Here is a 72,089-nt window from a genome sequence, read left to right as displayed (position 1 = left end):
ATATGCATATTACCCATCCATCCATCCATCTTTGTTTTATTCGACAGAAAGGCGAGGATAGTGTAGTTTGCTTATGTGAGTAAAAACACGACGTTTTCTAGATTGGGATAGTGACAGCAATGTTTGTTTGTTTCAGTTAAATTTATGGTTGATCGGCAGTGGGATTAATCATTATATTGATTGCGGTAGTTTTTTTAGTTTGTGTCGAGGAAAGCATAATTAAAGCATTGGTTTTGGGTACCGGTCTTTGTCGCTTATAGTGCTCTGCCTCTCTGGTTTAATTGTCTTTTTTTCTGTAAAGTAATGGTTATCTAGTATGTATTACGTCGTAGACTATCTTTGATTTCTCAAATGCTCACAGTTTAGGACAGATTGAGACTGCAAGGAAACACATTTGTTTCGCCGGGCACCTACCAGATCCTACGGAATTACAAAAGTTGCAGTCTGTGGAGAAGCATCTGAGCAAGTGCACCGATGCCCGGAGAGTTGGGGACTGGAAGAGTACTCTGAGGGAGGTTGACGCTGCCATTGCAGCTGGTGCAGATGCTTCGCCTCAGGTTCGATGTCTCAAGTTTCGATGACTGCTTTTGTATGTTTTAATATCAGAGATCCGGAGCAAGAACTCTGACTCAACTGTTTGTATATTTTGCATTCAAGCTTTGTGCGTGTAGGGTCGAAGCTCTCTTGAAGCTCCATCAACTTGACGACGCATTTTTAGCATTTTCCAACATTCCTAAATCTTCCCCCCCTGCTAGTTCCCATTCGCAGCCAAAGATATTCGGTATGCTTTTTGAAGCATACTTGTTCTTTGTTACTACCCAAATCGAGCTGGCCAAAGGAAGGTGAGAGAGGAGGCGTACATTTGCGCGAGTCTATCAAATTATGAAGCGATGAAAAACGATTCGAACTTTTAAGATGAATGATAAATTGCATACAGGTTCGACAGTGCACTTGCATCTGTAGAAAAGGCCAGACAGATGGACCCGCAGAACGTCGAAATCTCGATTCTGCAGAACAATGTGAGGTTGGTGGGACGAGCTCGTGCTCGTGGGAACGATTTATTCAAATCCGAAAGGTTCACTGAAGCCTGTTCTGCTTATGGAGAAGGCCTCAAACTCGATCCTTCGAATTCTGTTCTGTACTGTAATAGAGCAGCGTGTTGGTTCAAACTCGGACAGTGGGAACGCTCGGTGGATGATTGCAATCAAGCGCTCCATATCAAGCCGAATTACATCAAAGCTCTACTTCGAAGAGCCGCCTCGAACAGCAAGGTACTATACATCAGTACATACATATATAAGTATCTTTATTACGAGACCTTTCAATCCCAACGCCCGAAAATTTTAATTCTTGTGATAGCTTGAAAAATGGGTGGAAGCTGTGAGAGATTACGAGGTTTTGAGAATGGAGCTCCCCGACGACGCTGAAGTTGCCGAATCTCTATTTCATGCACAAGTTGAACTGAAGAAATCGCGCGGAGAAGACGTGAATAAAATGACATTCGGCGGGGAAGTCGAGTCTATTTCAAGCCTAGACGAGTTTCGTGCTGCAATCTCTTTGCCGGGTAAGGATGTCGTTTTCTTTAATTTTGCAGATAATTCGTTATCTTCTCGATGGTAATGATTATATCCGGTGAAAAATCGTTAAATTAAATACAGGCGCTTCTGTTGTCCATTTTAAAGCCTGCTCCAGTGTCGAGTGCAAACAAATATCTCCGTTTGTCGACATGATGTGCACTCGCTATCCTTCTATCAACTTCATCAAGGTAGATCACTGTGAACTATCGATTTTTTTATCTTAATCGAAGTTGATGAGATATTCTTTTTAAATTGATTTGATTATTTGAAAAGGTGGATGTTGACACGGGAAATGCCATCGCTCGAGCTGAGAACATACAAGTAGCGCCTACGTTCAAGATCTACAAAAAGGGAATTCAACTGAAGGAAATGATCCGTCCGAGCCCGGAATCTCTGGAATCATCGGTGAGGCATTACGGTGTTTAAATTAATGCACATTCATGATTGCATCCCTTACTGTGACATACGCTGTTAGATCGATTCGCCTGATTTCTTATTAGAAGCTCATTCGTAGAGTCGAAAGGCATAAAGACAGCATCGATACGTGCTTCGCTTCCTGTTCGCCTCTCTCTCTCTCTCTCTATATATATATATATATATATTTATATGTATAATTCATTCATTCACATCGGGTCCTTGTTGTAACATTTTTAGACTCCATATTTGTCATTCTTTCCTGAGTTATTTGTTACTATAAAAACTTACTTGCATTGGAGCTGCATTTTACTATTGTGTTCTTTTGTGGTTTCGCTTTCAAATTTTTGGTTTATGTTTTGATATTTTGGAAGTAGTAGTTATTGATTGGATATTACGAGAAATAAGTGTAATATTTTAGTGTAAAAGTAAAATATATGTAGGGATATTTTTGAAAATTCATTATAATTATTGCTATTTATGGTATAATTTTGATGGATAAATTTAAATGAAAATATGCATAAATTTGACGGGGAGGGAATATTATTTTTCATTACGGGGCAATTATGTGATATTTGAATTTTAGCGGGAGCCAAGAGGTTATGATGTTGATCGGAGCAAATTAATTCATTGAAAATTAGGCCGATGGCACATTGTTTATATTTATAGGGCCTGCTGAATAAATTTTTTTTTTTTTTTGTGTTATCAATAATAGTATGTATTATGCGAATAATTGTTACGTGTTAGTACGGTAAATTTTTTTATTTTAAATAATACTTCATTTGGGCTCCGCATATGAATTAAGAAAAATAAATAATTTATTGAAAGTGGAAAAAGTAAAAAATATAATTTAGAGTATTTTTGAAAATTTAGTTTATAATTGTTAAAAATGAAGAGATGATATAATAAAGTTAATGACAATTTGTGGTAAATAAATGTTAAATAAAAAGTAATAATTAAATATGATTTTTTTTTTCTTTTTTCAAATATAGTAATAAAGTTATTTAGGGATGTTGCTTGTTTATATCAAATATTTGTATTATATTAAAATATATTTTATATTATATAAATTATTAGCATATATTATCGGTTCATATTGCATGTTTCTATTATATTAGTATAAGTGTATTTTATTTTACTTTTTTGTGTTGAAATATAATATATTCTTTTTTATCCTAACTGAATGTGCTACTTTTACATCAAAGGTTTCTATCATTAATATTTTATAAGATAATATTAATATTTTTATAATTTATATTTTTATTAATTAATAAAATATTATTATTTTTAAATATACTAAAAAACATCAAAGGTTTCTTCGAATTGAAACAAAAGAATATAGTGAATGAATAATTAACATATAATAATACTCACTCAGTTCCGTAACAAAATATTTATTTTTTTATTTTAATCCGTTCCATAACAAAGTATCAATTTCTATTTTCTTTAGTAACTACTATTTACTTAACATTACAAATACTTTTACAACTTATAATATATTACACAAATGTCATTACAATTATATCACACATACTAATAAGATTATTTTAATCATTTTTATTTTATTTCTACTATATCCCAATATAATACTAATATTTTTAAAACTAGGTAAAAGAACAAATAAATATTTGCTTATAATACGGATGAAGTACAATGTATTTATTATTCATTGTATTTATTATTCATAATAAGCATATTCAGACCGACAATTTCATATGACACTAAACTAGATTATCTACTAATTAAGACCATATATATATATATATATGTAATCCTTACTCGGACTTTGTGCATTGGCTGAATTATTATTATTATTATTATTATTATTATTAATCCCTCCGTCCCAGATACCGTGTCTGCTACACTGTAGACACAGTATTTTAGGAGGAGTGTAATTAGTAGATAATTAAGAATATATTAGTGAAAATAATTATCCTATTAAACAATTATAAATTAAAATTAAGATAACTAATTAGTTTAATTAAAATTTAAAAAAATAAAATTAAAAAATTTAAAATAAGATTAAAGTGTGTAATCATTTTCCAAAAAAAGAAAGTGACATGGTACATGGGACGGACAGAAACAGCAACGTGAACATAGTATCTGAAACGGAGGGAGTATTTATTAAAAATAAAATAAAAAATGTATGTGTGGTGGAGGTTTAATAAGTACATTAGGTTTACCAAAAATCACATGAAAGCATTAATATTAAAATGTTGTGGCTTTTCAAGACTTAAAAAAATAGTAGCAAAAGAGTGCAAAACAAAATAGTGGGTGAAAAAAATATTTAATAATTAATTGCAATTTGATTGCATTAAATTTGATGTTACTTGTCTCTATCTCTCTCTTTGTGTTGTGTTGTCACATTCTTCTTTTTCCTTTCTACTATTTTATTAATATTTTTATATAGTTGTTGGTAGAAACATCCATTGACATTATTTTTCTACATTTTTATTTTTAATATTTTTAAGGAGAATTCTTTCATAATTTTTTTTTTATTTTTATATATTTTTAAATAAATATATTTATAGACAGTTATATTTTTATAAAGTATTAATTTATACTCCGTCCGTCCAATATATAAACTAAATATTTACTTTTAGTAGTTGAAAATAGTATAATGATATTTTGGTCCTTATTTTTTGGTGTAAAAAAGTAATGATGTAATGTAAAATAAAACTATTTGTAAAAAAAAGAGGTATTTAATAAAATATTTACTTTATAATCGGACGTTCGAAAATAACAATATATATATTTTATAGCTGGATGGAGGGAGTATTAATTTTAAATAAATTCTCTATTTGTATATTATATACATAATATTTAATTATTTATAAAATAATATATATTGAACATATTTTATGGAATATAAAATTTAAAATATATTATTTTTATCAAATATATATTAGCAAATATTTTTCAATCAAACATGTCCAACTTACAACTAACTCTAAATCTTTACTCATCACGTTATAGCAACAGCAAAATTAAATAAAAGTAAAAAAAAAGTATACATACATGATACATACGTACGTATACATATATACACATATACCTTGTATGCATTTTACGTTCAATATTTATAGTGTTTGAATAATATTAGTATAATTTAATAATCCCACCGTACTACTTTACTTAGTCCCATTTTTAACTATATACGAGAATTTATAAAAAAAAATATATTAGTAAAAATAAATATTATATATTTTTTTCGTTCCATAATTAGATATTCATTTGCTTTTTGCACGTAATTTTAAAAATATTAGTATTATATTGAGATGTAGTAGGAATGAAATAGAAATGACTAAAATAACCTTATTAATACGTGTGATATAAAGGTAATGATATTTGTATAATATACCGTAAGTTGTAAGAGTATTTGTAATGTTAGGTAGATAGTAAAGCTACTAAAAAAAAGAAAATGAATACTTTGTTATGGGACAGACTAAAATGAAAAAATGGATACTTTGTTATGGAACGGAGAGAATAATACAAATAGTTATAAATTAAAATTAATATAAATAAATAATTCAATTAATATTAATAACATTATAAATTATGAAATTCTTTAAAAGGTACAATTGGATTTAAATCCCTATTTGTCCAAAAGTATTTAAATTCAGTCCCGATTTCATAAAATTTGGACTGCACTCCCTATTTTTTGTATTGTTTGTTTTTTACTCTCTTTCTACCCTTTTTCCCCACCCCAACGAAATGAAATCTCTGCAATTATTTTCCAATCGCGAAATTGGTGAAGAAACACCGACGACTACGAAATTGAACCTACTGTGTGTTTGCTCACGCTTTTCGATCTTCGACACCCATTCATTCCCCGATTTTCGATCTCGAACACCTATCGCTCCGCGCCAAAATCGACGGACCTCATAATTTTTTAAGGTTAATAACTCTATTTGGAATGAGTAGATTTTCTATTAGAGGTAAAATCAGGGTATTTTGTGGGAAATTATGATGCTATACTCGAAGATGTTTGCTCACATTTAACAAAATTTCAAAGATATCCATCTATAAATATATTCAAACCCTATTTGCAAATATTTGGTTTTTCATGCAATTGGATATTGAAAATTGTGCGAATAATAACTCATTTTAACATATTAACTAAGATCATGAGTTTTGTCTTCAAGCAGATGTAGTTCATTTCTTGTGTCGAATATGCCCGCTTGATGAGAGGTTCTCATAAATTTGTTTTTATATTGTTCCAATCAATGTACTAATTCTCATGTTTCGTCTGTGTAACCTGGTCGACTAAAGAAACAACGTTATATTTCCAACATATAAAGCAATCAAGAAAATGCTATCGTTGTGGTCATTTCGAGCACAACATAAAAAGCTATAAAGATCGGTTGCCATATTCCTTTCGAATGTTGTAATTTTTGGTTTTGTCAAGGACGTCTCATTTGACATGTAATTACTTTTGGTGTGTTTGATATAATGCAATATTTTAGTTAATTATACAACAACAAGACCTCATTTGCATAGAATCGCAATTGTAATTTGGATGTATTGTGGTACATGAACACGAACAACGAGTATTTGACACTCTCTTTTTGTGTATAATAATTCAATAATACAGGTATCATTAAACGTAACAGAGGCATACGGGTTATCTGGGGGGGGGGGTATTTAGTTGTCCTCTCAAAGCACAATGATATTTTTTTGGTATTACTGTCCTATACACAATTGATTGTAATTTGTACGAAGGAATCGAAGCACATTGTGTTGCATCCATTATACTTATACACAATTGATTGTAATTGGTACACTAAAGGGAACAGTAGAATGGATTGACGTACATAGACACGAACAACGTGTTCGAAATAGTGCTTATTTTTCTATGATACTTGAAGCCAAGGATTTCTGACAACATATTAGAGCCACACAACTCATTTTTATATTAACATTTTCAGTTGGTGTATCGAAACACGTTGGCATAGTAGCGTAGGTACTAACGTATAAATGTCACTTTCGATCGTATGCTAAATCCTCACAAGTGTTAACAAGAGCTATAAAGGTAGGAAGTTAGGAAATCATGTCATGAGATTAGATTTTTCAGTTACATGAAACACTGTAGTAGGTACACACCTAGTAGAATTTATTACACGAAGCCAGATTAGGGGTATAGCACATCGGATCTGGAGTACTCATTTGCGCCATGAGTCAGACCATATGCTTAGATGCCCCTGACCAAAAAAATATTGTGTGCGCCATAATCTGGGTTAATATGTAATAAGTCTAAAAAATTTCCATTTGTGGCAGCAATCATGTACTCTAACAATCAACATAATTCAACTTAGTCACTTATGACTTTGTTAGACATTTACAAATGGAGGTTGAACTATGATAATACATATAAATCATACAATCTAAATAAGTTAAGTCTGAGTTGTTTAACTATCTATGACAAATACGTATTGTTTACCGCATCTGACAATTCCGAGTGTCTCAAGAAGACTACTATGATGAACTCATCTCTGAATACCGTCAGAAAGTAAAATTTTCGAACCGCAAACGGCCCTACCCTAATCACGGGTTACCAGGGCATATAAACGCTTTAAGGAAGCACATTAGACCATAATTATTAGTATTCAATATCAACTCTAGGGTATGTGGCTATTTTATGCAGGTACGTGAGAATGTGATAAGGGTACAAACACCGACATGCGAGGTATAAATAATGGTTCCTTGGATATTATCTATGTAGTACCAGGTATCCTTAAGTGTAGGTGATTTCAATCATTGCTACACATAAGGGCCAATTTGCTTACTCGGTAAGAGCACTTCCTCTCTCAGCCTTTGTAGACCGAATGTTGTTGTGTGTTCTACAGTTCGGATTGTTACATAATATGTTTGAAAAAAAAATCAATCCATGGGATTAATGATGCATGAGTAACAAACTACATAACTTAATCATGTCATGTGTGACTTGTTTAGCCATCCACAGTAAAAATATGTTTTTTTTTTCACTTACAGTTCGACGTATAGCGGAAACACAATAATGATAAATTTATTCTTGGTTACCAAGAGCAATTAAATGTTTTGAATCAAGCATGATTTATTTCCCAACCACAGATAACCAGGGTATAGATATGCTTCAGCGGAGCATATAACTTCATTTTGCAGGTACGTAAAGACTGCATTGAGGTATGTCCGTTGTGCACGCATGTAATAATATTCTCGCGGTACAAACACCGATATTGTAAGTATGATTGGTAGTTACTTAACTATTATATGTATAGCTACAAGTATCCTTGTGGTCGATAGCAGTCAATCCTCTGACGATTGAGGCAATTAAGAAACTTCGTGGGAACACTCACTCTAACAATAGGGGTATGTGCATGAGTGTTAAGTCGGTATATATGTTTTTATAGAAAGTATTTGTGGGTAATCAGTCTAATATATTAATCATGTCTAAAAACTTCATGCATAATGAAAATTACGGATAAGATCAATCATAACATGGTCAGATAATCACTGTAAATTACATACAACCGATACATGTAGGTCATCAACATACCCCGGAAGAAAAATAGGGACATGATAGTTTGCCGTTACGAATAAAATATTGCAAAAACCAAACAAAATAAATAAGCAAGCAATGTTAGAAACAGCTAGAGTCTCCGGCCCCTGTGCTAGAGCCTCTTTCAACTTCTCTAAAATGTCGGACAGAGGTAGGGAGGGTGGCTTCCCTAAAAAAATACGGACAAAGCTCTTGCTATGAACCATAGCATTATCCTTAACGTACACTTATTTCGAATGTAGTCCAAGCACCACTGAAAACTACACTATAGAAAATAGCAACTCCATGTCCGTGCTAATATTAAAGGCCATGTTGTCCGGCTGATAACTATAGACCAAAGTCAATAATCGATGCCACGGGAATCTCATTTTCGGACAATCGATAAAGTATCCGAACAGAGTCCGTGCTTTATTTCCTTAATGTGAGAATCTGACATTTTGTTCTTCAACTTCTCTACCTCATTTATAAAAGTGAGGAACATAAAACCGGTTAACTATAAATTTATATTCATTCCATATTCTGTGAAAAAATAAATATTAGTCAGTAATAGGGGTATCTCGAAATATTTTATAGGTTTATTGAAGTATATTGGGGAACACTTAAAAATAAAATACACGTACACATATAACCCCTGTAGGTATATGCCATAACATGCTAGGTTTAAAAGATGCAATTATGGGTACATAACAATATCATAACTGATTCTCACCGATTTAACTTGTAACACAAGTGTCGACCTCTAAATATGATTAATATTCTTAAAACAGCAAACCAATATGTAAAAATTAAATAATTTTAGCCAAATCAAACTCATTGTCCTGTAAAACCTTTCAGAAATATAAAACGCTAAACCCTAAACACACAACTATGCCCAAGCACTACTTCTAGAAAATGAGGATTTTTCGACGACGAACAGAGGCATACAATATTGCGACCGAGGTTTAAACCGCAATCGAACCTACAATCTAGGGTAAAAAATTGTGAATATAATAAAAATTTTTGGAAGAACGAAAAAACTTACTTCTTCGCGCTATGTTGGAGTGATGGGCTCGCTTTCAGCTTCCTTTACCATATTTTTTCAGTTCGGAAGACGGTGAGCGGAAATAAGAACGATCGGCTGCCAGTGAGAATTATGAAAGTTGGGTAGAATTTTGTTTGCGATTGAGAGCTGTGAGTGTTGGTTTTTCCTCACTCCACTATCAAATCGTGTTTGTAACTGTTCTTTAATTATTATTTTTTTTTCAAAAAAAAAAGATGCAACAGGGAGTTTATTCAAATCAAATCCGAAGAAGGGAGTGCAGGTCAATTTATTATTAAGAAGGACTGAACTTCAACTTATTATGTGTCAGAGGAATTTAAAAGGGACTTGGTCTGCACTCCCTGTCAGTAGTATAGAATTTACATTCAGTCCCAATTATTAAAAAATTGATCCGCACTCCCTCCTTTTCAGTATTGATTTAGATTTAATCCCTTTTTTTTTTATTTTTTCATTAAATATTATAGTATAAATATGATGTACCCTTAAAATATATTTAAATACTTTTAACATTTTTTTATATATTTATAGCACATTCCGCTCTACCTATACTACGTCTCGCTCTACCTAAATTGTTCTACTGATATACCTTTATTTATGCTTTGTGTACTTTTGTATGTGTATTTAAAAATAATAATAATAATAATAATAATAATAATAATAATAATAATAAATAATTATAATTATGTTTTATTATGGGATGAAACAAAAAAAAAACAACTACATACTTTTCATATCCCAAAGAAAATCCTATATCCGTCATTCTCGTTCATGTACCACAATATATTGAAATTTTTCCTCCTTTATGCAATCGATCGCTCTTATTTCCCCTCAAATTTATTCATATTCATTGAGATTTCTAAATTTGCACTAAAATTATTGTATTATCGGAATCTAATTGTAAAATAAAATATACATAATGTAAAAATTACAATATGACTAATTTATTGAAATACAATCCAAAATTGGTACGTAGAATTTAAATAAAATCATGATATTTATATATATATATATGTGTGTATATATATATTCATTCAATCAATAGAATTACAAATTTATATTAAAAAAAATTGCAATAGAAAATTAAATATATAGATTTTACATACAACAATGATTATATATATCATTTTATCAATATTAGTTTACTTACTCTTTTAATTCTACCTATAAAATGAAAAAATTTGATATTAGTAATTTATATTATTTTTGTACAAAATTCATAATTATATTTAATATAATACTCTCTCCGTCCCAAAAGAGATGTCTTATTGGGTGTTGACACGGGAATTAAAAAATAATAGTATTTAAGTAAAAGTAGGGTATAAAATAGAATATAAAAGACTAAAAATTCCTTACTTTTTGAAAGATTTTAAAAGTAGGTTAGAGTAATAACTATGGGTAGTTTGGAAAAGTAGAAATAATTTTGTTATAAAGTGGGGACCACGGTTACTAAATAAAGGAAATAAGACAATTGTTTTGGGATGGACGAAAATGGAAAAACAAGATAACTCTTTTGGGACGGAAGAAGTATAAAATATTACGTAAATATTATAAAAATATTATACATAATATAAACTTTATCGGATGATTTAATATAATATTAGCACAATAAATATCTATCTATCTATATATATAATTATTCTATCAAAAATTTAAAATCCTATATATAAGATACAATTTTTTTTAAATATTAATACTAGTAATAAAATTTATTTATAGTATTTTATATATTTTAAATACTTACTATGTATAAAGATTAGAGTTCGTTTGTTTTGTGTTTTGATTTGAAAGAATTATTTTTTTTATGTGAAATATAAAAAAATATATAAATAATATAAATATCATGAGTGTGCTAAAATATATTAATTTTTGTAGAAAAATATGTTAAAAGTTTTTCAAAAAACAAACAAATCCTTATTCTATAGAAAATAAAATTTACAAAAAAATAAAATTAAATAATTTTTCCTATCAAAGATTTATATTATCGTTTGTCAAATTTTAACAAAATTCTACTATTCATCCAATTTTTTCCCCCCAAAAACATCAAATCAAACATCTATTTTTCATTTTTTATATTATACTAAAAATTAATTTTACATTCAAAACATCACATCAACACCTATTTATATCACATCATACAACTATTCAAATTCAAAATTTTTACTATTCAAATCCCAACTCAAAATCCAAACCCCCAAACAAACACACCCTAATAGGTCACAATTTTGTATATATATATTTTTTAATCTTTACTAATATTTTTATTTTTTTTATTCTAAAACGTGAAAATAAAATAAATATAAATATAATTTTATTAAAAAAAGTAAATTAATTTTTTAAAAGAATTAATAAAAACAGATAGAGTCAATTTTTTTTTTCTTATTCAACAATTCTAATTATAACAATACACCTAAAAAGTAAATATATAAAAAATAAATTATTTAAATACACATTCTAAATATTTATGCATATACCATTTTAACATTTATGCATATATCAGTTTAACATTCATGCATATACCCCACTGATAGAGGTAGTGGTATCACGGAGTGCTTTAATTGTCTTCTTCGTTGGGAAATTGATTGATATCAACTACATTTTAAAATACCTTCAGCTATATATATAATATTTAATTAACCACCAATTATACATTGACTACCGGTGTTTGTACCTCGAGGATATTGTTGCATATGTGCACTAAAGATATACCCTAGTGTAAGTGTTACGTATTTGCAATATAAAGTCATATGCTCCGCTAACGCGTATATATGCTCTGATTATATATGGTAGGAAAAATGGATCGTGTTCGGTTCAACATATTCAATTGCTCTTAGTAACCAGAGATAAATTCATCATTATTGTGTTCTCACGACTTCCTGACATGTAAGTAAAGAAAAGAACACATGTTTACTATAGATGGCCAAACAAGTAAGAAATGACGTTGTTAAGTTTGTTGGTTGTTACTCATGCATCACTACTCTCACAAATTGATTATTTTTTAGACATATTGCGTAGTAATCCACACCGTAACACACACAACAACATTTAGTTCACCAAGGCTGAGAGATGAAGTGTTCTCACCAAGTATGCGAATTGGCCCTCTCCATAAAAGTAACTGAAATTAACTACACTTGAAGATACCTGATAATACACAAATAATACCTAAGAAACCATTATTTATACCTCGCATGTAGGTGTTTGTACCCATATCACATTCTTATGTACCTACATAAAATATCGACATACCCTAGCGCAGATCTTAACTACTTATAATAATAGTCTCATATGCTTCAGTAAAGAGTATATATGCTCCAATAACATGTGGTTGGAAAAAAATAATTTTTTGTTCAAAATATTCATTTGTTGACGATAAGTAAGGATGCGTTCATTATCATAGTCTTCCCGTGACACCTCAAATTGTCAGAAAAGGTAAACAACATATTTATTATTAATGGTTAACCAAGTAAAAAATGACTTTGATAGGTTGTATGATATATGTACTATTATAGTCCAACCTCAACTAGTAGATGTCTAATAAAGTCATAAGTGACTAAATTGAATTATATTGGTCGTTAGAGTACATGATTGCTATCACAAATTGAAAATATTTAGATCTATTACATATTAATTCACACCGTAGCGCACACAACAATTTTTGGTCAAGGGCATCTAAGCATAGGGTATGACTTGGCTAAGCAGACGAGTATTTTAGAGTAGCTATGTTGTACCTTCAACCTGGTTATATCAGGTACACCAAAACAGTTCAAACCGTCGGTTACGGTTTATCAAAATGTCAAACCGAAACCGAACCTTCTGAATGACGGTTTCGATTGCGGTTTAAAAAACTGACGGTTACGGTTTGAATCGCCGATTTATGTACATTCATTTTGAATATTTTTTTTTCCTTTTTAAGTTTTTCTAAATTTAAAAATTTATTCAAAAATATTATTTTCGATTTTAATTTCTTTCAGATATATTTATTATTTATTTATTATGTAAAATCATATAAATAATAATTGCTAAGATTGTTACAATATAAAAGTAATTAAAATAATAAATTTACTAAGTAATTAAATCAAATTAAATTTTAAATTAAAATAAATAAAATTAAATTTTAAGAAATTGATGTGTATTAGATAATAAGATAGTTTCAATTAAATATAATTGTATGATAAGAAATACAAAATCTAAAATATAAATAACCAAAATAATGTATATTATTATTATATAATTAATAATTATTTATTTTTATTAATATTAATATTATCTTTATTTTTATAACAATTTAATGATATATAGTAATTTTAATTACAAGTATATAATATACAATTTTAACTCTGAACATCCACTCTCCACATTCCACCGCAGCTACAGTTGCAAGGGTTCGTTTTTCGTTTTTTTTTTTTTTTTTGTATTTTCTTCTTTTTCATTTTTTTTTCTTCTTTCCTCCTGCTTCTTCTTCACTGTCGCCGCCTGCCCATAACATTCTATAATCCACAATCGCAGCCGGCGTGCAGGTTTAAAATTAAAAAGAAAAAAATAATGGCCGAACCGTCGGTTGAAACCGTAAACCGGCGGTTTGAACCAGCAGTTTGCACTTTGACAAATATATAAACCGTAACAAGAGGTTCGAAAACTGGTAAACCGAAGATTCGGAGTTACGTGGACAAATTTAAACAGAATGTGTTGTAAGTATATAAAATAAATTTGAAAACATTTAAAGATATTCTAGAGGTACATTCAATTTTTATTTGAGAAAATCTAAAACAGGGACTAATATTAAACTAAATATGTAAAGGAGGGAGTACAGATCAATTGTTCTAAAATAGGGACTGAATTATAATTGAACACTACCTATAGGGAAGGCAGACCAATTGTACGAATTTAAAATCAAATTTTCCAATTTAAAATGTATAATAATTTTTCAAAGAATAAGAAAGTTAAATTATATAAAACAAACCGAAATAAAAAATATAAATAATTTATGTAGGAGGAAGGAGTATAAAATTTGTAACATTTTTTCTTTCCTTTTTATTTATTGTATATTTTTAATAATAAAAAATATTTTATGTAAAGCCTACTGTTCAGCGCGCGAAAGACACAATAGGAGACAACCTACAATGGTAAACTCTGAATTGAGGGTATATTTTTTCTTTTTAAAATAAAAAATAAAAAAAAATAACAAAAAATTGTCAATATGTTTGGGTTAACAAAATTTTTCTTAACAGTGCTCTTTAATTTATATATATATAAATTATTACTTTATTATATTTTTATACTAATACAATTATTATAGATGAGATCAATATATCAAGATTTTTAAAATTCAATTCAAATATACAAATATAAAGGAACACAAAATGCAAATATATTTTAAAATTCAAATATAATCAAAACTTAAATCCAAGTGCGTTTATTTAATATATTAGTTTGAAATGTTCTTTTTATATGAAACGTGAACAATTGTGTTGATAATATAAAAAATAATATTTTTTAAACGCTGTCATAAATCTTTAATGCCTTATTGATCATTTTTTACTATTGATTAATTAATTGAACAAGATAATATGATTATGATATTATGTCAAAAAAAAGGAAGAAAATATCAACGAATAAGGAGAAGGAAAAAAAAAAAGAATTATGATTTAGTTTACGGGCTCAGCTCCCAAATTACTCGGAACTCAAAAATATTACAACTCACACCTAAATTTCGACGGACAAAAATAAACCAGTCTACAACCACTCGACACACAAAAAATATAACCTCCACAGACAAAAACAAGAAAATCGCCGAAAAAAATAGCGTATTAAAAAAAAAAAGAGGCTAGAAAAATAAAATATAAATAGTAGATCATGAACTTGTCGCACCTTTGATGGACACCATAATTTAGGAAAATCTAATTCTATTTACTATGATAATTTTATTGATAACTTGTAGTGTTATGAACACTTATGAACTAATGTACCATCATGTTGTGTATCAAAAAATTTCAAGTCGAACAAGTTTGATTTTTTTAATTGAATTTAATTTTGACTTTTTTATAAAAATGCGCACAATTTTCAATAAAATAATTATTTTTTAAAAAACGTTAATATTAAAAATAAATACTTTAGTATCCGAATTCATGATTATTTACATTTATTTGGTAAACACATACTATCTTTTATTATCAATATATAAAATATAAATTTTTAGTTGTATATTTGAGAAGCACAAAATAAAAACCTACTTATATTATAGTTATATATATATATATATATATATAAGTGATTGTGTTGGTTAGTTTCCTCAACCAAATTTCCACAGTTAGTACAACTTTTTTGTATTTTGTAAAAATAGGCTAAATTTATTGGACGGGGAGCATATATTTCATATTATGGTCCCAATAATAAAATATATCACAATAATTATTTTTAATAATAAATATATAAATAATTAAATAAAATAATTTCTTTTAGCATTTTTAAATGCAAATTCATCGATAATAGTATTAATATTAATTTTTTCTAATATTTTTTTTTCAATACACAACATAGTCAAACCATTTAATCATTCTTGAGACATACACGATCTTAAATAAATTTTTAATAATTTTAATTTTAAAAAACTTCTTTCGGCTTATGATACTAATAATTTTAATAAATTTGTAATTGTTCATTTTGACCACTATCATCAATTTTTTATTTTTTTTTTCTAAAAATACGACGTTTAGTTGGAAATACGCATTCGATATCCATAATTAAAGGAATTTTTTCTGCAATATGCATACTATTACAAAATCCTTCATTTCTATATTTTTCAAAAAATAATAAAGCATCTTCTATTTGTTTCATAGTCGTATCAACACTACAAGAAAAAATCATTTTTGTAACAAAATTTTTTTGTCTTTAAATCTATTTTTTTCGTTACTAATGACATTAGAGACGGAATTAGGAACGGAATTACGTTAGCTACGTGAACTTTAGGGATGGAATTCCGTTACAAATATATTATTTTTTTTGTAGTGCAATACTTACAAATTCATATTATTACTCACACTATTAATAAAAAATAAAATATCATACCAGATAATCATACCAAGTAAAAATTCATAGGATTCAAGTGAACCAATCAAACTCTCAACTTCACATTTTGATTTAGCATCATCACATGAATTAATTAAATCTAACAAAGCTAATCTAATTTGAGGGGTTTGAAATCTAATAGCTTTAACACTTTTAATTGTACTTTCCCACCGAGTGTTTGACAAAGATTTTCACTACAAAAAAAATAGTATATTTGTAACGGAATTTCGTCACTAAAGATCACATAGCTAACGTAATTCCATCATTAATTCCGTCTCTAATATCATTAGTAACGGAAAAAGTGAATTTAAAGACGGAAAAATCTCGTTACAAAAATGATATTTTCTTGTAGTGTTTAAAGTAAAATTTGAAATATTATCGAGCAAAAATTTCTATCTTTTTGTCGAGCTTGAAAATAATATATGTATATGTTGCACAATTCCAAAAAATGATACTACTTTTGTACAAGAATATGTCATATGACAAACTGTAAGATTAAGACTATGACAAACAGATGACATATATAATGCTTTGGGATTTATATCAAGTAATCTTTTTTTTAATTCATTGGTGTTTATCTTTCATATTAGATCTATTATCATAACATTGACCCTTATATTATCAATATTAAGATCAATGTATTCATGTGCATTTTTCAATTAATTAAAAGCTCTTAAACCACTTGTATTTTCTACCTGCAAAAATTGTAAAAAATATTCTTCGATTATAATTTTACTACTTAACATATCTATACAATGTACAATTAAAGTAGATTGTTCTTGGTGACTAATATCTGGGGTACAATATAAAATTATTGAAAAATATTTTGACTATTTGATAATTTTTATAATTGAACTTCTAACACTATGAGCCAAAAAAGAAATTAATTCATTTTGAATTTTGTGAGCAAGATAATGATAGTGAATTTCATTATTTTGAATACGTCTAATATGATCTTGCATAATTATATCAAATTCGACAATCATTTCAATTATTTCTAAGAAATTACCATTACTGTCTCGATAAATTTTTCATTTGAACCTCGAAAAACTAAATTATGTTTAGAAACACAATTTTACAACATAAAAATTTTAATTAAAACTTGTCTCCAACGTTCCTTTTCTTTTGTAATTTTCTTTTGAATATCTTTATCAATTGTTTGATTTTTATTTAATCTTATTTTTAATTCATTCCAAGTATTCATATATGTTATATGTTCAATACTATTTTCATGTTGTTTAAATCTTTCGGCTAAATGTTTTCAATCTTTAAATCCATCATTTGCCAACAAACATTTATTGTTATTTTTCTTAAATATTTTACAACAAAAACAATATATTTTTATCTACATTTTAGAATAAACTAACAATTTTCTCTCACTAATTTCTCCCGTATATAATTTTCTAAAGTAATGAAGATATGAAAAATGTCTAGAAGTCTTATAATGGAAAAGTATGATCTAATTTTCTTTTAGGTCCATTTTCAATTAAAATATATTTTTGTATATTATCAAAATTATCCCAAATTCTAGGATCATAAATATCTAAATAAGAAATAACACTATCATCAATCTCTAATCCTATGTCATTATTATTATTATTATTATTATTATTATTATTATTATTATTCCCTCCGTCCTGGAACTAAATATCCATTTGTTTTTTGCACGTAGTTTTAGAAATATTAGTATTATATTGGGATATAGTAAGAATAAAGTAGAAATGACTAAAATAACCTTATTAGTATGTGTGATATAAAGGTAATGATATTTGTGTAATATATTGTAAGTTGTAAGGTTATTTGTAATGTTAGGTAGATAGTACAGTTACTAAAAAATAAAATTGATACTTTGTTATGGGACGGACTAAAATGAAAAAATGGATACTTTGTTATGGGACGGAGGGAGTATTATTGATAATATTATTAACGACAATATTTTTGCTATTTAAATTTTCAATAGATTTAGAATGTTTAATACAATTATCATTTAATTCGTCAAAACTCGTAGAAGGACCTATATTCTTATTGAAAAATTTATCTAAAGCTTATTTTTGTGATATTATTAATGGTTCTTTTTTTTTTCACTTCCTGATAAATATTTTTTAGAAAGAATTTTAAAAAATTATAAATATAAATAAAACAATAAAAGAACAACACCACCGGACAATAACTGAATTTTCTCTTTTTTGTTTTACTGTCAAGTGGCTATAGTTCTTATTTGCTTGTTGCTACACACTTTGCATTGTATTACATTGTCGGTTGTTTCATTCTAGAACATATTGATGAACTATTAATTTTTTAAGGAACATGCAAGTTTTCTTACAAGAATAGGGATCCTCATGTCCACGTATAGTTGAAAGTTGAAATAGATAAGTCAAATTATTGTCGCACGTGCAATACATACATAACTAGCACATAGTGCTTTGTCATTACCCCATAACTATGTTGGTGGCTAGTTGATTAGATTCTTTCCAAAAAAATTTATAAGATGGATATGACTTGGATAGAAGAATCCAACTACACTTTTAACAGATACTTAGACGGAGTGATCCAGTTCTTTAGCTATGCTTTTAATGAAAAAACTATGGAATCAGTTGCACATTGCCCCTGTAAGATTTGTGGCAATCGTGCAAGTTATAGTTGTAGGGAGATCTTGCTCTATTGTATTAGGTACGGGTTTGACCCCTCTTACAAGGTGTGGGCTTGGCATGGGAAAGCGCGGGGTTAGACAACTACTAGTAATTTAGTTCACGATGTGATGACTTCGCAACGGGAAGACAAATTAGACCTGCTACTGTGGGAGTGCGCTGTCTCACATGATGTAACCCCAAAGAACTGTCATGCAAACATAAATGATGTGTATCCTGAAGATGGGTTAGAGAGCGGTAGGAAGGGATTGAAAGATATGTTAGAAGATCTGCAAACGACCTAATACCGGGGTGTAAGAAATTGAGTAGGTTATATTATTTATCGCACGCCTTATGCATTTGAAGGTTTTGTGTCAATGGTCAAATCAATCATTTTTCCTCATGCTAACCTTGTTGAGGGATGTTTTACCTAATGATGTGGTGTTGCCGAAGAACTACTACGAGACAAATAAAATAACGAAAGAGTTGGGATTTACTTGTAAGACTATTGACACATGCATGAACAATTGTATGTTGTTCACTGGAGATGATGCATATCTTCAAGCATGCGTTGTATGTGGTGAAAGGAGGTTTGTCGAAGGTAGGTCCATCGGGTCAGTAAAAAAGAGGACATACTTTCTGTTAATTCATCGGTTGCAACGAATGTTCTTGTCCTCGAAAACAGAAATGTTAATGTGGTGTCATGCTGAATCTCGTGTTGATGATGGTGTTTGCGGCACCCGGCTGATAGTTCGGCATGGAAAATGTTTGATCTTCAAAATCCTTTATTTTCCGGTAACATTCAAAATGTACGATTGGGATTGGCGTCCAATGGCTTCAAACATTTCAGTAATATGAGTGTTAGTTATAGCATATGGCCGCTGGTGCTCGTGATCTATAATTTACCACCATAGCTATGCATGAAACAACCATCCTTCCTCATTTCTACAATAATAGACGGTCCTAAAGGGCCGGGCGATTAGATCGATGTGTTTCTGCAGCCTCTAGTGGCTGAGTTGAATGAATTATGGGACATTGGTGTGAGTACGTTTGACACAGTAAGTGAAGAGCATTTTCAAATGCGTGTCTCCTTACTATGGACCATTAGTTATTTTTCAGCTTATGCTATGTTATCTGGATGGCCAACCGCGGAGGAAATGCATGTCCAAATTGTGGTGTGCGGACACATTCTGCTTATTTGAAGAATGAGCACAAATTTTGCTACTGTGGCCATGGGCGTTTCCTACCCGATAGACATAGGATGCAACGTAATCGACATTCCTTTGATGGAACGATGAACTTCGAGGCCCGCGTCACACGCATAACTGTTGTTGAGTTACGTGATCAGTTGAGGGATGTTTCTATTGCCTACCGTAAGGAGGACTTGGTTGCATAACAAGCGGCACAACAATCTAGAAAACTATGTCGGGCAGAACAAAGACAAGCATCTACATGGAAGAGAAAAAGCATTTTTTTTTAATTAACATATTGGGCTGATCATGATATACGACATAATCTTAACTTGATGCACATTGAAAATAATGTTAGTGAAAATGTTTTGCATACTTTGTTGAGCACTAAGGGGAAGACAAAGGACAACCTTAGTACGAGGAAGGACTTGCAATTGATGAATATATTGAGTTCTCTGCATCCAATTTCCAAGCCTAATGGTAAGGTTTACTTACCGGCAGCCGCATACACTATGTCGTGTTCTGAGAAAAAAACATTCCTATCAGTTTTGAAAATTTTGAGACCCCGATATGGTTTTAGTTCTAATTTAGCTCGTCGAGTCAGAATAGAACAACAAACAATATAAGGTTTGAAGAGCCATGATTGCCACATTCTAATGCAATGAATCTTTGGTGTTGCAGCTAGACGGTATATTGCGCACTTCCCAACCCATTGTTTTTGTACTATTGGCACTATAGTTGTATGACTTTGTGGATGATGATTCTTTCTATTCTTGTAGGGTTTCTCCAAAGATGTTGTTGTGTTGATGGAACTATACACCTTCAATTTAATGTGTTCAACAAACAACACATTACAGGATCTTGAAAAGTTAAAAGATAGAATTGCTCTTACGTTATGTCACTTAGAGAAACTTTTTCCGTTTTTTCTTTTTTTTTTATGTCATGGAACATCTTCCGATTCACCTACTAGATGAGGCAATGCTTGGAGGACCTGTCTAGTATAGGTGGATGTATCCAATCGAAAGGTATTTAGGTACTCTCAAGAGATATGTACGAAACTGTGCAAACCCGGAGGGTTCGATTGTACGCGGATACCTCATGGAAGAGTGTATGATATTTTGTTTGAGATATTTTGGGGATTTAGAGACTAAAGAGAATCGAGGAGTACAAAATGATGATCTTGGATCAACGAGAGGGCTTTTTGAGACCCGGTGTAACCTTGATTTCATCGCTTTGCAACAAATACATTGATACATATTAGGCAATATGGAAGTTATTGGTCCACTCGGAAGGTATATATCTTCAATCAATGTTATTTTGTCTTATTATGAGTTACCATGTCTAAACTCCGTGGATACTTCTCTGTCATCCATAGCGTGCATTTTGAAAGTATTAAGAGAATGCGAACTAATGCAAGTCCCCGAGAAGTGCAGCAGATCCACAATAAACAATTTCCAAGGTGGTTTCAAACTTTTGTGCGTACATGAACATCACAATTAAGAGTTAGGGGTACAATAAGTATTGAACACGTTTATGTGAATGTAAACATACTTAAATTGTCTATAGGTAGAGGATCTTGCCCACAATATCGATGGCACAATCACTGCATATATGAAGACACTAGCACAAGGACCTTGTACACATGAAACAAGATTCACGTCTTGCATCATCTCCAAAATCTGATTTCGAGTTAAATAAAAATACGAAGGAAAAAAGACTCAGTATGCTGGTTTGATGGTCAATGTGGAGACCATTAGCTACGCAAGTGCAAGAGACTTAAATCCTCGTGCAGGTTCGATCGCATATTACGGGTTAGTAACTGACATTGTAGAGGCGGAGTACAATAATGACGATGGTTGATAATTTCAGGATAAGGTTTAACATTGACGATGGTTGCACATCCAAGGAACCAGCTGATTATTGGTTGAGAGAGGATGTAGAGAGGGTAGTAATGGAAGGTGAAAAAAATATGAATGTAAGAACTAGCCTAGCATGGATGGTTGAAGATGATTTGTTTGAAGAGCAAAGCTTCATAATACTATACCAATGATTGTGAATTATGAGTTGAAACTTTAACGCCTTTAGATTTTGTCTGTTACTCATGGTTCCTGTAGTATGAATTATTTTGTTGAGTCTAAATTATAGAGTATTAGGTCTTGTCAAAAATTTACCTAAAATGCATTCGGTGAATAATAGTGCAAATTCCCACATAAAAAAAAATAATAATAATAAAAATCAAAATAAAAATCAAAAGAGAATGTATTGCCGGAAGAATTAAAATAATGCCCATTTTCCAATACGTATTAAAAGTGGGAACTTCATGCAATAAAGCTCTCCTTAAGTGATTTATTATAAGAGTACTGTAATTTAATAATTAGAATATGAAATATATTAAATTTTCTGTCTCTTATATCTTGGTGATAATGTCACAGTGATTAATAAGTTTACTTGTTTAGGTTGCACTTCTGAATTATCATATACTCAATTTGTGTCTTGATTGTAATTACATAATAATTATAGTACAAAGTATATTTGCAAAAAGCACAAAGTTATTATTTTTATAGATTTTTTTTATTATTATTTTTTATAGAAAAGTCTGTTACAAGAGAATTAATTATATTGATTTATTATAAGAACATTTGTGATTGACTATAGAGAGCATGAAATATATTTTAAAAAATACCATGTTATTGTTTCTATAGACTCTTCTCACTCTACTCGTACTTTTTTTAGTATCGTCTTTGACAAAAACATAATGTATTCTTTTCTTAGTCATAAAGTTAATTATCTCTTCAAAGATATATGGCAAAATTATAAAATTATTCTTGTTTTTTATTGACTATATGATAGGATAATGATGAGATCGGACGGTAGCTAAGTAATCTAATCGGATATATATATATAAAAATATAAATGGGAAGGATTATGGTGCTAATTGCACCGTCCTTATTTTTCAAAATAATATCCAAAAGGTATAGAAATAATACATGTTAGTTGTTATATACAGTCTGGGCAGTTTGTAATAAAAACATGTGATATTTATTCATAATTACAACGTATGTTGTATAGAGCTGTTAAACAAGCCGAGCGAGCTCGAGTATCGGTTGTTCGAGCTTGACTCGAACTTGTTAATGGTACAGGCTCGGCTCGGCTCGTTAAGAATTCGAGCCAAAATAGTGCCTCGAGCTCGGCTCGTTTATCTTTATAAACAAGCCGAGTCGAGCTTGGCTCGCGAGTTACTCGATTTGTTTAACAGCTCTAGCTGTATCAGAATATGTCAGGTGCTAAAATCAATCGTTCCATGTGTTGTGTAATGTGTTTTCGGTTCATGTATTATAATTGTATTGTATAATATAAATGATATGCTGCCAATAGTAAATCAAGTTGTTGTTTATTAGTATATTGAGTGTTGTTCAGTATGCTGAATTATATATATATATATATATATATGTATTATTATGCAATCACTAAACTTGCCAAATCGGCTAAGCAAAGTCGATTTCACCGTTGTAAAATTTCAATTGAAGATTGACAATATGTATATGCAGTCACAGTGAAACTTTAATTTCAATAGTATCTTGCTGACTATGAGGAATTTGTTACCAATTTATTACTCACGTTTAAATCCAATTATAGTTATAAGATCATAAATTATAATATATGTATATATAATTATTATTTCAAATTGTTCACTGTCAATATATATATATTAATTTAATAAATAAAGTTCTTATACAATAATAAAAATATCTTTATATTAAAATACCGCGTACACATATCCTGTCCCGTAAAAGATAGTCTAGTGGTGAACTCTTAACTGAAATTTTGTGACTTACCTTGGGCCTTGTACGTTAAAAAAAATATATACATATTGCCTGTTTGTAAATATCCTAAATCACAAATGTATCTATTATTAGTCATAAAAAAAAAAATACTATATATCTATTGTTAACATGTGAAAATAAAATAACACACCCAAGCATGAACACAAATTGATGATGATTCCCTAACCCAAAAACAGAGGACAGAATCACCATTACATCAATGGTAATTAACAAGACAAGATTGGATACACATAATTAAAATTCGAACACATCAATCGAACAAGAACACACAACAAATTCGTTCGATCCGGGGTCTACGCAACGTGCACTCAAAGAATAGTGACGGCAGGTTCCCACATTATGGAAAAAACAAAACCCGACATTTTTTATGTCGTAGCAATTTCAAAAAACATATAAGAAAAGATGGATCGTTTCAACCAGTGTTCTGTAATCCCGCAGCAATACCTTTCATGGTCAAGATAAGGGTGTCCTCCAATCCCGGCGCGTACTCGCTCGTCGGGTTCAGCTTCACCAGCTCGGCCGCCGGCTTTGACTCCTCGTACTCCTTCGAAATGTGCGGCCTCAGCTTCACATGGTAGTTGGGATCGCGGATTCGCTTCAGAGTGTACGCCTGGCTCACGTTTAAGGATGTGATGTAAGAATCGCGCAGCCGCAACCGTTGCTTCAAGTACGGGTCCCCTTCTAGAAGGTCTTTGTGTCCGGCGATCTGGAAAAACAGACAGACAAAACATTCGACGGTTTAAGAATGTCGTAAGAGCAAGCGAGCGAGCAAGCTCATTGTAATGAAATCGAAGAATGCGTGCATACTTGTAGGAGAAGAGACTCCGTCTCGTTATAGTTGGCCCTCAGCCGTTCCCCGAACGACCACAAGTCTTCGGAAACGAGAAGTTTGTCGTAGAGAGCAGCAATCCCGGGATCGCCCTTGGCGAACACCATTTCGACCAAATCGATCGTCACTCTAAAGAAGGGCCATTGGTTGTACATTTCTTGCAGCATTTTGAGGTTCCGGACATCCTTTTGTATCGCGTACTTAAACGCCGCACCGAACCCCAGCCACACTGGGAGATGAAATCTCGTCTGCGTCCACGCGAAGATCCATGGAATTGCTCTTAAAGATTCGATGCCTCCGCTCGGTTTCCTCTTCGACGGACGGCTCCCGATGTTCATTCGACCGTACTCTAGCTCCGGTGTGGCCTGAAAACGTCGTAAAGACAACAATTTTCAACAAATACCGATAAAACAAGTTAGCACGGTATCAATAGTTAGCACGGTATCGATAATTCGATACGAATCGACCCGTTACTTACCAAGCGGAAATACTCGACGAAGCGAGGCTCTTGGAAGACAACGGACCGGTACTCCTTGGTGGCGATGACGGCGATTTCATCGAGAAGGGCGCGCCATTCGGGTTTGGGCGCCACGGGCGGATGCATCCCGTGTTCTAACGTCGCGGCCGTGAAACGTTGGAGTGTCCGGAAGCACAAGTGCTCCTCGCCGAACGATTGCTCGATGACTTCGCCTTGAACGGTGACGCGGAGGGAGCCGTGAATGGTTTCCGGCGGTTGCGACAAAATGGCGAGGTGAGTCGGGCCGCCTCCTCGTCCAACGGTCCCACCGCGACCGTGGAACATCGTGAGCTTTACACCGTATTCCTTCGCGACTTTGATGAGCTCTTCTTGAGCCTTGTAGAGTTGCCAAGCAGCCGATAGCCGGCCGGCGTCTTTCCCCGAGTCCGAGTACCCGATCATGACTTCTTGCTTCCCGTTGATCCGATTCTTGTACCAGTCGACGGAGAAGAGCCGCGCTACGGCTGCCGGTGCCGCCTCGAGATCGTCCAACTTCTCGAAGAGCGGGACGACTCGCAGCGGGTGCTTGACATGGCACTCGCGTTGGAGAAGCTCAACGGCCAGCACGTCGGATGGGGCGGTGGCCATCGAAATGATGTACGCGCCGAAGCAGTCGGACGGGAGTTCGGCGAGGACGGCAAACGTGTCGAGAACGTCAGCGATCTCTTCGGTCTTGGGGAGGTCCGATCCGAAGAGGGGCCGTTTGCTGTTGAGTTCGGCGAGGAGCCATTCCTGGCGGCGATCTTCAGACCAGTCACGATACGAGCCGATGTCCAAATGCTTGGTTATGGCGTCGAGAACGTCGGTGTGCCTGTCCGATTCTTGCCTTATGTCGAGGCGGACAAACGAGAGCCCGAATGTCGACACTTGCCGGAGAAAATCTAGAAGGCTTCCGTCGGCTATTGGCCCATCTCCGCAAGTGCAGAGAGAACGGTAGCAGAGCTCGAGAGGTTCCAAGAACTGCACAATGTCGTCCCGATTCAGCAACAGAAACGCAACGTTACACGAAATTAATGTTGTCTACTTCTTACGAAAACGGCACCTGATCAATGCTGGTGTAAGTAGCTTCTTCCGGGATGTCGGAAGTCCCCTGAGCGAGCAGTTGACGAGAGCGCTCACGCGTTTGATAGAGCTTGTCGCGAACATCTCCAAGAATGACGCGGTAGGGTTCGTTCGGAGGAATCGATTTCCAAAACTCTACAACCAAACATGTATAAGTAAGTCATATGTTTCGTGCGTATTGAAAATTCGATTGATAGGGTCCGAGGAGAATTACCAATGTAATGCTTCGAATCTTTCTTCAAAGAACGGTGAAGCTCCTCCGCGTGTAGTCGGAGCTCATCGGTGCAACGCCACATGGACAACTAAAAAACACGGAGACAGAGTTACTACAACATAAGCCGCGTAAGGAATGAAGTAATCGATTGAATACCTCGAACATTAAATCCTCGATCCGAGAATAGTACAAGTTTGCGGCCATCATTCGCGCCAACAAGCAAACATCCCTCGTAACCTCGGGGGTGACCCTCGGGTTGCCTGTAATAAAGACATTCGAACATTCAAACGAAAAACCAACGGGGTTTGGGGTTGTAATAATTCGAGAAATAATGAATTAAGTACCGTCGCGGTCTCCCCCCATCCAAGAAGAGAATTGGATCAGCGGCGCATTGTACGGGACACGCTCTTTAATCCCGATGTTCTTCAGCGCCGTATCGACACGTCGTAGGAACTTGGGGACGCCTTTCCAGATCGTTTCATGGAAATAACTCATCCCGGCCCTCATTTCGTCTTGGGGAGTAGGAGCAGTCCTCCGGATCTCGTCCGTGCGGAAAGCCGCTTGAATCTGCAAAAAACATGTAACAAAAACATTATTACACAACCATTCATAGTACAAAACAAATTTCTCGCACGAATCGTCACCTCTCGCTGCAACGCCTCGTCGAGCTCCTGCTTGTCGTCCGGAGTTATGTCCTTAGCGTACAACTGAGCCAAGCAATCTCGAATTCTAACACAGAAAGTAGACACATTAAGCATAAAATTCATCGCACCTCATTTTAAGAAGAACAAGGATGTAAGAATCAACCTGCCGTGCTTCTGGAGCAACGATCTCCGGACAGACTGAGTCGGATGAGCAGTGAAGACGAGGTCGACTGTCTGATTCTTTAATGCATCAAAAACTTCCTCGGGGGATTTCTTCAAGTCCACCACAAGTCTCTTGAGAGTCTCTTCGATGTCCGACTCGGTTGTAGCCGAGCTCTCATCAGTGTAATCTCCTTTCTTCTTCTTGTTCCTACGACGATGCGCAATTTGGACCTCCTCGGCCAAGTTGGCCAGGTTAAGCATGTTAGAAAATGCTTTCGCCAGGACAATCGAATCGCCGGGATCCAAGCTTGTCAGCACACTCCCGAGCTCCTCCAACTTGTCGGGATTATGGCTGCCTTCGTACTCCGCCGACAGCTCGTAACATTCTTGCACCTTCATCCACATTATTACATCACATTACAAGATCGAATCTGCTCAAGAATTTACAGCTGTTGCTTTCTTACAAGACACATTTTCGTATTATTTGAAACTTTTTAGGACTATTAATTCATTGATCCTCTCACAATTACATTATACAATCAAATCACCAACATTTTACTATATTTCCCAAAATTTTGCAAATTTCGATCTAAACGAACCCTAAATTATCAAACAATAGATACGAATTTCATTACAATAAGTAACATTTTTTTTTTTAATATTGAACTAAAAACACAGTTTCAGTAGCCGATCCATCGCCGATTATGCCGTAAACATTACCAAAAATTAGGGTTTAATTTCTATCAGTAAGAGTTTAAGGATTTGACTTTTGCTTCGTTCACTTGAAAATTAAACCATTTCAGACATATATATGTACCGTTTCTCGGAGATCCTCGCCGTGTAAATCCTGAAGAATGTCGAGAAACCTGTCCAAAAGCAGGGCATCGTACTCAACAAGCTTGTCGTCTTCGGACACCTTCCCAGGAGCCAAAAGCCTCAACTGAGCGTCGATCGACGCCATCTTCTCCACGTTCCTCGTCGCCATTATTGCAGCAGCAGTGCCTGTAAGAATCAATTCCCAGGAAAAACCCCAAATCGGAAATTGATTATTAAGAAGGGGGAAAAGTTTGAGATGCGAACGACGCCGTTGTGAGGTTTGAATTTATAGTGGGGGAAGTCGAGACAGCCTAGGAGCAGTCAAATTCGGATCAGAATTCTTCTAATGGATGAATCAAATTTGTTAATGAAATTATGGGGAAAGAGAAGACATTGAAATTTTGTTCCACAATCACCGGCCATTCATTTTTTCGGTAGAAGTTCTCTTCTCAGCTCACTTTCACTGAGGGAATATTCCTTTCCAGATTCCCTTTTTATTCCAAACGGTAACGGGCGTTAAAAACGTTGTACCGTTTTGTCGTTTTCGTACGTTAGTCAAAGGGTTTACGCAAATAACGGCCGGAAATTTTCTTTTATGGACGTGTTATCTGAATTATTTTTTAATTTATTTGACGTCAAAATAAACACTATCTATATTAATAAATAATACTCCATCCCTCTCAGTTAAATTGTCCATCCACCGAGTTTGAGTTTGAGTTTGAGGTACGGTATAATTAGTAAGTAATTAAAAAATATATTAGTGAAAATAAATATGATTTAATAAAACTAATTATAAATTAAATTAAATTTTTTAAATAGTTTAATTATAAAAAATTTTAAAATTTAAAATGTATAATTATATTTCCAAAAAATAAAATGATAAATTACGATGGACTGACGAAAACAAAAATAATAGATAAATTAAGTGGGGAGGGAGTGATATTCTAATATAAAATTATATTTCCTTTGTTCCGGATACGAGAATTTAGGAGGGGTATGATTAGTAAAATAATTAAAAATGTACTACTAAAAGTAATTATAAATTAAATTTAAGATAACTAATTAGTATAATTAAAATTTTAAAAATTATAAAATATAAAATTTAAAATGTGATTAAATTGTATGATTCTTTTCTAATAAAGAAAGTGGTCTGATATATGGGACGGACGAAAATAAAAAATATGACATATTATGTGAGATGAAAATAGTAATATAAAATCAATAAAAATTAATAAAAAATTATACCATAAGTAAATTATTTTTTAAAAAAAAAAAACATATATATAATAAAATTATAAATAAATAAATTTTTTATTATAAATTGTCGATGTAAAAGATTTAGAGCAAAACAATGAAAGAAGAAATCCGACTTTGTTTTTTTAAATAAATGAAATTTGATAGGTTTGTTTGTGTATTTTGATTTGAATTTTTTTATATACAAAGTATATGAAATTGTGCTAGTAATGTAAAAAATAATATTTTATACTGAATATTGACTTTTTATGAGATGATAAAAATATATATATATTGTGAATCGAAGTGAGAAAAAAAAAAAAAAAAAATTCTTGAAAGAACAGATCCCAAACTATTCAATTTTTGTAAAAGTATAACATCAATTATATGTATATTTTTTAAAATATAAATTCAATATGTTCACTACTTATTTCTCGATGAACAATTCTCCGTAAATATCATTAGAAAAAATATAAATATACATGCAAATTAATATAATATATACATTATTCACTCATAAAAAGTTAATAATTCAATACAAAATATTACTCCATCCGTCATCAAATTGTGTGCTCATTTGACCAGGTACGAATTTTAAGAAAAATATGTAAAAATAAAAATTTTACTTTTTTTGGTAAAAAAAGATGGAATATTTTTTACTAGAAACAAACGAAAATAAATTTGAATTACAACAACAAAAAAAAAAAGTGAAAATTAATTTGAATGACTAATGAAATCTTTTTTATATTAACAGCATAATTTATCATACTATATATAAAAAAATCAATTAATGTAAAAACGCTAAATGTTCATATATCAAATACCAAATTTTATACTATTTCAAAAATTTCAAACCTAAAGGGTTTGTTTTATAAAATAGTTTGTAAAGATATTTTCCTATATAAAATATAAAAAATTGTATAAATAATATAACAATAATAATTGTTACGCACAAAAAATAATAATAATAATAATAATAATAATAATAATAATAATAATAATAAGGTATCCAGAGTCAGTCGGTGGGTTCTCAGTCGGTTGGTTCTCAATCAGATAAGCAAGTCAGATGGTCCGCGGTCGGGCAAGCAGGTCAGATTATCCGCAGTCGGATAAATGGGTCGGTTGATACAAAGGTTGGCTGCTATGGGGGTCGGTCGAAAAAGGAAGTCGGGCGAAGAAAGGTCTGTTGATAGGTCAGACGATTGAAGAGACCAAATAGTGGTCGTTTGATGGGGCGACCAGTGAGTCTTTTGATCTGGCGACCAATTATGTATCTAGATTGGTCGGTTGGTCGGTCGTTGGGTTATGCGGTTGGCGAGGCGGTTAAAGACATGTGTCAATGAAAGAGGCAGTTCTGAGTTCTGTAACTGGTGGGAACGGTTGGTGAAACAGTGCGACGGTTCTGAACGTTTTCTTCAAAGAATATTTAAGGATTTGGATCATCATTTGGCAAGGCATCTTCAATCAACTTCAACAAAGCAAAGTCAGATTTGGGGATCACCACTTTAAATTTCAGTCTTTTATTTTCCAGTTTATTTTCTGTACCATACAGTGTTTAGAGATTCCTAATCTCAGGCACTAATTAATCAAATTTAAGGATATTTTCTATATCTTTGAATTTTACTTTATTTTTGTTGAAAAATTACATCAACAAATTGGCGACCACAGTGGGAGAAAATTGCTGATCCATATGGCAAATTTTCAATTCCACAGTACAGCCGTTGGCTTTATCACGGCAGAAGAAGCTTCCCAACTACGGGCCGAATTGACAGCAGGTTTTCGGCAAATGTACGACCAACAGATAGCAAATCTGCAGGCAATACATGACGCAATGCAAAACTTGATGGAGCAATCAAAATTCATGTTGAATTCGGTTCCTGCACCGCCAGAAATGTCATGCCCCCAAACGGACAACGCCATTCCTGAGCATATACCCAGTCAGACAGACTGGAGATAGGACCAAACAGGAGGACAGGCCCGACCAGGGACGACCGAATGGACGGAGACAGGTCGGCAGGATCACGACGCCTGGACGGACCATGGTCGGGAAGACCACACCGACTGGACGGACCATGGTCGGGAGGACCACACCGAATGGACGGACCGTAGTCGGGACAACCACACCGACTGGATGGACAAAGGTCGGGAGGACCACGCCGACTGGACGAATACAGATCGGGAAGACCACGTCGACTGGACTGACAAAAATCGGGAGGACTACGTAACCTGGACGGATACAGGTCAGGAGGACCCCGCCGAATGGACGGATACAGGTCAGGAGGACCCCGCCGAATGGACGGACACGGGTCAGGTCGCCGACCATAACTTTTCAGGCGAGCAAAAGAATGACAGAACAACAGTGGCCGAAAGGAGGAATAAGTCGGACGGGAGTCTGAATACAATGGTAGTGCAAGATCGACCAACGTCCAGGCCAGCACCAGTCCGCGATAAATGGAGGTCGGGTCCAACGTAGCCTCAAAGGATAGAGGTCGGATCTGAGGCTGACGTAGCCTCGGATGCTAACCTACTAACTCCTAAAACATCATAAGAAATGATGCTTAGGAGTCTTGAGGAGGAGGCATGTTGTTACGCACAAAAAATAATAATAATAATAATAATAATAATAATAATAATAATAATAATAATAATAATAATAAGGTATCCAGAGTCAGTCGGTGGGGTTCTCAGTCGGTTGGTTCTCAATCAGATAAGCAAGTCAGATGGTCCGCGGTCGGGCAAGCAGGTCAGATTATCCGCAGTCGGATAAATGGGTCGGTTGATACAAAGGTTGGCTGCTATGGGGGTCGGTCGAAAAAGGAAGTCGGGCGAAGAAAGGTCTGTTGATAGGTCAGACGATTGAAGAGACCAAATAGTGGTCGTTTGATGGGGCGACCAGTGAGTCTTTTGATCTGGCGACCAATTATGTATCTAGATTGGTCGGTTGGTCGGTCGTTGGGTTATGCGGTTGGCGAGGCGGTTAAAGACATGTGTCAATGAAAGAGGCAGTTCTGAGTTCTGTAACTGGTGGGAACGGTTGGTGAAACAGTGCGACGGTTCTGAACGTTTTCTTCAAAGAATATTTAAGGATTTGGATCATCATTTGGCAAGGCATCTTCAATCAACTTCAACAAAGCAAAGTCAGATTTGGGGATCACCACTTTAAATTTCAGTCTTTTATTTTCCAATTTATTTTCTGTACCATACAGTGTTTAGAGATTCCTAATCTCAGGCACTAAGTTTAAGGATATTTTCTATATCTTTGAATTTTACTTTATTTTTGTTGAAAAATTACATCAACAATAATAATAATAATAATAATAATAATAATAATAGTAGTGTATAATATATATATTTTTAAAATATATATATATATATATATATAAACAATAAAAGTCTTTAAGAAAATCTTTATTATGGTCATCGTTGTTCATGCCCCTCATCCGCTAATTAAAGCTCAAAATTAAACTTTAAAAAATATAAAGTCAACAAAGCAAGCATATGGCCGCCGACGTGACATCGTTATATTTGGATCTATTAATATAATATTCTGCTTTTATTTGATTGTTTAGAATTTATTTTATTTTGATTTTAAATTAAAATTTGTGTTAAATAATACTCTCTTCATCCCAAATATGCAATATTTTTTTTTGTATATCCCAAACACCTGCAATATTTTTAAAATATGAAATAATTCATTATACTTAATCTCTACCCTACACACTTTATCCGCTCACATCATTCAAATAAAAAAAATAAAATATATATTTCTCTCTCCATCACATCACCTAATTTCTAAATTATCCTATTTAATACTACCCACCTAAAAACTAATGCCAAAAGCTGCACCTTGTTTGGAATGGAGGGAGTATTTTATAGAAAAAACAATAATACTACTATGATATTTTTAGTGAAATTGATAATTTAAATTTAAAGTTCAAACAAAATACATCTTTAGTGTTTATAGCTTAGGCTCTATTTGGATTGGCTTTTGACAGCTTCTGCTTCTGATAAACACTTTGTATATGTTTGGATTGACTTCTATCCTGAGGCCGAGGCTGCCATTTTTTAGAAATGTTGCTTTTAAAATAAATAGAAATATTTTTCAATTAAAATTATTATTTTATCCTTAATAATAATAATAATAATAATAATAATAATAATAAATTAATTTATATATTATATTTTAAAAATATATTTATATTATTATGTTTAATTTATATATGTTGTACTTGAATTAGAATTTAAAATTATAATTGAAATACCAAATTTAAATAGAAGTATATAATTTTTTTTAATTATACTAAACTTATTAATATAAGTTATAAAATTTTAAAATAAATTGAAAATTATGAAAAATTTAATATTTCTATTATATTGTAATTTTATTTTTAATTTATATATTTTCTTTAAATTAAAATTTTAAAATATAAATAATTAAATTTTAAAAATATATTTTCTATACTTTTATTTAAAATATTTAAATATTTAAATATAACTAAAAAAATTAAAAAAATATATATTTTATTAAAAAATACAATTATATTCACAACATGTCATTTTGAGTAATTTTAACGATTTAAAAACATTTTCAACTCTATTACATCAAAACAGTTTTCTATCAAAAGTTATTTTTATAATGATTCATCCGAATACAAAAATCGAATTTGACTTATGCTTCTGCTTCTACTTTTAGCTCCTACTTATTTTTTAAATCAATCCAAACGGCCCTCAGTATATTTTTGTTTTAGTAATATATAGAGAATTGTAAAAGTATGCAGTTATATGTAATATTATAAAAAGATTAATATATATCAATTAAAAAAATATTAAAAATTATGCAAAATATTGTTGAAAGCAAATACACCCTTTTTAAAATATAATTGTAAAATAGTGTTTGCATTGAAAAATTGAGTTTGTTTGGTTTCGATTTGAAATTAAATTTTTTTTTTATTTGAGTTTCAATTTAAATAGTATTTTAATATAATAATTTATTAAAAAATATAATATATCTTTATCATAAATAATATCTATTGAATAGTGTTGATTTGTATTTAAAATAAAAATAAATAAATAAAATGAAATACATTAAGGGTGTGTTTGTTTGAGGGTTTGGATTTTGAGTTGGGATTTGAATAATAAAAATTTTTAATTTGAATAGTTGTACGGTGTGATATAAATAGGTGTTGATGTGATGTTTTGAATGTCAAATTTATTTTTAGTATAATATAAAAAATAAAAAATAGGTGTTTGATTTGATATTTTTGAAAAAAAAAATAGAATAAATAGTAAAAATACAAACAAATCCGTCAAACAAGCACACCCTAAAATAGTGATGATGAATAAACAAACAAATCCAAGTTGGTTATCAAGTAGAAGCATGAGTAGGACATACAATGACCAGATACATTTTTGATTTTATATTTATTTAAGTTTAATAATCTCCCGTTCACTTCTAATGATTATATATATATATTTTTTAAGCAACTGTGGATCCTACTGCTAATTATTAATATATATTTTTTACATTTATTAATATAATTTAATTTGATATTTTTTTAAAAAAAAATAGACGGTATAAATAATATAAAATTCATAAAATCTTTCAAACAATCGCACCCTAAATGAACACATTCTTTATTTAGAGAATGATGCTTTGAGTTTTTTCACTTGACATTTTCCTTTTTTATAATTTTATTTTCTATTTAATGCTTTTTTGTTGTAAAAATAATTAAATATAATATATAAAATAAAAATAGACAATGAATATAGGATTGGTTCATCCGATTTATTTTTTATTGGAATAATTCTCTATAAATATTATATTAATAAAATACAATATATATTAACAAACATATATATACTTTATTCATTTATAAAAATTAATAATTTAATATAAAATATTATTATTTTTTATATCTAATATAAAAATGCATTTATTTAAAAACACGAGCCAACACACCATACTTCTATTATTGTTAATTACCCAAATTAGAAGCACTAACTACCACGTTACATATTCCAATAATTCACTATTAAATTATTTTTCGTGTATTAAATTGAATTATTGGGAAGACCCTTGAAAGTACAGTCTAATAATATATATATATATATATTTTTTTTTTTTTTTTTTCTTTTTTTTTTTAAAGAAAAAACTAGAAAACAAAAAGTAATTATAGTGAACATGATTATTATCTTAATTTTTGTTGGCATTATACTGTCAATTTTAATTTTTTTCAGATATTTTTAAGTAGTTTTGTATAGAATATTTTTAATAAAAAATGAATTTTAGATATAAATTTTTTAAAGAGAAAATTTTCAATGAATAATGTAAAATTTAATGATTTGTTTGCCCAGTTTATGACACAATTTTTAATGTATAAAATATATTTTTTATTTTATCACAAAATATTAATTTTTATATTATCAACAATCTTTTTTTATATCTGATATTAAAAAAATATTTTAAACTAAATCACCACACAAACAAACTCTAGATTCGAGAATGTAAATAAATAAAGCCTTAATTAAAGGATGCGATCGATTTTACTTTATGGTACAACTATCTATTACTTTTGTAAAACAAATACTCTCTCGGTCCTGGCTAAATAGTCTCATTTAGTTTAGACATGGAATTTTAAATATTGTATAATTAGTAAGTAATTAAAAAATATATTAATAAAAATAATTATAATTTAATAAAAATAATTATAAATTAAAATGACTAAATAATTAATTAAAAATAAATTTTAAATTTTAAAATGTAATTAAAATATATAATTATATTTAAAAAAATAAATTATATGAAACATTCAAAAATAAAAATAGTGAACAAACGAAATTAGACGAAAGGAATAATAAATCAAATTGGTTTTTTTCTTTTTTAGGGTGTGTTTGTTTGGGGGTTTGGATTTTGGATTGGGATTTGAATAGTAAAAATTTTGAATTTGAATAGTTGTATGATGTGATATAAATAGGGTTTGATGTGATATTTTGAATGTAAAATTGATTTTTAGTATAATATAAAAAATGAAAAATAGGTATTTGATTTGATGTTTTTGGGGGGAAAAAATTGGATGAATAGTGGAAATCCTCTAAAATCTTTCAAACAAACACCCCCTAAATAAATAAATAAATAGAGAATGTGAGAACAAACACAAATTAGTGTGAAAGTAATAAACGTTGACTTTGGAGTGTGGGAGTGACTGAAATCAGGCGTTGTTGTCCGACGGTACAGGATCTTCGTACACGTGTCACAATCGGGGTGGGGGAGATCTGATTCCACGCTTATCAATTGACTTTACTTGATAAGTTGGAGTAATTATTGATGTGGAAGTTGCGCATGACTTCTTGTGTCATCTTACACGCTCATTTACTTATCAATTCCATTTCCCACCACACAAATAAATATCTAAATGCATAATTGGCTTATTTTATATATATATATAAATAAATGTAGAAAAATTTGATACTTTCTTTCTTCTTTTATATATATATATATATATTTTATTATTTCAATTCGTCCCAATTAATTTATTTATTTTTTTTAAAATATAATTATATATTTTAATAATATTTTCAAATTTATAATTTATAAATTTTTTTATTTTAATTAAATTATTTAGTCATTTTAATTTCAATTTATAATTATTTTATTATATTATAATTATTTTTACTAATACATTTTTTTAAATTAAATACTAATTACATAATAGTCAAAACTCTGTATATCAACTAAAGTTGACAAATTAGATGAGACCGAAAAAGTATTATTTTATTTTTTTCAAAGTTATCAATCAAATATATATTTAATTTCACAAAATATTATATCAAATACAATTTTTTATATTTCAAAATTCCAAAAATCTCCATAAAATTCTATCTAAACTTAGTATGATACTTCCTACTTTAACGGGTTGGATAGTTCCTTCTCGAACACCTTCTCGTCGGTCTAGCAATTCCTCGGCTCTTACGAGAAATTTGCTAGTACAATCGTGCACACAATCTCAAAAGCACACTAAGAACATAAGAAAATGCACCCAACAAAAGTAGAATATGTACATATTAACTTATGTGTTGGCTTGCACATTCTAACTTAAATATCTCAAAAGAAAAAAAAGTATATTATTGGAATATTTATTGTTATATATTTATTTATTTATTTTATTGTTTGCTTTTATCCGTTTTAAACTATATTTATAAATAAATATTGACTTTATTATTAATGTAATTAATAATTTTTTTTCAAAAATTATTTTAATATGTATGAGAGTCAAATTTCTTCTAATAAACCCTAAAATTTGACAACCAGAGCCATTGCCATTTCTCCTACTTCCGAGCATATCCGATCGACACCTTCGGCACCATCAGAACCTCCGTCCAAAAACCGGCGCACCACCAAAATTTGGTGGCGCATGTAGGGCCCACACGGGCGTCAAAGTTCAGGCTACCGAAACTTTGACTGGCGCGTGGTGGTGCGTTCAGCTCCGATTGCAGTGATTTTTTTGGCGTTAATTTAGAAAAAATATTCTCTATCCGATGGTGTATTTGTATTTTCGCCTGAAGAATTTTTTTCGGATTTTTTTATCTATTTTCTGTAATCTGTCGATAGTTGTATTATGACAGTGAAGTGTCGTTATTGTTATCGTCAAGGTCATGTCATTCAGAATTGTTGTGTTCGACAACATCGGAATGTGCACAATATTCGATAATCTTATAAGCTTGCATTTGCAACCCTCTAGAATATTGTGACTCTCTCGCATCAAGTTCTTACTTACAGTTAATCTCTTGTCATGGATAACTCAGGTAGTCCCAAGTGGTATTTTGATTCCGGCTGTTGCAATCATATGGCACATACACTTGGTCTTTTGACTGGTGCGCATCATGTGCCCTCTTCACTACCTATACAGACTATTAACGGGAGTCACATTGATATCACTCATTCAGGATTTGTATCCCTACCATTTATATATCTTCTTGATACTTACAACATTTCTCAATTGACTTTAAATCTTGTATCAGTTGGCCAATTAGTTGACCAGGGACTTACTGTTATTTTCTCCTCTTCTGGTGTGCAGGATATGTATCTCTACCATTTATATATCTTCTGATATTTACTGCATTCCTTGATTGATTTTAAATCTTGTATCAGTTGGCCAATTAGTTGACCACGTACTTACTGTTACTTTATCATCTTCTGGTGTGTAGGTTTAGTATCCACATATGGGTCAAATTTTTGGAACAAATTGAAAGGTGGGTCAACTATTTGAGGTACAATATTTGAAAATCTCTTCCCTTAATTTTTCTGTTGATCATACTCATACCCCTCATATTACCCTTCGTTCCTATAGTCTCTAGTGGCACTTTCGTCTTGGTCAGCTTCCTCTAAAATTTAGTCTCTCGTTAGTGAAAGTTATTTGGGTTCTACTCGTTTTGAGTAATTTGATTTGCTTACATTGTTACTTGGAAAAAAAAAAAAAACCAGCTTTATCTTTTTCAGAAAATATATTGGTCGCAAGTAAACAATTTTCTCTGGTTCATTGTGATATTTGGGGTCCTTATCCTATTCTTTTTATGAGTGAGTGGCGTTATTATGTCATATTCATAGATGACTACTCTCGTTTCATATGGATATATTTTTTGAAATACCGCTCAGAATTACCTCAAATATACACTCAATTTGCTCAAATAATTAGAACTTAGTTTTCCTATTCCATACAAACCCTCCGTACTGATAATGACCTTGAATATAGAGATTCTACGTTGTTAAGATTTCTCTCTGCTCAAGGTACATTGATTAAGCGTTTATGTTCATACATCTCTCAACAAAATGATCGCGTTGAGCGTAAACATCGTCACATTCTAGATATTGTCCATGCGTCTATTTTGTCTGCCTCTTGTCCTGATAGGTTCTGGGGGGAAGTTGACCTTACTGCTATCTTTACCATAAATCGTATTTCATCATCTGTCCTCCATAATAGTACTTCTTTTGAATGGCTATATGGTCAGTCACCCAATTATAGTATCCTTCGTCTCTTCGGTTGTGTCGATTTCGTTCTTATCCCTTCGCATGAACGTTCCAAAATGAAACCTCGTGCTCGTTTATGTTGTCTTCTTGGTAATTGGATAGAGCATAAAAGTTATAGGCTTTGGGATTCGATCTTTAAACGGTTGTGTATATCTCGTCATATTACCTCTTGGGAGAGTGACATGTTTTCCACCCTGTCTAAATTTCATGTCTCATCTATTTCTGGTTCACCTTCATTCATGTCTTCATGTTCTCTTTTGTTCCTTGATTCTGATCTTACGAATCCATCTACACCTTCGGATCCTGTTCCAATTGAAGCTTCTGATCTACCTCCGACCTCGTTTCCAACTACTGAGCCGACTACGGTGCTTGGACCTGTCATACCTCGTCGATCACATCGAGTAAGTCCACCTACTCATTTGCGTAGGTGGACTTTAGAGAAGACTCATACATGGAACCTTGTTAATTTACCTTCAGATAAAACACATATTGGTTGCAAATGAGTTTTCAAAATTAAAACTAAGTCTAATGGGTTGGTTGAGTGTTACAAAGCTCGTTTGGTTGCGAATGGCTACTAATAGGAATATGATATTGATTACGATGAGACCTTTGCTCTGTTGGCGCGTCTTATCTCACTTCGTTGTTTAATTGCAATTGCAGTTGTTCGTAAGTGGTGTCTCTTGCAGATGGGCGTACAAAATGTTTTTCTTTATGGTGATCTATTTGAGGATGTTTATATGACATTGCCTCTAGGTTTTCCTTCTTCTTCTAAAGTCTGTAAGTTGCGGCGTGCTCTTTATAGTTTGAAATAGGCTCAACGTGCTTAGTTTTATAAGTTCAGTTCAACTCTTCTTAAGTTTAGCTTCACTTTTAGTTCACATGACTCCGCCTTATTTATTTAACAAAGTTCTTCTGGAACTATTGTTTTACTTCTTTATGTTGATGATATGATTATAACTGGGGATGATCAGTCAAGTACATCTGATTTACAAAGGTACCTTCAACAACACTTTGATATGAAGAGTCTTGGCCACCTTCAGTATTTATTGGGTCTTGAGATTTCTGATAGTCCTAATGGGTTTTACATGTCTCAGGCTATATATGCTTTTGATATGTTGTCTCGTGCTGATCTCACTGATTGCAAGACAACTTCGACACCCATTGACCTGGCTGCCGTCTTACACCAATGGATGAGACTCCTCTTGACGATCCTTCTCTTTATCGCCAACTTATAGGAAGCTTGATTTACTTGATAGTAACTCGTCCTGACGTTGCTTACGCTGTACATCTGGTTAGTTAGTTTATATATGCACCTCGCACCACTCACTAAACTGCAGTTCAGCGTATTCTTCATTATGTTAAGGGAACACTATTGCATAGATTACACTTCTCAGACCAGTCTCCCTTAACTGTCTTCGTGATTCTCTTGTTTTTTGGTGTAGCAAGAAACAAATAGTTGTCTCTCGTTCCAGTACTGAATCCGAATATCAAGCCCTTGTTGATGCTACTTCTGAGCTTTTGTGGCTTCGTTGATTACTTGATGATCTTGGCGTGCCGCAGTTATCTCCTATTTTTCTGCATTGCGAAAAAAATGAGTGCTATCCAGATTTTACATAATGATGTTTTTCATGAGCTCACCAAACACATCAAGATTGATTGTCATCTTGTTCGTCATCATATTACTTATGGCAACATCAGGCTATGCCCTATCTTTTCCGACGATCAAACTATAGATGTTTTCACCAAGTCACATCATCCAGCTCGGTTTCAATATCTCTTACACAAACTCAAGTTGGCTTATTTAATGCCTACTTGAGTTTGAGATGAGATATTGAAATATCTAGTATTATATATTTATTTCTTTCTTTTATTGGACTATGTCTATAAATAGACCTTAACTTTATTATTAATGCAATTAATTATTTTTCTCCCCAAAATTGTTTTAACTTATATAATGATTTAAAAAAATTCACATACACCATTAAGTGTTTTTTTTTTTTTTTTTGCGTTTGTTTGGAAAGATTTGGTTTGAAACTATTTTTTTTTGGCAAAATTACTCATAATTCCCTTGTAATTTCGCAATTCAGCGTAAATTTTCCCTTTACTTTAAAAATTGTGTGGTAACCCTTTATACTTTAAAAAAAACGTTGCATGAAATCCCTCTGTGATTTCGAAACTCAATGTAAATTCCTATTTTTATTTAAAAAATTGTATGGTGTTCCCTTATACTTTTAAAAATATTGTATGAAACCCCCCACCATGCAAAATATATAGATAGAAAATTCTTTTCTCATCACAAAGGGGAAGTTTCATGGTGGTGGGGTTTTATTCAACTTTTTTCTTTTTAAAAGTATAACGGAGTGCTATGCAATTTTTAAAGTATAGGGAGACTTTACGTTAAATTTTAAAATTACGGGGGAGTTATGAACAATTTTACTTTTTTATTATTTTTTTTTTCAGTTTTGGGAAGCTGCAATTCATCTGGCTTAATAAGTTTTGTTTAAATTTGGAGATTTTGATGAATAATGAATTGATAAGTAATAGTTGGTACGATGAGAATATATATATATTTTTCGTGAAAAAAGTAATTTAGATTAAATGAAAATTAGGAAGTTAAAGAAAATTGTAAATTTTTATTATTTATTTTGAACAAAAATAAAGAAAAAAAATCATTTTTGATCTCGATATAAAAAAAAATAATAATTCAATTTTAGTCTTATTATAATTAATTTTAATCAATTTTGATTTCAATATTAAAAAGTTAACGAAAATTGCTGACGTAGACGTAATAGAGTCGAAGTGACAACTGACCTGAAAACTACATGTTGTGTGCAATTATCACATCAATGTTATCACAGGTCGTATTTAATTGGACACGACCGTGTATCTTTATGTTTTTGTCTAAATTTTATTCTTTTAGTTATTTTTTTTGAAAAAAAAATAGTATATTGAATTTAAAATAGTTGATATAGTTAAAATAAAAAAAAATCAATAATAATCTATATATAATTAAAATGTATCAATTTTGAATGACTGTGACAGCATGAGCGTGTATAATTGGACACGGTCGTGCTGTTTTTAGGTAAAATGTCACGTCAACCCTGTTACGTCAACTTCAACTATTTTCATTAATTTTTGAACGGTGAAACCAAAATTGACTGAAATTATTTATGCTGAGACTAAAATTGACGAGTGTGTTTTTTTCGAGAGTTTGGGATTTGAATAGTATTTTGAATTGAAATAATTGTATGATGTGATATAAATATGTGTCGATTGATGGTCTGAATGAAAAATTAATTTTTAATATAATATAGAGAAAACAAGAGTATAATAAAATTCTAGACAAAAATTTTCAAAAAACATTCCTTATTAATTTTTTTTATCAAAATTCAAATATTTTAATTATATTGGGATTACTATTATTTTTTCCATTTAAACTATATCAACTATTCTAAATTCAATATAGGTGTATTTGTTTTGTAAAATAGTTTAAAAGATTTTTTTTTTTGGAAAAATGTGTCTACTTTTTTAAAGAAATAAAAATAAATTTTTTTTACCAAAACAGAAAGATACACATTCGTATACAATTAAACACGGTCATATGACAACATGGACTTGTATAATTGTACACGACCATGTTGTTTTCAGGTCAGCTGCCATGTCAATCCCGTTACGTCAATGTCAGCAATTTCCGTTATATTTTTAACCGTGAAATCAAAATTGATTAAAATTATTTATCATAAAACTAAAATTGATGAGTTTTTTATATTGAGACCAAAATTGATATATTTTAATTATATTAGGACAAAACTTGAATTTACCCTTAAAATAAATATATACAAATAATAAATACATTAGGATTTATTTTATAGCACTATATATATACTTGCTCAAACGGTGTTACAATTTGTCAAAATATCAAATCGAAATCGAATTTTTCGAATGACGGTTTAAAATTTGGCGGATACGGTTTAAACCGTCGGTTTATGTATATTCATATTTAATATTGTACTTTTTTTCATTTTTATTTTATATTTATTAAAAAACAATTACTTTCGATTTTAGGGTATATTTGTTTAGTTAAATTGTTTGAAGAGTTTTTTTTTTTTTTTTTATGTGAAGTGTAGAAAATTTTATAAGTAAATAAAAATAATGAGTGCGTGTAATATATCATTTTATTGAGAAAATATAATTTTTTGAAAATAGTGTAAGAACACACCCTAACTTTTATTTAGATATACATTTATTATTTATCTATTATGTAAAAATCATAAAATAATCTTTCATCCGTATCCCAATTAGTTTGTCCCCTTTAACTTAGACACAGAGGGTTAAATATTGTATAAATTATTAAATAATTAATAAATGTATTATTAAAAATAATGATAATTTAATAAAAATAATTATAGATTAAGATTAAGATTAAGATGATTAAATGGTTTAATTAAAAAAAGTACTATAAATTATGAATTTAAAAATGTGATTAAAGTGTATAATTATATTTCTAAAAAAAAAAAGGACAAATCATGTAGGACGAAATAAAAATAGAAAGAATGGACAAATTAAATGAGACCGGTGAATAATTGATAGATTGTTACCATATAAAAGAATAAATTTAGAAATTAATTAAATTAAATTATAAATTAAGATAAAATAATAAATTTAGTAAGTAATATAATTAAATTTTAAATTAAAATAAATTATAAAAATAGTGATATATTAGTTTATAAGATAATTTAAATTAAATATAATCATAAAATATAAAATATAAAATCTAAATATATAAAACAATAATATATTATTTTTTAATGTTATTAATAATTATTTATTTTTTATTAATATTCATGTTATCTTTATTTTTATAGCAATCTAATAATATATGCAATAACAATTTTAATTATAAGCACATAAATTTAAGATGGTATAATTAGTAAATAATTAAGAATATATAAGTGAAAATAATTATTGTATAGTAAAAATAATTATTGTCCCATTTAATTTATCCATTCCTTCTAGTTTTATCTTTTCTATATAATTTGTCATTTTTATAATTATATATTTTAATCGCATTTTAAAATTTATAATTTTTTTGTTGTTATTTTAATTAAATTATTTAATCATTTTAATTTTAATTTATAATTATTTTTATTAAATCATAATTATTTTAACTAATATAATTTTTAATCACTTATTAATTATACTATACTTAAAAAAATTTTCACTAAATAAATGGAAAAGTTAACTAAGGAATTATAAATTAATCTAATTAGTCTAATTAAAATAAAAAAAATTAAAAGAAAGTGGAATGGAAATGAAACAGAAAAACAGCACAAGATAAGCGGGCGGAGGAGTACACATCCAGATTCCATTCCAGCTGCACCGGATTTGTTCTTCCTGTTGCTTCTTCTTCCCCAAATTTTTCCTTCTTTCTTCATCTTCCTCCTCTTTCCTCTTCACAGTCGCCATCCGTGTGCAGGTTCTAAATAAAAACACAAATCGAAACCGAATAAGTTAATATTACTCCAATAATGATCCTACTCTTTTGCAGGTACCTGCAACTTCTTACCGTCAATGGCGTCCTTGTCCTTGGCCGCACGCGTTCATCTTCTTCCTCACACCTCCTCCTTCTCCAAATCGGTAGGTGTGGGTGGCCGCAGGAGTCTCCTGCATTCTGTTTCATCTGGCTAGGCTGCTGCTGCTGCTGCTGTCTAAGGTAAATATTGGGCAATTCTATTGGGACTTATTGTTGTCTTATTGTTGAATCTCAAAGTTGATCATGTAATGATTTAGATATAGATTAATTATGCAGATATAGATATAGTAGGTAATCCAGGAGTGCCCTGACTGATGCTACCAAATCAACAATTAACTAAAGAGGGAATAATTGTTGAGAGCTGCTGCAAGAAAATATACTAGAATGTACCATGTTGCATTTTGATATATTTGACACTTGCTTAAGGGTTTATCTGTTACACTAACACCATTGATGATTGATTTTTATTTTGATCGATATCTTTTTAGTTGGCTGCTGAGCTGCGGATACCTATTAGAAACACACGTGTATCTTGAAACCTCTAGCTAGGAAAATGGCTCAAGGATCCTCATACAGTGTTGGGGTAAAGTTAGGATTGGTACGAGTAGAATATGTCGTGTATCGAAACTCTGGAACTCGCGCAATATTCGTCAACTTTGGCAAGAGTTTCTAAGAGCGCGTATTCTACCAACTTTTTGAAATGAGAGCTTAGTATTTGAAGATAATTTAAACTGTGCTCTCTGATGTTTTTGTTAAGAATACTTTTGTCGATATTTCTTCTATGCTTGAAGACAATTTTAATGATATATGAACCAATGATTGGCTGAATCTCAAGAAGTTATTTTCATGTTAAGTGTAATGTGTGTTTTATCATTACTAATCACGGGAGGTAAGGCTTTGCTTGGTGGGGTTTTTGCTAGGGGTGAGCACAGTTCGATTATTTGCAAATATGCAGATATTTGATATCCGAATCGAACAAATATCCAAAATTGCGATTCATATGGAAGAAATATACATAGAGATACAGTGTACCTCTGCTTGAAGTGAATTGGTAGTCATTCTCCAATTGTGTGACCCAATATCCAAATAAAATTTGACTACTGCAAAATTGAATAAAAACAAGGGAAAGTTTCAAATAATGTCCTATGTAGGTCAAATTATTATTTTTAAACATTTTTTTTTTTCACTTTTGTAATTCAGGACATTATGTGTACTTCGAATATTATTTTTGTCCTCCGGCGCCAGAAAAACGCACGTGACTGTCACGTATGCCTTCGTCGCATGACCAGCACATACGTGAATATCGCCATTGTTGTGTTATCGTCTGCGTGGTAGTCGGACAGGTGACGTAGAAGTATTTTTTTTTTCACTTTCGCACTTTAGGACATTATATCTATTCCAAGTATTATTTTTGCCCACCGGTTCTGAAAAAATAATTTGTTCTAAGGTCATCGGATAGGTGACGTGGAATTATTTTATTTTATTTTATTTAAAAAAAATTGTATATATTTTTTAATTTTCAATTTGGCCCAATTGGACCAAACTAAAATAAAAAAACCTAGAACAAATTATTTTTCCCACGCCAGAGGGCAAAAATAATATCCGAAGTACACATAATATCCTAAATTGCGAAAGTGTAAAAATAAAATTCCACGTCACCTGTCCGATGACCACACGGACGACAGCACAGCAACGGCGACGTCACGTATGCGCTGGCTATGCCACATAAGCGCACGTGATACTTACGTGCGTTTTTCTGGCGCCGGAGACTAAAAATAATGCCCGAAGTACACATAATATCCTAAATTGCAAAAGTGAAAAAAAATATTCGAAAATAATAATTGAGACAGGTCATTTTTTACAATTTGGAAACCTCAAGACTCAACCTCAGCCAAGTTACATATTATACACAATATGAAGCTAAAGCGTCTCTGTGACTATTTAACAGGAAATAGAACCTGTACATGATGTTCTTCATGTTGTTACTTAAATCATTTTAATTCAAATAATAGATCAATTCAGAATATTTGATTAAAAAGCACAAAACGAACTAAAATGATTTAAAATAACACTGTTAACTCCATTTGGCAATGGATTTCAATCATACAATCCATCCCCTTTTACTATTTATTTCAAAACCTCCCTAATACCAAACAGTGACTTGAAAATTCTAAAGTATTTTCAATTTCGAAGTCATTCAAATAAATATACTTTAACAAATAATAATAAATAAAATAAAATAAAAAAAATATAAAGAGAATAACCCCATGATATTTTGGTAACAAACATCATCTTCCTTGGATAAGTTGAAGAGCTTGCGAATCTTTGAAGCTCTCACTCCCGGCTTCTCAGTATCAATATGCCCAGGGAGATCATTTTCACCATTTTTCACAACTACTAAGTTCATATCAGAGAGGTTGTGACTGACCAAGTTCACAATCACTCGTCCCTACCGATAGATGAATTTCAGATATAAAAGCAAACACAATGGTCATTTGTTAAATACTACTTTCGTCCGGCTCTAAGTGTCTCATTTACTTTTTGCGTGTTGATTTTTGAATATTAATTATTATATCAAAATATAGTACAAATTAAGAAAAAATTGCAAAAATACTTTCATTATTTAAAACATGGGTGTTATACATGTGCTTAGGCCAAACTTCCTCATCCTTTGAAAGTAGACTTAAAGTCACACGGTGGCTTCATATTTTTAACTTGACATTCCTTATCGGCGCTATAGAAGAACAAACAGGAAATCCGAAATTCGTCGATGACAGGGGTCTCGTCCATACAGGTGATTCGAATTCCGGCATGATTTTGACGTTTTTTTTTCAACCACTCTTTTCTTATTCCTCTCACGTTCAAGACAAGCATAAGAAACCATAAACTCAACAAAAGTTTAAGCTTTTGTTAGTAAATAATATACTGATTTTTCTTTCAACCATGCAACGACGAGAGAAAGAGCCTGCGACATTGACAAAGATTGGCCTCACGGTTGATTCCACGGCGACAATTGAGGCAACGTAACTTAAGGTTGGTGTCCTCGGTTATTACAATACAAAGAATCATACATCCAATAATATTTTTTGGGAGATATTTTTGGGAGAGAAGAAAAGAGAAAGAAAAAAATTCCATCGATTTTGCCTCTATTTCTCCAAGCCGGTGGGAAGAGGCGTTCCGAAATTGGCCTCGAAATTATTCTTGTTGCATGATTTTATTTTCTCACCTCGCAACATGAACTATTGCATTTGCTCTGACGGTCATAGGCCTATGTCTCAATATAACTTGTATATTTTAATTTTTTGTGTTTTTTAGTAAAGGTTTTTATCTTTTATCTATTTTTTTAAAAAATTTAATTTGAAATAGTTGACGTATTTTATTAGTGACATCCTATTTAACGTAATAAAATTGAGTAAGTTAATAATAGTATATTATGATATTATTATATAAATTTTTTATGAATAATGTTATTGATTTTTTGAAAGTAAGAATTAATATGTATTTAAATATTTTAAACATTACTAATTTTCAATTACAATTCTCCCAAAATAATAATAAATAATACAAAATATTTTTTATAAAAATCAAAAATAAAAAAATTTCAAATACTCATTACGAAAAATCAAAAAGTAAAAAAAAAAAAGTCAAATACTCGTTACAAAAAGTCAAATATTCAACTTAAAATAATATATTTTATATTTTTGACACAATTCTCTCTGCCATATACCAAAAATCAATCCATCAAGTTGAGTGAACAGAACTATTATATCTAAATTAATATATTATTTTACGAAGAATATAATATAATATAAATTATTTATTTATTTATTTATGTATAATTAACATAAATTAATTTTATAAAAATAAATAAATTTTTTTAAATATAGACAAAAAAATTATTGCTGAGAAAAGTAAAAAAAAAAAAAAAGAATTTTGAATGAGTCTTATATGTAAAATATTAAAAATTTAATTAAATTGATTTATATGTATTAAATATATTTAATAGTGATAAATTTATTAAAAATAAAAATATGTCAAAACAAACTAAAATGAAAAACATACATATTAATTGCTATAGGATAAAGGGGTATATATATATATATATACTAGCACCTACCGTGATATAATATATTGAGGTTGTATATTCAATGTCGAAATATGGAATGGGAGAAAAGACAATGAAGTTGTACATTCGATGTGGAGAAATGGGAAAGAAAAAAAAAGACGGAGTAATGAATATAGATGTTCATGTGGAAAATCTCGACCTATTTAAATATTTGCATCATTATGTTGAGCCAATTATATACGATGGGAAAATAAAAGTAATTATGTTGGAATGATAAAAATTAATCCAAAAGAAAACTCTGGGTCTATTCAAAAAAAAAAAAAAAAGATAAATAACTAAAAGATTAAATCAATCTAAAGTAATTTCTAAGTAATTTCTCACATGCAATTAATAATGTTAAATAAAGAAAGGTATGACATAAAACAATAAAATCATTACAGTGAAATATCTATCCAACAAGTATTTGACGTATATAAATATAGTTGAAATTCGTGTTTTTTTTTTTTTTTTATTCCCTTAAAATTGTGTTAACAAAGTGTTGCGGTTCGGGCTAAAATCTTTATAATATGTTGAAGGTGAACAAATGTATCACCCATGTTTTTTTACACTATGTATAAGAAAAGTGAACCAAAAAAAAAGTATAAAAGAAATCCACAATGTCTCTTTCCTTGTATGAGAAGACTGCTTATAAGAAATAAAGCATCATCTACGAAAGAGTTGCAATTGATTAATTTCATAATCAAAAAAAAAATATTGACTTAAATTATTCCCCACTCAAAAAAGAACAATGCAAACCTCACGGGGACCACTTGAAGAAGATTCCTACATCTAAGTTCAAATTTTGGCATTTAAAAAATGGACTGCATGAATTATAATAGTAAATTGGCAACAAAGAAAAGAAGTTGAGAGCAGTGAATTAATAATTGATAATCTTAAAGTCTCCTTAGCACTTCCATAGTTCACAATACCAAAAGTCAAAATAACATAAAACCCTCATGTGGTTTGTTGAATTTTCTGAAAATCCCCCGTGGTCCAAAAATTCCGAAAAATCTACTCGTAGTTTTTAAAATATTGCAAAAAACACATCATCTGTTAATACTTAACGGTGAATGTATCACACGCGCTGTCACTGCAATTATTGTTGAAAATTCATAAAGTCAAGAGAAGGAAACTACAAAATTGGCCTTCCATTTTCACCTAATCTTCCCATACCTTCTTATTTCGTACACCGAGAAAGTAGAGAAATTCGCTAAGGAAAATAGTTTCCCCGATTCCGCCAAGGTCTATGGCTCCTACGAAGCCATCCTCGACGATCCAGAAATAGACGCAGTTTACATGCCTCTCCCCACCAACTTGCATCTCAAGTGGGGGGTTATGGCAGTCGTAAAGAAAAATAACTTGCTGCTGAAGAAGCTGGTCACACTGAACATCGAGGAGCCGGACAAGATTTTCAAAACTTTTTCCCAATTGTTTATATACACAGAGATATATTCATTCCATATGGAAATCACAAAGAAACGACACCCTCAAGCTAAGAGTCCAATGATTACATAAATTGCGGACGAAATGTCGGATTTTAAAGATCGAGGAAGACCACAGCTTTGGTGATTATTCGAAACGCGGCGGCAGAGAAAGCTGGGAGCAAAACCAGCTCCATTATCGCGTCTCCAACCAAAAGCCGTTTGATATGTCGTCGGAATCGAACAAGGTTATGGCACAAATTCTGGAGCTTAAAAACAATTTAGAAATTGAGCGCAAGGCATACGTGTTTTTCCATTTCAATACAATCAATTTCCTTGGAAAACAATTTTGGTTGTTTCTTCACTACAAGAAAATATCAATTTTGTAACAAGGTTTTTTCGTCTCTAAATCCAAATTTTCCGTTACTAATGACATTAGAGACGGAATTAGAGATGAAATTACGTTAACTACGTGAACTTTAGGGACGGAATTCTGTTACAAATATATTATTCTTTTGTAGTGCTTGTTGTGTATGTGTTATCTGGAAATGTATTGTTGTTGATATCTAAACTATTGTGTTTCATTCTTTGTATGTGGGAATGGATTTTCTGTAAATCAATTTTCTGTAAGTACTACTAAAAGAAACAAATGCTACTATTAAAAAAAACAAATGAGTTGAGGATTTGTGGAGTGTTCGAAGGTTGTAAAGGCAATTGATTTTTGGCGGAGGATTTTTAGGGTGAAGGATTCTGGCGGTGGTGTCGAAGAGGGGAAGAAAGGGAAGAAAGGGTGGATGAGAGTGAGTATTTAGGACGGGATTGTAGGGTAGGGGTCAGACATGGTGGCGGCAATGGGAAGGACGACTCCGACAAAAAGAAAGGTGGGTGGAGAGTCTCCGGTTGGCGGCAGCGGTGGTGAGGAAGACGAAGAAGAAGAAAAAAAATTAAGTGGATAGAAAATGAAGAAGATAAAGAAAGGATGTGAAGAGAGAATGAAAAGAGAGAAGATAGAGGCATAACGGTCAATTTTTGTAAATATTTAACGCTGTGATTTGCAATTTAGAAGAGGGGCGAGTGTGTACCATTTTGAAAACCACGAGTAAATTTTTTGTAGTTTTCAAACTACATGGAGTTTTCAACAAATTCAGCAAATCACAGAGAGATTTTATGCTATTTTGCCATAGCAAAAATTTTAGGACCGACGAACACACCCCAACATGTATTAAATAACTTAAAAGCCATGGAAACACGAGTATAATGAAATGGGAAATAAATGTACCAAGGAACCCTAAAAAAAGCATAATAGATAGAAAACATTAAAAAATATATGTGTATATATATATATAAGTATAACAAATCTAGAAGAGTAAGAGAATGTATTGATCGTTTCCAGTTAGGATTTAAGCATAATATTTCTTGAAGCAATGCAACAAAATATAGTTTTTGACAAGTATATCACCTTAATATGAAAGTTGTAGTTGGAGCAATCCAAAACACACCAAGGTTTCACACATTTTTAGCAACCAAAAAAAAAAAAAAATGTAGAAGGAAAACATCGAGGAATCTAACATTATAATAATATTTATTTTTTTGCATTTTTTCTTATTTTATCTTGCTATTGCATATTACTGGTGGGGTTGTGAGCAGATGTGGTGATTACTTTTTGTCCTCTAGATTTGGATATCTTCGCCGGGCTTTGAACACCTGTAGATGTTGGACTTTCTTCGTTGAAATGTTTGAAACTTCAATGTCCACGAAAACTGTAATGAGAAACCAATTATACAAAATTCGAGCAGGGTATAAGTTTATAATTTGATTAGCAACTGTAAAAGGCAATTATATTTTATAGAGTGCACATCTATTATACTAGCAAATACATGTATTCTTATTTTGAATAGACGTGCAAATTTACATATCATTTTTCTTCTTTGGAATATTCCTATGAAAAGGCTAAATGTTTGAGATTGAGTGTAAGACTAAAATTGTATATTGTAGACATGGATGAAGTAGGAGCCGGGATTTTTGGTTCAGTAGACTCTGTAAAATTTCTTGTTACTATGAAAAAAATAGACAATAAATTACTTATCTATTGGGCCAAAAATATAGGACAATTAGATATTCGAATAATGCACTTGATTGTAAAGTTTGCATGGCAACAATTATGTAGGCACCAGTTTCAAACTTTGTGGATTTTGAGTCATTTTTTTCAATTGTGAATAGAAACTCCATATTACTTACAGACATGTTTCGCAGATGACATATTGCAATGATATCCTGTAAGAAGAGAGTTGCATAAATATTTACAATATAAAAGTGTATATATAATGTATTCAATTTAAAAAGATGCAAATATAAGTATAAAAGGGGGAGAATGGTTGGGTTGTTTGGAAGACATGAGTAAGCGATATGCAAATAAATTGTGAAAGACAGAAATGTGAAAAAAGACTTCAATTTCAGAAGACTATATTTGCAGAAGCAAAATATAGGTAGGAAAATGTAGTGTAATATAATAATATGAATGAAACTTTTAACATGAACAGTAACAAATTCAACGAAGTGAATGATGCAATGCACTTTAGAATAGAAAATACAATGCATGAATTACCAAATAATTTAAAAGTGAAAGTTGTAAGGAAATAAACATTGGAAAATATAGGAATCATTATATGATAGTAGTTCCCAAAACCTGTATTACCTTATTAGATTGGTGAGCTATCTCACTTGTGTCAATGTTGAGTAATTGGGATGAAAGTTCATCATAAGCAACGCATTTAACAAATTTTGTTGAGTCTCGCAGTTCCCCACGCAAGAGGTACATACAGAAAATACATATAATGAGAAATGGACTTTTGAACACTATGTAATTAGCACATACAAAAGAGTAGGTAACCTGATTTCGCAAACTTGAATGTTTGCACAACAGAAGCATTTGAACTTGTGTTTGTCATGTGTCATGATGGGGGTGTGGCATTTTGCACATGCTTTATATGACAGCTTCATTGTTGAATTGATGGTAATTTGGAAGGAAGCTTTGCAGTGAAATTCTCCATTCTACAAAAAAAAAAAAAAAAGTTAGAATTGTGTAGCAATGCAAGTAATAGTAGTTATATTTTACAATGTGATGCTGACCCTTGTAGATGCAAGCATATGAGAAATGGTTGTAGTTTTGCCAGCTTCGACGAAACCCAAACGTAAAAACTTTTCATTAAAGTAATCTTTTTTCAGAACAAGAACATCCAAGTAGGCCATATTTTTAAGTTTCCTACAAAAAAAAAAAAAAAATAGATGACGGAAGTTAATATGGTGTTAGTTTGTAAGTGGTGCAATAAACTTTACCATTTCAGTAGGTCAGTGCATTCAGAATATGAAGGTTGTACAAAGAAGTTAACCGTTGTAATGACAGATAATGATAAGCTATATATGTTTTAGGAAAAAGAGATTCAACTGCTAAAACTGGTTACATACATTAATATCGATAATGTGTAAAGGTATACATATATTTTTGGAAGAAAGGTTTGTACTGATTACCATCAAGATGTAAGGGGCGAACGTTGAGCGCTGCAATTATTGGACAATTATCCATAAGTGCAGTGAAAAATTTGCCTTCAATATTTACAAAACATCATTCAACATAGTAATTCTTGTATGTGTTTTTCTAGAATTAAAAGAAAGAAATAGTCATTTCTATTGTGAATAAATAAAGTGAAGTGAATTGAATAAAAAGGAGTTGTGAAACAATGATCATTTCTTGCAGGCAGTAAAACCCCTTTCTTTTGGGCTCTTCCATGTCAATGACAATTCCTACAACATCTGTCAAGTGAGTAAGGCATTGAGGAAAATGAAAATGTTGGATATAAATATAAAATTATGCATAGACCAAATATACATGTTGTTTGCAACCCTTGTTACTGTAAAAAGTAATATTACCTATATAATTTTTTTTTCTTCCAGGTATTGGTGACAGAGTATTGTATGAATGTTGGCTTCCCCACCATGGCATTAATTGGAGAATCGGTGATAGGATTGATGCTTGGTCTCCTATTTAAGAAAAATTGGACACATGTATTGTAACCTTTCATAGTGTTTATTGTGAAGGGCTGCTAGGTTTCTGTGCAGAGATCATAGGACTTGTAAAGCTCCAGGCAATCATCTATAAGGCTAAGATCCGGATGAAACGCACACGCCTGAATTTTTGTGCCTTATATAGAATGAGGAAGTTTACATGAATATCAAAGGTAAAGACATATAGAAATAGCTATTACCTGATCATCAACAAAGATAAACCGTTTGTAATGTTTTCCAGTACATCCAGACACACGCTCTGCTAAGAATTCAAGAAGCATAACTCTTATAGTCCAGTCTTTTGTATCTGGAGTGAGCTCTGCAACCTTCGTGACGAAGTGATCTTTAACATTTTTTTTTCCTTCTTCCATGGCGGAAAAGAGGGTTTGAGAGTAGTGCCCAAGAATGTAAAATATTTAGTTGTAAATTATGTGATTATATAGGAAAGAAAAAATCATAAAATTTATGTATCTAATGCCGAGGATTTGGTACCTGAATATCAAGGAAATAATGAGAGTATGCAGAAAATCTTTTTACTTCTACAATATATGGTTGTATGACAAACGCGTACATTTGAATGGTCGATATGACTGGTTGTATGGGAACTTGGCGGATGACAAACCAACCATTTTTGTGGAGATAACTTCTGACATAAGGAGCCTTGAGATGTACCAATCTATAGAACAACAAGTTGAAGTAAATGAACACAAATTATCAACAATTATTTGGTACGAAAAAGAAGAATGGCCTTACGTAAGAAATGCAAGAACACATAAGTAAAAGAATTTAGGGTATGGATCCAAAAAGATTAGGCAATGCACAACAAATAAGGAGAGATGTATTTGAAAAATGCAATCTTCAAATTGGAAGATGGGAAGTATACACTCCGAACATTGGCTAGAGTCGGACAGTAGTATGAGAATCTGGATGTGAATTCTCTTATAAAATGAATTTAGCGAAACATTGGATTCTTTGAACAACATATATTATTATAATAATAAAACCAATAATAATCGATATTTTTTAATAAAATAATATCAAAATAATGAACCAAAAAGTTGATGGCCTAGTGTGCCCAAATTGGGCCTAAGGCCAGTGGTGTAAAAATTAAGGTATTTTATTGGGCCTTTTTAAGGACATGAAGTTACATAATAATCATAAAATACATAAATAGTAAAAGAAAAAATTGCTAATATATTTTTTTTGTTGTTGTTTTTTTTAGACATTGACAAAATGAAGAAATATGTTAAAACTGACATCTACATTAATCATAGTGGCAAATGACAATTAAATTGTCTACATAATTAGCACAATATAAGTACATTGAAGACATTATATTTGGGTAACAAGTTCAACAAGTACGTACCATTTACACAACTCTAAATAAAAGTAGGAGTCAAACCATCAACACTATATTCGATTTAGAGGTATGTCAGCATAGACAGAACAACACCAAGTAATACAAGTGACTTTATTTTTTAAGCCACAATGAAAAGAAATGAGGTTAGATGATAAAAAGAAGTTCTTAGAAGAAACAAAAAAAAAAAAAAAAAAAATTATATCCTTGATATTCAAGAAATAAGCAAGCTAAATTGTAGGAGTCATCAAAAGGTTTCTCCTACACATAAACCCAATATAAGTTAGGGAACCTAAACATAGAATCTCATATTCAAGAAAATAGAAGTCATTGTAGAGATGGGTAGCCACCACTTTAAAAAAGCAACAAATGAGTAGCCTCTAATTTACAAAGATTGAATGGTCTACTATTGAGCATTATGCATTTTTTGGACAATTGTTATTGTTATTATTATTGAATAACGTATGTATTGCACATCGGATAGTTTTGAGATCGAACACAACATTAGATAGTGCAAAGCTTAATTAAGAAAAGATTCTTCGGGAAAGACAATGAATAAATTTTTTGAGAGAATGAAACAATAAATATGACCATTACCCGGGATTCAAATTACCTTTTGCACACCTCAATCTGTAAAATGTTATCTGTGAAGATGTTCTATAAGAAAAAAAATAAGCACACCACTTAGGAGTAAAAACCAAAAAAAATTAACGGAGCATGAACGCAATAAAACTGAAATGGGTCATATCTGTCTGAATGTATCAATTAACAAATTTGAATGTTTCGATGACATGCGATTTGATACGAATAACATTGATAATGAAGAGCGTTGTGTTTTGGACGAAAAATATATCATTAATAGACCCAAAAAAATCCATATTTTACATATAAAGAAGATTAGATCTGCAAATCATGAAGAATAATAACATTTGTTATAGAAAGTAGTTTAGGACACAAATGTACTATATGAAGTGAGAAGTGATATTTTCAAAATTGTATTAAATAGATATTCCTAGGTACAAAAGCTTACAATGATTTATAACATATTCTGTATCATAAAAATAATTATACCACAGTTAACCAAGTGCATGCAAGTTGATTTTCCCAAAAACAAATGCCAGAAAAAAAAAACAGCTTATAATGAGATCATGAATAATTATCCAGAACTCAATGAGAAGTTACTAGGGATGACAGATTAATAAGAATGAGATATTTTTCTTCCCTATATCCCACAATTAAATTAACACTAAATGCATTTATGCAATGATTATGAACATATCTTTGAATCCTTCAAACAATCATCTGTATGTTGCTATTATGATGAAGTAGCAAAGATATATGGTGGACATTGTATACAAGAAAATTAAAGATGAAATTAGCATAAGTCAGTAAACTTGTCTATGTAATTACTAAATATGAAGGGGAAAAAAACTATTATTGAAACTTTTTTGTAAATAAACAACACCAATAGACAAAATAGCAAAATATTGAGCGTACAATCAATCACAGAACAAGTAAATAACGTAAAGTACAACCTACAAATTTAATTAAATCTAATTCTCAATTCTAGCTCATACAGTTACTATTGCAAAGAAATTGTAAAAATTCAAGAAGAACTTAAAATACAATAAGTAAATGCAATTAATATAGTAGATAAAAGCACGCATATAAAATTTCAGATATAAATATTGCAATTGTATCTTTGTAAAGTCATACAAAAGCTGATGATGATTGTAATAATGGCTACTGGACCGATGGTGATACCATGCTAATTTATCCTTGCTTTGGTTGCTAACCTTCACTTTGATAATATCATCGGCATAAAATGGGTCATGCCAATGAAGAGCATCAATTGGCCAATTAATGGCAAATTTTGAAAAATATTTGACCGGAATTTCCTCGCAAAGAAACTAAATAAATAGATTCGGAAATGAATACGCACTTGTGTAAACTTAGCTAATCATAGAGTGAATTATTTCTTCTTGTTGTTGTAGTTGTAGAAGCCATACAAGATAGGTGCTTCAATATAAACATTTCTAAGCAGTTATTAAATAACTAACATTCGACGGTATCCATGATGACATAGATGGATAAAGGACTATCGGTCTTCTTATGCTTATCACCCAATAGAAGTTATATTGGTTGTAATAGCGAAAATCTGAAGTAAGACCTTATCTGATCAAATTGAAAAAGTATTTGAAACCTCAACTTGGATGTGTATATGAAGTAACATTATTGTGAAGAATTCATATATTGTGAAAGACATGTCGCTCTAGCTTGGCCATGCTAATATCTATTTCAATGTGACGTGCGACACTTCTGGACCATAATATTGGCAAGTTAACATATTTATGGTATACAATAATGAAGTTGGATATATATAACGTAGAATCAAAATACCAAGAAAAAATAAAAATAAGAAGAGCTAGCATATATTCTTTCACTAAAATGATATGCAACAAACAAGTTATGCACTTCTTGAAGGTATTTTCCCGAACTATTTTCACAAACAGAAGGTAAAAGGAAGCCAAAAAATATGAAACTAAGTTGAAATAGCAGATAACGTAATCAAACTCGAAAAAAAATTAGTGTCTATTGCAAATTTTCATTAAACAAACACCAACGAGCTCAAGTAATAGATGCACAAAGTGAGCCACTTCCGCTATCAATTAAATACCATACAAATTTACAAAAAAAAAAAAAACATATGGATCGAGAAATGGCTGTAGTTCTAGGAACTAAGCATAACGATTTAAAATATACATAAAACACGCCAATTATTTATTATTAATGAGTAATTTGATTGGAAAAGAAAAACCAATGTATCAATTGGAAATAAACTCATTTTCCATTGACCCATTTGTAACCCTAAACAAAATAGCAAGAAAACAAGTATGACACAGTTATTCGAAAACAGTCATAGCATTTGGTTGTTCGCAGTGGGAAAAATAACCGAAAGAAAACAATGACACAACGCAGCATAGGAACCGTGATTCCGCAATTCATTAATGAGTAGAAAATGTCGATTTCGAGTGCCGAAAAGGTCAAGCAAATTGAATAAATCTTCATAGCAAGGACCCTCACAAAAGACCCGTGTAAACCATTAGATCTGCGCACATGAAGCATAGACTCAACCGGAGGGCTGAGTAAGCACATACCTCAATTAATTGAACTGGCAAAGCCTCGTTGGCGGCTTGTCAAGAAGAGCGGCGATAATCCCCGGGTAGAAAGTGGGATGACCTACGACCGTTTGGGGGCAACGGAAAAGCAGGCAACATCGACGAGTAAAAAGGCGGTGCTAAACCCTAGCAGGACGCAGGTGGATGGAATGTTTGGGGAAGGAAGAAGCGAAACAAGAAACTGCAACACATAATAGATTTGTGAAAAAATGGGTCATTGTAATTAACTAAAAGAAAAATTGGACAAAGGTAAAATAGAAAATTCAAGTGTCAAAACCTACTACCTGTATATTACACGAGTATTAAATATTAATAAAAATATAATTTTACATAATTTATTATTTGTCTTTTCACAAACTTAGGTATATAAGTTTTGAAATTTAGAAAAAAATTTGAAACAGTAAGATTTTAAATATTTAATTTAGCTTTTTGTAAAAAACAAAATAATTTTATACTCCCTTCGTCCTAATTCAAGTACTTTTTTTTTTTTTTATCATTTTCGTTCATCTCATTTAAAATGTCTCTTTTTATTTCCAGTAAAAAGTTATTTTGAGTTTCCAAACTTATGTTTCAATTTAAGAGTTAAAAATAAGACTTTATCCGTCCCATTTCAAATGAGTCTTTTTGTTTTATAGAAAATTTAAAAATAATAGTATTTTATTGGTCAGTAAAAGTATATAAGAGGTTTTAACATTTTTATCCTTCATAGTAATCGTATGTATAATAGTATATTTCTAATTTAAATAAAAATTAAAAGGTATTTTGATATTAATGTATAATTATTTTTAATAAAATAGAGAATGAATCATTTGAAGTAGAACAGACGAAAATAGTAAAAAAATCATTTGAATTGAAACGAACTAAATACTACTCTCTCCCCGTTCCAATACAATAATCTTGTTTACCATATTTGTCTGTTCCAAAACAATAGTCTCATTTCCATAAATAATCATATCACTATAAAACTACTCTTACTTTTTCATTATTATTACACAATTGTCACTACTTTTTACACTAATACACTCACAAAGGCAAAAAAGTCTTTTACCCGTACTTTTTACCTACTACCAATATAATATCAATATTCGTTAAATCTCGTGTCAAATAGAACTCAACTATAGTTTTGAAATTGAGAGAATAATTATGTAATATAATAAAAATTAAAAGATAGTTTAATTATTATTTACAAGGCTGCCTTTGGGCAAGGCCCATTTGTGATTGGCCCCAAGTCTTTTTGTTTATTATTTTTTCATTATCTATAAAATAAAAAATATAACAAAGAAAATTGTAGTTTAAGTTAAATAAATTTGTATTAATATTTTACATTTTATATAAATTATTTAATATTAATTTAATAGCTTTTATTTTAAAAATATTTTAGTATAAATATATTATTTATATTTTTTTTATTTTTCAAAACGGCTATCATTTTCTTTGATTTGAGAAATTTTTTTCGTAACACATTTTTCAAAAAAAATTAATATAATATGAACGCTTATTATTTTTATATTATTGGAACAATTTTTAATACATTACATAATTTTTTTTTCAAATCAAAACACAAACAAACACATTATTTAGTTTTAATTGACATATTTGGTTTGTGTGATATAATATTTAAGATAGTAAAATTTAGTAAATTAATGAATGTGACATGTGATATTATTTTAATTGTTTTTTTATATGAGTAGTAATTTTGATATTTTTAAAATAAAAATTAATATATATAATTAAAAAAATTAGAATATGTATTTTAAATATTTTAAATTCTATGTTTCAAATATATACCATACATATATTAGTTTATAAAGAATAAAATTTTATATAATATTATTAAATAAAAAATATTTTTATTTATTTATAATTAGCATAAATAATTTTCTTAAAAACATAGGAAAATTTTGGGCGTTCTCTCACAATTTTTAGAAAATATATTTTCTCCAAAAAATTTATATATTACATACATTTACTATTTTTATTTTTATATTACTTATAAAATTTTATCTCACATAAAAAAAAATAATAATAATTACTTCAAATAATTTTACTAAATAAACACACCATTTAACAGGGTAAAAAAAAATTGGGATAAATTAAATGTGTAGATAGTGATAAAATATTTGCTATAAATAAAATATAAGTATATGTTCTTTTTTTAAAAAAATAAATAAATTTAATAAGATGAAAAGTGTAATATAATAAAAAGAATATATTTGAAATAATTTAAAACAATTAATTTTAAAATGTTCTTAAAAATATAGATTGTTATGCAAATATTCTAAATAATTTTAATAATAGTTACTTTATTAATATGTTGTAATAATTTTGCTATATTTAAACTTTTAAAATTAACATTTATATAAAATCATCTTAGTATCTCAACAAATGTTACATTTTCATCTATTTTTTCATTTTTCAAGATTTCTAATGCCAAGTGAAGAGTTGAGATGAATATTGATCAAATTTAGATTTGCTCATTCAATATTTTTATAGTATAATTTTTATAAATATTATAAAAAGTCTAATATATATTCATATTAATTCAATATATAATATTTGAATTATTTATAGAAAAAATATATATATATATTATATAATGCTATAAAATATTATATCTTTTATTTGTGAAGTGTCTAATACTCCCTCTTGATCTCATTTACCTTTTTGCATCGTTATACTTAACATTAAAAATATTTTTTTATTTATATAATTTTTTACACAAATGTCATTATAATAATATAATAAGATAGTAATATAAGTATTTTATTATTATTTTTTTAAATTTATACTGTATTTTTATATAATAATTAATATTTAAATATATAGGGTGTTTGGAACAGAGATATGACATGAGAGAGAAATGGAAATGTTTCTATTTCTGTTGTTTGTTTGAGTCAGAGAAATAAAAATTGAGAAATAAATCATTTTCATATCTCTGATTTCATTTTTCTCCCACATCCTGATAAATAGAGAGAAATGAATATTGCGGTATTATAGTTATTATTTTTAAATATTTTTTTACTATTTAATTTTTATAATTTTTAAAAATTATATTATTTCAATTTGACAAAAATCACACTAAATTTATTATTATAAGAATTTAATTTTTACTATTTTTGAAAAAAAATATATTAAAATATAATCTTACAAAACTAGTATGTAATTTATAATTATTCAAAAAACATCATAAATAATATTTTTTCATGAATTATCATTTTTTAAAACTCTTTTTTGTCAGATTAATTATTTATTATTATTCTATCCATTCAGATAACTTTATTTTTTTTACATTTCTCAATTGAATTTTCAGTTTTATTAAACAAGATAATTAATTCTCATTTTCTATTTAATTCTTTTTTTATGTAATTCTATTATATATTCTCATTTGTCTGTAATTTCATTCTCTCTGCCAAACGTTGTGTTGATAAAAAAAAAAAAAAAAAAAAAAAAAAAAAAAAAAAAAAAAAAAATTTCCTTAATAATTGAACAAACCATTTAAAAGTTAAAACCACTGTCTTTATTCGTTAATAAGCTTTGACAAGTATTTCGTGGGAACATATTATTATTACATGTGTAGGGGATAAGGTAGGGTAGGGTATCACTTGGAATACTTGACATAAACAGAATATTCCGGCGAATCTCTGATGAGCGTCGCCAGCACCGGCACCGTCAGGCACAGCATCTCCGCCCTCTGGTAAACAAACCCCTTGCAGTTACAGTCCCGGCTGCACTTTTCCCGACATTCCCGAAGCTTCAAACGCTCCGCCGACATCTGCAGGGTCAGAAAATGTTCAGCCCTATCTATTCTGTAATACCGGATTCCGGCGGCGCCGCCACAATTAGGAAGCTGCGGCGGCGAGCAGTTCGGAGTCCACGGCAGCAGCCCTTTCCGGCTAGGGCACGAGACGCACGTGCCGTTCTCGCACAGACCGAACTCGCCGCAACTCGCCGGCAGCGCGCATTTCCGGTCATGGTAATCGCCGAAATAGGCGAAGCTTTGGATCCACCCGCCGGAGGTGTAGGTGAAGGCGTCGACGCTGCCGTCGGCGCTGAGGCGGAGGAATGAGTATTTAGCGTCGTAATTTAGCGTTTTCAGGCGGCGGATTCCGCCGACGCTCGTCCCCGGCGGCGGACCTTCGTATTTGAAAATTAGGTCCGACGACGTCGTATTGAGCTTCACGGTGGTGAACGTCGCGGCGGTGCCGCTGTAGCCGCTGAAATCGGCGTACCTGATGAGGTCGCCGGAGTTGTTGAGGTACACAATTACGCCGTTGTCTTCGAGGATGAGGCTGTACTTCCCGTCCGCCGCGTCGGTTGCGGATTTCCGGCTGATTAGCCGCGTCGATCGGAGTTTCAGCGACATTCCGGCGAGGAGCGTGTCGATGGGATGGTCGAAGCTCTGCCAGATAGGAATCCCATTTTGACTGTGCAAAATTAGGTTTCCGTTTCCCAACAGTTTAATTCCGTCGACGCCGGCGGCGGCGGTGTTGGTCTGCCAGGCGACGGCGCCGTCGGCCTCCGCCAGGACGAGGTTCCCGTCGCGGCGGAGGGTGAGTGTGGCCTTTTCCCCGACCGGCCGGCGGCGGTTCGCCTCCCAGACCCACCGGTTCGGCTCCTTGTCGCGGCGGACGCCGCCGCGCACGGCGAGGATGTATTTTCCCGGTGTGGAATTGTAGAAGCAGAGAGTGAATGGGAATGTGGAGAAGGTGTAGCCGGCGGCCCGAACTTCGCGGTAGCTGGCGGCGTACTCGGCGACGTTGTAAACCAGGTCGCCGGCGTTTGTGAAGGTGAAAGTTTTGGTCGCCGGAATCTGAGAATTGGCACTTTGCAGCGTCAGGAATAGAAGAAGAAGGGAGAGAGGCGCCATTGTTGGATATTGAAGAAACTGGGAACGCCATTTATAAGAGATTTTGGAGGTTTGAAAAGTCAAGGAAGACGACGAATCGAATTGAATGTTCGAGAGTAGCTGTTTGGCTTCAATTGATTGAACCTTTGTGTCATAAACCGCAGGCTAAAAACTTTTCGCCACTGTATTTGGTATGATGCGTACATTTTGTTAATTTTTATTATAAAAATAATATCCAGCTTCGTCCAATTTCTATTGTTCTAAAGTATATTTGTACGGTTTTTCCTTTAAGTGATTTGTTTTTTTGTTATAAATTGATAAATTTGCTCTTAATTCTATGGTAGATATTAAGGGTGTGTTTGTTTGGAGGTTTGGATTTTGAGTTGGGATTTGAATAGTGAAAATTTTGAATTTGAATAGTTGTATGATGTGATATAAATAGGTGTTGATGTGATATTTTGAATGTAAAATTGATTTTTAGTATAATATAAAAAATGAAAAATAGGTGTTTGATTTGATGTTTTTGGGGGGAAAAAATTGGATGAATAGTAAAAGAAAAATCCAATCCCTCAAACAAACACACCCTAAAAGTAATAAATGAATGAAAAGTAAAAATATAAAATTTGTGTTTAAAAAATAAAATAGGACAATAGTTGTTGGACGTCCCAAACAAGAAAGTAGGACATTAGTTTGTAGACGGAGGGAGTAATACTTTATAGTATTATAATTTTTTTATTACCATTTATGTTTTTTAAGTAAATTTTTAAATATTAATATTATATAAATTTGTAATAAAAAATACAAAAATATCTCTATTAGTATTATATAATATAAAAGTAGTGGTATTTGTGTAGTATATTGTAAATTATAATAATAATTATTATGTTAGGTACGTAGTACAATTACTAAAATATTGCCCTTCTTTTGGAACATAAAAAAATAGAAAATGATATCCTTATTATGGGACATATGAACTATATTTTTTTATTATTATTTTTATTACTTCCTTGGTCCGCTTTTAAGAGTAACATTACCTTTTGTGTCATTGACTTAACATTAAAAATATCCTTATATTTGTATAATTTTTTATATAAATGTCATTATACTAGTATTATAAGACACTATAAAAATATTTTTGTCAAGTTCTCTTGATTTGTACTATGTTTTAATACTATAATCTGAGCTAATCCAGAAACAATAATTTTCGTCGAACAAAAGATCTTTTAAGTTTTGATTTAGAAATAATAAAATACATCAACTCTTCTGAAGAACAACCGAAGAACACCCAAAAACTTGCGTTTTTTATTTTAATAAAAGACTTAATAGCTCTGATACCACTGTTAGATATATGATCGAAAAATGAAATCGAAAACAAGTTTGAAAAGAACCAAAAAGAACTTTATTAAAGAACATAAACAAAGCGTAACACAAATGGAACACAAAGAACACAATAATGTGGCTTAAATTTAAAATCGGTTCACTTTATCGAACAAAGAAACCAATAAGAAAAAAGAGCTGCTACGGCGACGGCCAACGAACATCCGACGAGCCTATCTCCTACCCAAAAAGAAGAAACCCAAACCCTCGAAATTGAACAACACAGTTTAGATTAATCGAACCCTATAAACCTCGCGAAACACTCCACAATGTCCCATAGAACAAAGGCCTAACTAATCACAGAGAATATCGCCGGAAAACACATATTGGAGATATACTAGAAGAAGAGGAAAAACGATCGCGACAGAGAACCCTTTTTTAGAGAGAAAGAATATCAGTAGCTGTGATGCAAATAAAAGGGGCAACAATATATATATAAATGCAACAGACGACTAGGATTAAAACCCTAGGATGGACGGCCGAGATCTGATCCGGGGAAATTGGGCCGCGGGTCAAGTCAGAGCCAGACAAGTCGGATTTTGGCCAAAATTCAACATTTCTCCACCTTTTTGTCGAGATTCACACGGATAAAGATCATCGTAGCCACACCTATTACTCAATCATAATGTAAATACACATTTAAAATAGAATTTGAAAAAGTAATCAAAATTCAAAATTTTTAAATATGACTCAAATTTTGAGACAAACAAAGATTTGGTACCCATATTAGCCGGATTAAGTTCCGAAGGAATTTTCTCTAACTTTATGAAACCTTTAGCGACTATATCACAAATAAAATGAAACCAAACATCTATATGTTTTGTTCGATCGCGAAAAACAGGATTCTTGTAAAGTTGAATACCCGTTTGACTATTTGAATACACTACAACATCACCCGATAACACACAAACTTCATATAGCAGCCCTTTTAAGCACAACGCCTCTTTCAAGGCTTCAGTAATAACAATATATTCATATCCAGTTGTAGATAATGCAACAATGAATTTTAATTGCTATTTCCAACTAATAACAGATCCACACAATGTAAACACATAAAAAATAGTAGACTTTCTACTATCTTTGTCATTCGCATAATTTAAATCAACAAACCTTTCAAAATCACACCACAATTAGATTTAGAGTATTTTAAGCTCAAATTCATTGTACCAGACAAATATTTCAAAAGCCACTTTAAAGCACACTAATGTTTCACACCGGGGTTTGACATAAATCGACTTAAACACTTCACAACATAAGCAATATCATGCCTAGTACTAACGATAAGGTACATAAAATAACCTATTGCATTAGATTAGGACATAATTTTCATATATTCTAAATCAGTTTGTGTTTAAGGTGACTGACTTTTACTTAAAGAAAAATGTGAAGCTAATGGCACACTAACATATTTGGAATCGGTCATATTAAACTGCTTATTCACCTTTTTTTCACATATGATGATTGATTTAAAAACAAAACAGATTTTTCCATATTTTTCTCTATATGCATGCATATAATAATTTTTAGGCACCTAAAATTTCATATCAAATTGATTACTCAAACATTTATTAATAGTATGATTTATAACAGTCATATCAGAACTAATTAAGAGTACATCATCAACATAAATCAGCAAGAAAATAGGTTTATCATTCACTGATTTAAAGTACAAACAATGATCAAATTGACTTCTATTAAATTACATTGCCTATGTGATTATTTTAGGCCATAAAGAGATTTCCTTAACAAACGCACAAAATCGGGTTTGTTTTTGTCAATAAAATCATCGGATTGTTTCATATAAATCTTTTCATCTAAATCACCATGAAAAAAAACAGTTTTAACATTTAGTTGTTTTAGATTCCAATTAAAATAAGCAATCAAAGCAAGCATGACACGAACGGTAGAAAACTTTACAGGCGGAAATTTTTTTTTATTTGAATCAATACTCTCTTTTTGGGTAAAACCTTTAGCTACTAGTCTAGCTTTAAATCTAATATTATTTTCCTTATTTTTCACTTAAAAAATTCATTTACAATCCACCAATGAACAACTTTCAGGTTTGTTAACTAAAACTTAAGTGTTAGTATCATGTAAGGATTTTATTTCATCATCCATTGCTTTAATTCACTTATTTTTATGTTTTGAATTGATTGTTTCTTCATATGACTTTGGTTCATTACCATCAATTGTATCAAATACATTAAAAGCATATAAAGTCAAATCAAAATCATTAAATCTAACATGTTGTTTAATTGTTCTTTAGGGTCTACTCAAAATACCATAATTCAAATTATTACTTAAACGATCACACATATTTTCTTGTTGAAAATAAGCACATTGGTTACTAAAAACAACAAGATCATAATATAAACCCACATTTTCAGATTGAAAAACTATTTTAGGTTGCTTAAGTTCGTTTGAAAATTTTCAGAATTTTCAGAATTGTCTTTTCATTATTTTTCAATGAAAAACCATCAATTCTACCTTATTTTAAATACTATCAATTTCAGAAATTGAAACAGGTAACACATGCATCACAAAGCATTTCAAGCTCATTAAATGTAACATCATGACTTACATTTATTTAAAAACCACGACAGTTTTTAATTCATAGCCTATAGTTTTTAACACATTCGGGATAACCAAGAAAAATACATTTTTTTGCCCTAGGTTCTAATTTATCAGTTAGAATATGAGCAAACACAACACGACCAAACACCCTTAAATTTGACAAATCAATAGGCTTTCCAAACCACACGGATTAAGGACAATTATCATTCAAGGGAACTGTTGGAGACCTATTCACTAAATAGGTTGCTGCTATAATAGCCTCTCCCCAAAACATTTTAGGCAAACCCAAGGAAACCAACATGCTTCTAAATTTTTCTAGAAGAGTTCTATTCATATTCTCAGTCACCCCATTTTTTGGGGTGTATAAGAGATTATTTTGTGCCTAACAATACCATGCTCAACACACAAATAATCTAACCATTGATTATAAAATTAAAGGCTATTATCAGTCTTTAAAAAATTAATTTTCTGTCCGGTTTGATTTTCAATTAAAATTTTCCATTATTTGAATATTTTGAAAACATCAAATTTGTTCTTCATAAAAAATAACCGAACTTTTCTTGAAAAGTTATCAATAATAGAAAGAAAGTACCTACTACCATCATATGTGGGCTAACTAGAAATGCCCCACACATCAATATGTAATATTCCAATATATGAGATGATTTAATCAATTTAGGAGCTAAACCATTAGGAAATTGGACTATATGTTGTTTTTCATACACACATTTATCACAAAAAGGTAAAGAAGAAATTTTATCTTTTCCAAAATACTAATTTTTGTGTAAAATTTCTAAACATTTAACATTTATATGCCCAAGACTTTTATGTCATAATTCAATTTAATCATCACACACTTTATTTGAAAAATCTAAATCTAAAACAGGCTCCACCTTAGTGACATACAAATTATTTTTTCATTTAGCTTTGAAAACAACTAAATAACCTTTTAAAACTTTCATAAAATCATTTCCCTATTTACCTTCCAGCCTTATATCCTCTAAGCCCACACAAGATAACAAATTATTGCACAAATCGAGCACATGTCTCACATTATTTAAAACTAACACAAAACTGGTTTCAAATTTAAGACAAATAGTGTCAACACCTTCAACTTTACAAATGTTATCATTTGCCATAGAAATCGTGCAATTATTTAGTATCTTGTAGTTTGAAAAAACTTTTTCTTAAAGGTGTCCTGTGATAAGTACAAATTGAATTAATTAACCACTCATTCATACACACCGAATACATATTACAACAATTATATTTCACCATATACACATCACCAAAGTTTTAAAAATCAGAAGTATAATTAACATGTTCATTAGATTGTTGTTTATTATTAGACCCATCTATTGTAGTACATTATTTCACATAATGTCCAACTTCTCCACAATTAAAACACTTTCTTTTGGGGTTTCTAGACTTAGACATAAACTTACCTCTATAATTCTTCTTCCTTTTATTATTATTATTTTTTTGGGAATTTTTATTATTACACTTTTGATTTGCATTGCCTTTCCTACGAGAGACCTACCTCTAGTGTATATGACTTTACCGGATGAAGACATATGAGTTTTATTAATAGCAAAATCCAATTGTTTACTTTTCAAACAATTTATCACAACATCCAAAGTTATATTGTCTCTACCATATCTAATAGCAGATTTTACATCTGAATAAGAATTAGGTAAAACATTTAACAAGACAATAGGACTGTAGATATCAATAGTAGTATCCCTAGTCAACTTTATGTCTTGTATTAATTTATGAAAAATATCTAAATTTTCATCATGCTCTTTTGCAAATCTAAGTTTAAAACTAACAGATATTTTCATAAATTAATACAAGACAACTAACAGATATTTTCAACAAATAAAATTTACTTGGCAAAGAAGTTTTAGTAGTCTAATATTTCCCACAAATCTTTTGCAGTTTTAACCATTCCAAATTTTCTAATAACAGAATCAACAAGATTCATGATTATAAAGAAATGTGCTTGCTCATTTATTTTTGTTTTACATTCATCGGAAACAGTTGCAACATAATTTTCATCAATTGCCTTAAAAACTTTTTGCGTGATAAAAAAAATATTTCATTTTCTGTTTATATATAGGAAAATCTGTTTTTTCTATCAAAGTTATTCAAATTTAAAAGATGCTTTTGAAACATTTTGAAAAGATAGATTTTATTTAAAAATATTCGGATTTGAAAAAAACACATAATCAAAGTCGTTGCACCCAAAAACAGTTAACACAACAAACAAACAAAAAGCTCAAACAATATCACACACAATAATAACTGCACAAAAAATACGAGACCAACTATTTTCCCCAAAATAATTTAAAACCGCAACAAATTAGTCACAAATAAGATATTCACACAACAATCAACCTATGACTACAACCAGCAGCCCACTATTGTAGTAAGGTAAATCACACGAATCAAGATTTCTATAACTGCAATCAGCAGTGACTAAAACCACACCGGGTTTCCAATTCACATAAAAAAAAAAAAACAAACAAACAAAAATATCACATAAAATGGAAGTGTTAAGCCTTTTACCAATAGATTTTTCAAAATTCATGAAAAATCTTATATGAACTACCAATGAGTTCACACGTAGTACCAATTCTTTGAGGCCTGTCTAAAGCATGCTTTGAAAATCACAACAAATGTTTGTTCAATACAGAGAACAAATATTAGTTCCCTTTTTTCAAAAAATCATTCGATTTGTAAAACACACATCACAAAAGAAAAATTAAAAGAAAAATGTTTCTAAAAAAGATGACACACTGAATAAGTATTGGCTTTTAACAAAAACTGTTCAAAGTTTTGTTCAAAAACCCTGATTAAAAATTTTTTCAGAACAAAAAAATAAAATAAAATAGCAGAACAGATTATTAAAACCAAAATATGTTCGCAAAAGATTTTAAACCCTATTTTCATAACCGAAAAAAACTAATGTATAATAGGTTTAATAACAAAATTTGTTTGCAACAAAATTTAATAAATAAAAATAAATTTTTTCACTGCCAGAACAAAAGTTATAATATGAGTCTATTCAGAAACAATAATTTTCGTCGAAGAAAATATATTTCAAGTTCTGATTTAGAAATAACATAACACATCAACTCTTCTTAAGAACAACAATAGAACACCCAAGTACTTGTGTTTCGATTTTAACAAAAAAATCTAATAGCTCTTGTACCACTATTTGATTTAGGATAAAAAAATAAAATAAAAAACAAGTTTGAAAGGAAAAAAAAAAACTTTATTAAAGAACACAAAAAATGTATAACACAAAGAACACAATAATGTGGCTCAAATTTAAAATCGGTTCACTTTATCGAACAAATAAACCGATAGGAAGGAAGAGCTGCTACGGCGACGGCCAACGGACACCCGACGAGCCTATCTCCTACCCAAAAACAAGAAACTCAAATCCTCGAAATTGAACAACACGGTTTGAATGAATCGGACCGTATGAACCTCGCCACACACTCCCCAATGTCCTATAGAACAAAGGCTTAACTAAATCGAAGTGAATGTCGCCGGAAAATACACGTTGGAGATACACTATAAGAAGATGAAGAACGATCGCGACAAAGAATCATTTTTGAGATAGAAAGAATATGAGTAGTTGCTCTGCAAATGAGAGGGGCAACAATATATCAATGTAACGGACGACTAAGATTGGAACCCTATGATGGACAGTTGGAATCTAATTGGGGAAAATTGGGTCATGGGTCACTTTGATATAATTATTAATATTCAAATATCAACACACAAAAAATAAATATGACATTTAAAGTCGAACGAAGATAATAAATATATAT

The 72,089-nt window shown here is 30.9% G+C and overlaps 3 protein-coding genes and 1 long non-coding RNA gene across 14 annotated transcripts in view; 1 reads left to right on the top strand and 3 right to left on the bottom strand.

Moving 5' to 3' along the window:
• LOC127266000 (TPR repeat-containing thioredoxin TTL1-like) overlaps window positions 1–2,249 on the top strand; it is a 3,714-nt gene extending 1,465 nt beyond the window's left edge. Inside the window, exons 2-7 of the mRNA XM_051296063.1 lie at window positions 362–557; window positions 658–842; window positions 938–1,271; window positions 1,360–1,564; window positions 1,659–1,765; window positions 1,851–2,249. Of these exons, the coding sequence (XP_051152020.1) occupies window positions 362–557; window positions 658–842; window positions 938–1,271; window positions 1,360–1,564; window positions 1,659–1,765; window positions 1,851–2,003 (1,180 nt within the window). The 3' untranslated portion in view covers window positions 2,004–2,249. The remainder of the gene's footprint in view (window positions 1–361; window positions 558–657; window positions 843–937; window positions 1,272–1,359; window positions 1,565–1,658; window positions 1,766–1,850) is intronic.
• Window positions 2,250–24,429: 22,180 nt separating this feature from the next.
• On the bottom strand, window positions 24,430–28,933 carry LOC127265902 (phosphoenolpyruvate carboxylase). Its single transcript, XM_051295921.1, has 10 exons — window positions 28,538–28,933; window positions 27,722–28,113; window positions 27,559–27,643; window positions 27,259–27,481; window positions 27,071–27,174; window positions 26,915–27,002; window positions 26,681–26,835; window positions 25,600–26,598; window positions 25,100–25,486; window positions 24,430–24,998 (listed from the first exon to the last, which is right to left on the bottom strand). The coding sequence occupies exons 1-10, from the start codon at window positions 28,703–28,705 to the stop codon at window positions 24,705–24,707; spliced, it is 2,895 nt and encodes a 964-aa protein (XP_051151878.1). The 5' UTR covers window positions 28,706–28,933; the 3' UTR covers window positions 24,430–24,704.
• A 23,320-nt stretch (window positions 28,934–52,253) lies between these two features.
• LOC127265826 (uncharacterized) lies at window positions 52,254–59,644 on the bottom strand. Of its 11 annotated transcripts, none has more exons than XR_007842038.1 (9): window positions 59,430–59,644; window positions 56,885–56,928; window positions 55,407–55,590; window positions 55,115–55,278; window positions 54,381–55,036; window positions 53,982–54,114; window positions 53,548–53,903; window positions 53,091–53,126; window positions 52,254–52,612 (listed from the first exon to the last, which is right to left on the bottom strand). It is a non-coding gene; the product is annotated as an uncharacterized LOC127265826 (long non-coding RNA). The 11 variants fall into 11 exon arrangements; XR_007842030.1 differs by lacking the exon at window positions 56,885–56,928 and having other exon boundaries at window positions 54,381–54,662; window positions 54,780–55,036; XR_007842032.1 differs by lacking the exon at window positions 56,885–56,928 and having other exon boundaries at window positions 54,381–54,653; window positions 54,780–55,036.
• Window positions 59,645–62,944: 3,300 nt separating this feature from the next.
• LOC127266194 (EP1-like glycoprotein 2) lies at window positions 62,945–64,341 on the bottom strand. The gene has a single exon (XM_051296362.1). It carries the CDS (start codon window positions 64,315–64,317, stop codon window positions 63,049–63,051), a length of 1,269 nt encoding a protein of 422 aa, XP_051152319.1. The 5' UTR covers window positions 64,318–64,341; the 3' UTR covers window positions 62,945–63,048.
• Between the last annotated feature and the right edge of the window lie 7,748 nt (window positions 64,342–72,089).

Source organism: Andrographis paniculata, unplaced genomic scaffold (assembly GCF_009805555.1).
Source record: "Andrographis paniculata isolate CXL003 unplaced genomic scaffold, ASM980555v1 Contig74END, whole genome shotgun sequence".
In the NCBI taxonomy this organism is placed as follows: domain Eukaryota; kingdom Viridiplantae; phylum Streptophyta; class Magnoliopsida; order Lamiales; family Acanthaceae; genus Andrographis; species Andrographis paniculata.
Note: the sequence above shows the minus strand (reverse complement) of the source record. Positions and strands in the feature narration are given on the sequence as shown.

Excerpts from the sequence above, each read along its gene's own strand:
- LOC127265902 (XM_051295921.1), bottom strand. The coding sequence starts at position 28,705 with ATGGCGACGAGGAACGTGGAGAAGATGGCGTCGATCGACGCTCAGTTG. Across the intron at positions 26,836-26,914 it reads AGATTCGAAGCATTACATTG|AGTTTTGGAAATCGATTCCT; the intron begins GTAATTCTCCTC and ends GTTTGGTTGTAG. Across the intron at positions 25,487-25,599 it reads TCGTCGAGTATTTCCGCTTG|GCCACACCGGAGCTAGAGTA; the intron begins GTAAGTAACGGG and ends CGACGTTTTCAG.
- LOC127266194 (XM_051296362.1), bottom strand. The coding sequence starts at position 64,317 with ATGGCGCCTCTCTCCCTTCTTCTTCTATTCCTGACGCTGCAAAGTGCC.